The sequence below is a fragment of the Panthera uncia genome, chromosome B4 (genome assembly GCF_023721935.1).
Source record: "Panthera uncia isolate 11264 chromosome B4, Puncia_PCG_1.0, whole genome shotgun sequence".
NCBI lineage: Eukaryota > Metazoa > Chordata > Mammalia > Carnivora > Felidae > Panthera > Panthera uncia.
Genome location: NC_064809.1, coordinates 84,250,734 through 84,322,822, shown reverse-complemented (window position 1 = coordinate 84,322,822; position 72,089 = coordinate 84,250,734). Strand labels below are relative to the sequence as shown.

At 34.8% G+C, this 72,089-nt stretch overlaps 1 pseudogene; it reads right to left on the bottom strand.

The window, feature by feature from the left end:
* Window positions 1-44,413: 44,413 nt before the first annotated feature.
* Window positions 44,414-65,938, bottom strand: LOC125919870 (bcl-2-associated transcription factor 1-like; annotated as a pseudogene).
* Window positions 65,939-72,089: the final 6,151 nt, after the last annotated feature.

Genomic DNA, 72,089 nt, shown 5'->3' with positions numbered 1-72,089 from the left:
AGCCATACATAATTATAAGAACATATGCCTCTTAGGAATTCTCAGAAATCCTGTGGAGGGCAATGTATTTTTTAATATTGCTGTAATAAAAGTTTTAGGACACTTTATTTCTATTTCGAAAAGATTCAGTTTAGGTGATACCTGGGGTATATTTGGAATTTCCAACTGATCCATCAAAGTGAGTCAGAGTATTTGAGGATGATAAAGCCCAAATGAAAGAAAAGCTATAATTAAAATAGTGCCTTGCACTTATTAATTACATCATCTGTCAAATGATGTTTTCTAAAAACTCAGTGAGAAGGGAGCTTATCTTCATCTACTACTCTATGTATGTCTTCACTTACAAAGAACATAAAGTGACTTTTGAATAATCCTGGGAAAATCGTAATCCTGAACATTTTTGCCAGGTTTTATTGAACAGATTTTCAAAATTTCACTACTTAGTAAGATAGTTCCATGGTGGTTTTGAGTGATTTTTTTGTTATAATAATTAGGATACTGTTTGTGTAATATTAGGTTGCAGAGAAAAATGTAGACATGTTGACTAGATTAAATATAAAAGCTCAATTATACTGGTTGCTAAAAGTATAAAATATAAGAAACAGCTTTTAAATCTTTTTTTTTTTTTTAATGGCTATTCATTTTTGAGAAACAGAGAGAGTGATCAGGAGGGAGGAAGAGAGAGAGGGGGAGACAGGATCCAAAGTGGGTTCTGTACTGATAGCAGTGAGTATGAAGCAGAGAGTGAATTTACGAATTGTGAGACCACGAACTAAGCCAAAGTTGGACGCTCAACTGACTGAGCCACCAAGGTGCCCAAGAAACAATTTTTAAAAAGACAAATAATACACTAGAAATATGTATTTAATATATATAGCAGGCAAAGAACAGCATCCCTATATGTACAGTAAATTTCTATAAATTTTTGAGGCGAAGGAATATCACATTATAAAACTGAGTAATTTAATGATTACAGGATTTGTGTGTGTGTGAGTGATTTTGAGACTTTAGCCTAATTTTCGTGAATCACAATAATGTTTAGCATTGCTTTATATATGTTTTCTTTGGATTATGTCCCTTACTCATGGTACTTTTGAGTTGTTTGTGCTCTTGTCACTAATTTGGAAAGGGTATTTTTACATATGTTGTTAGTATATTTTCAATTTTGTATTATGATGATCTACTCCCATTTGTAACTAATCTTCTAATTTTATTTAGAGTGTTTTTCCTTAGAATATAAAGTTGAAATTCAATTCAAATTTCTTTATATGGATATTTTATCATTTCCATTTATTGAAAAGTCCTTATATTCCCAACTTGTCTGACATGTCATTCAAATATCATACATGTATAGGCTCTTATTTCTATTCTGTGGATCAGTTTGTCTATCCCTGGGCCTTACCAAACTGTGCAGTATACTTAGAATAGGTTCATAACCGGTCTTGACATGTTATAAGCCCTAACTCCCTACTCTTAATTTTAGAAGTATACTAGTTACCCAAGAAAAACTATAATACTTATTAAAGAATACGTGTACCAGAGTATCTACAGAAACACTATGCCCAACAGCAAAAACCAAGAAACAACCTAAATGCACAAAAATTCATGAAGAGTAAACTGGAAGACTCAGTCAGTGGACTATTATACAGTAGTCAGAATGAATGAATTAGAGATATATGCAAATACAATGGTTAATTTTATGTATCAACATGACTAGGCTATGTTGCCCACTGGTTTTGTCAACAAACGCTATGCTAGATGTTACTGTGAAGGTGTTCTGTAGGTATGATTAGAATTTACAATCACTTTAAGTAAATCAGATTACCTTCCACAAGGTGGGTATGCCTCATCCAATAAGTTAAAGCCCTAAAAAGCAAAAAACTGAGATTTCTCAGAGAAGAAAAGCTTATGCCTCAAGACTATAAAATAGAAATCCTGCCTGAGTTCAGCCTGCCCCTGCCCTATGGATTTCAGAGTCAATACTACAAATTCAACTCTTATCTCAATTTCCAGCCAGCCAGCCTGCCTTACAAATTTCTGATTTGTCTGTCCCCATAATCACATGAGCCAATTCCTTAAAATAATTCTCTCCCTCCCTCTTAATATATCCTATTGGTTCTGTTTCTCTGGAGAACATTGAAAAATATATGTAATAAATCTTAGAAATATAATATTTATGAGTAAAAGGAAAGAATCTGATGACTCACAAAAGAAGAAATGCAAATGACTGATAAATTTAAGAAAAAATACCTCACTAGGTTTTTTTTTTAAAAAAGGAGATAAATCTAACAATAAAAGAACATTATTTTCTCACACAAGAGTAAAACAAAACACAACAAAAACAACAACAAAAAACTACACACAAACAAAACACGATGTTCAATACCATTTACTAGTGTAATAAAATCAGGAAAATGGGGAAAAGAAATAGTTCTGACCATTGCAAGGCATACTGTGAATTATTACAATTTTATTGAGAATGATTCTGGCATCATCTATTAACATTAGAAACCATCTTATATTTTGAGCTAACAACTCAACTCCTGAAAATCTATTAAAATAAAAAACAAGACAATGGTTGAATACAATATATTTACTTTATCTGCTCTGTTATATTAAGTTAAAATCACTTAAAAAGTGGGGGTTAGGATGGTAAGGGAGGTAGTAGCAAGATTATTTATGGTTTTCTTATAGATTTGTGTATTTTAGACAAGTGGCACTAAGAATTAACTTGAAATTAAAAGTAATAAGAATTATATACAGAATTACTAAAATATATAAACTGAATATTTAAGGAAATTAGTCTAATTAACTATTTGTTATTGAATAATAATATATTCAAATATGTTCAAATAAATTTTGATGATCTCCCCTACCAATAAAACCTTTAGAAAGTATTCCCATATACCATATTTTTATTTATTTTTTATATTTTTATTTTTCTCTTTACATTATTTTTTTAATTTAATTTAATTTAATTTTTTAATTTTTTTTCATATATGAAGTTTATTGTCAAATTGGTTTCCATACAACACCCAGTGCTCATCCCAAAAGGTGCCCTCCTCGATACTCATCACCCACCCTCCCCTCCCTCCCACCCCCCATCAACCTTCAGTTTGTTCTCAGTTTTTAAGAGTCTCCTTACATTATTTAAAAGTTGTTAGTCTCCCTGAACATCCCATTGTTCTCTTTTATTGTCAATTTTAGAATAAAACAGTCTCTGAACTGAGGAGAAAAAAGCAGAAATAAGATGAAAAATTACAGTTTGCTCAGATTGGGTAACACAGCTACCAACAGGCACCTTATAATTCAGATGTGTTCTGTTTTCTCTAAATCAACACAAAACATTTTAAGCTTCAACATCGTCTTCAATGCTCATCGATCTTAATGCAAATTTTTTTGCTAAACCTATTTGAATAATATTTAAGAAAATATTTATTTTAAATACCTGGATTTACATAGGAGCTTGAACAAAGAATAATTAGATGCATTATTTTTAAAGTTATTCAAATATTTCCTTTAAGTAGATTCCCTTAAAGATTACCTTTCAGTAGATTTCCTTTAATTATGTTTTAATTTGTATATATTCAATTTATTTCAGTTATTGGGAAAACATCTCTAGTTTTTAATATTGAAACCGTATTAGCCCTGATCTTCATTTTAGTGACTAAAAGAAAAGAATCTCTCTAAAATAATTATTTAAATGTAAAAACCTGTTTGAAAATGGAAAATATGAACAATATCCTTGCATTTGTCTCAGCTCTGAAAGTTATAAAAAAAATATACATAGTGAAGATAAACAATGTAAAGGGATTCAGAGCAAGTCTTCCCAAAAAGTACCATTTTGGCATGTGGAGTACTTTTTTTATTATTATTATTTTTTGAGAGAGAGAGTTCAGGGGAGGAGAAAAGGGGACAGAGGATCTGAAGCAGGCTCCATGCTGACAGTAGCAAGCCTGATGCAGGGCTCAAACTCAGGAACTGTGAGATCATGACCTGAGCCAAAGTCCCCACTCAACCAACTGAGCCACCCACATGCCCTAGCATGTAAGATATTTTGTGCTGAAGGCAATCAAGACCCAGCAGATTCAAGTGACACCTTTACCTCTCCATTAACTGCTTACAAGAATTTAGATGGGGGGGGGGGCATGTGGGTGGCTCAGTTAGTTAAGCACCCAACTCTTGGTTTTGGTTCAAGTCATGTTCTCATAGTTTGTGGGTTTAGCCCCACATCAGGCTCTGCACTGTAAGAAGCCTGCTTAGGATTCTCTCTCTCTCTCCCTGCCTCTGCACCTCCCCTGCGCTACTGTCTCTGTCTCTCTCAAATAGATAAATAACTGAAAAACAACAACAAAAAAAGAATTTAGATGGAGGGCCTAACCCAGGAAGAAAACAATCACCAGAGATAAGTACAAAGAATATGGGCTAGGTGTGATAAACTGGGGTGGGGGTAGGGAGGCTCAGCAGGGCCTGGAGACCAAATTCCTTTTTGTTTCACATTGTCTTTGTATAGCATGACAAATATTTGTTTACCAAACATTTGTTCTTCTAGTTTTCCTGAGAATTATTATCCTCCCCTTCCAAGTCTCAGACCCTACTACCTGCCATCTCCTTAGCTCAGAATACCACATTAGAAAAAGAATTGCACATAGACCTTCAATGCCTGGGTATCTAATATTCTTTGGGGCCCCATATGAATGTAATTAAATTTGTTTTTTTCTTCTGTAATTGTGTCCTTTGTTAATTTGATTATTATACCAGCCAAAGAGTGAAGAAGAATAAGGAAAAAAATTTTCATCCTTAACACTTCAAATAATTTTTGAAAAGTTGTGACTTATAATGTAATATTGTTAAATAAGACGGTTCAATTATCTAATTAGTAACAGGTTAAACAATATATTTATAGCATCCGCCTATATCACTGTTTTGCCTAAACATGCTTTTCACTATGAAAATGTTGATTATTATATAGATGATATATAGGTGAGTGAATGTTTCAAATAAAGAAATAAATTATACATTTTTGATGTCATATGTTAACAGTTTGATTAGGAAAATACTGATCTGTGCCTAACATAAATGAATAAACCTTTAAAAAAAAAACATACCTGAGGGGTGCCTGGGTGGCTCAGTCGGTTAATCATCCAACTCTTGCTTTCGGCTCAGGTCATGAACTCACGGTTGAATAGATCAAGCCCCATATCAGGCTCTGTGCTAACAGCTCACAGACCCTGCTTGGAAATTTCTCTCTCCCTCTCTCTGCCCCTTCCCTGCTTGCCTGTGCACTCTCTCTCTCTCTCTTTCTCTTTCCCTCTCTCTAAATAAATAAATTTAAAAAATAAAATAAAAAATTACAAATAAAAAATACAATAGGGGGGCACCTGGGTGGCTCAGTCGGTTAGGCGTCCAACTTCGGCTCTGGTCATGGTGTTATGGTTCGTGAGTTCCAGCCCTGTGTAGTAGGGCTCTGGTCTGACAGTTTGGATCCTGGAGCCCGCTTCGGATTTTGTGTGTCCCTCTTTGTCTCACCCTCCCCCACTGTGCTCTGTCTCTCTATCAAAATAAATAAACATTAAAAAATTAAAAAAATATATACAATAGGGACCTTGTGTTTGAGTTGAAACATTGTTGCTTTCAACTGACTGCCAAAGACAAGACTGATGGCACAATAGATACATTCCCACGTTAGAATTTGTAGAAATTGGCTCTTTTCTGCCTGATTATCTTTTTTTTTTTTTTTGATGTTTATTTTTGAGAGAGAGAGTGTGATCGGGGGGGCGGGCAGAGAGGGAATGGAACAGAGGACCCAAAGCAAGTTCCACACTGACAGCAGTGAACACGATGTGGGGCTCCAACTTACAAACCGCGAGATCATGACCCGAGCCAAAGTCAGTTGCTCAACCGACGGAGCCACCCAGGTGCCCCTCTGCCTTATTATCTTATGGGCAATTTGCTATGCATAATTCTGCTACCTTACCTTCAAACATCTAGAATCTTCTTCAACTCTTGAAAATCACACATAGAAGAATGTATGTGCAAACTGTGTGTGTGTTTACATTAAGAAATTAGATTTATAATGGTTCTAAAATTATTTAGAAGATTTGGGGGGTAAGAGCTATATAAACAGAAAACACTGTAAACAATTACAAGCCTGGTGTTCTTTTCATCTAACACTTTCCCCCTGCTAGAGACAGTCAATTTAGGAAATTGAACAATTAGACTCACATACTGACAAATTAGATAGCTGGTTGTACCTTGCAGAAAAGTTGTTTCCTATGCCTTGTTTCAGCTTGATAATCCAGAGTCAATGGCATAAAATGCTACGAAATTTTATCCTGAAGGTCACATTCCAACCTTTTATGAAATTAAACCAATCGTTCAAATGGAAAAAAGTAGGTTTCTGAACAAATAGCTTTGGCTTCCTGCAAATCTCATGAGAATTTGTTCATGCTGACTCCTTATCTTAACATGTAACACAATCGCCAATTAGTGTCAAAGTTACTGGACCCATCACATTATCAACTACATTAACCTTATGTACTGGTTCAAGGAAAATGCAATTCTTCTTCTTCTAAACTAATCACTAATTTCAAAGTTATTATTAACTAATTTAATCTTTAAATTGGTATAACCTATCCAATTCTGTATTAAATTTATTGCTGAAAGAAAAGGAAGAGAATTTGGATATATGTGTTAAAACCAAAGCAAGTGGAAAATAGGATTATCTTAAATTCAGTTGCAGAGAAACCATGCTTTTAACCTTGTCCAGGTCAGAACCATTGGAAGGAAAAAAAAAAAAAAAAAGACATTATTCATGTCACTAAAGACTAGCGTAATTTTTCTAATTCCCTGGCATATTAATGACCAACAATGAGTGAACCCCTTAAGTACCTCATTTATTGTCTTAAATATGAAAATGTTTTAGAGATTAGAGACGAAATTGTTTGAATTAATTAACTGAACTGGTGCTCAAGGGATCTAGTACAAGATTTTCAGACAAAAGCTGGGAATTTACAATAATGACATTTCTTTCATGGTTAGAAAATATAACACCATTGGGATTTGGAGGCACTCTTAACATTTTAGCTGATGTCTGTTGAGGGCTTAAGAACCCTCTGAAACCATTTATTTTATTCATTGGAGACTTCTCTCAATTACATTATAAAAGGCATCACATTAAAATAGCCATGAGGCCCACAAATTTCATCATATAAGTGGAATCGGATAACTGGCACAATGAAAATTCAGAATGCAAATAGAAGCTATTAAAGTAATAGCATCATTTAAAAAAAATTCTTTTTGCGGGAAAGGTAATGTGTAGGAAGATAAAAACAGAATGGTGTTGTACATGGTTAGCTTAATCACATTTTCATTTCTCTTGTGGGTTATCAGTTGCAAATGAGACTCCCCTGTGCTTAAGAATCCATCCATATGGTGATTTTTTTTTTCCTGCTGGCATGACAAAAGAATTTGAAAAAGTATTCAGTTTAACCTGGATTACATAAATACCCAAAAATGTAAACTTCAAGGTTAGACTAAAGTGTGCATTTATTGATTCATTTATCTAGCTACTTATAACATATTTCCCCCATTCCTATATTCAGCTATGGATTTATCCATCCATCCATCCATCCATCCATCCATCTATCCATACATCCCCTATTTTCTCCAAACTGATCAACCTATACTACATAAGCCAAAATCTATAGCATATCTGATATCTGTATTTTTTCTAACAAATGACCTATTTAGAAGTGCTCACAGTTAAAACATAATATGCCTTATATGACCCAATTTGGTAAAAATTCCTCAAGCATTTATTTACATGTACCATTCCCCACCCTGTAATCATAGCCTTATCATCTTTCTTTACATACCAAAATCTAGAGTTCAAAACCTGTGAGACTCCAAACATCAAATTTGTTCCAATTTTAATAGTTTATGGAGATTTAATTTATATAAATTCTACATATTTAAAATATAAAATTTGTTAAGTATTGACAAGTACATCTAACCATAAAAACATCACCACAATTAAGATAATGAACATATCCATTTTCCAAAGTTTCCTCATGAACCTCTACAATCCTTCCCTAGAATCGTATCCCACCCCATTCCTAGGCAATTTCTGATTTGTTTTCTGTTTCTATAGATTATTTTACATTTCCTAGACACTGATTTAATAGAATCATACATATGCATTCTTTTGTCTTGCTTCTTTCAATCAGCATAATTAACTTGATAAATAGATCCATGTTGTAGATTGTATCAATAGTTCATTATTTTCATTACTGACTAGCATTCCATTGTGTACATATATGATAGTTCATTTATCTATTTAGCTACTGGTAGACATGGGCTGTTCTCAGGGTTTGTTGTGCTGTGAACATTCCATATACGCTTTTATTTTACTCCTATAACTTTAGTTTTCCATTTAGGTATAAGATTTATTTTGAAATATATTAGTTGATGAATATGATGTCAGGAATATACCAAGTATCTTTTTTTCTTGTATATTCAATTGCATAAACCAATTATTTCAGCAATATATTTTAAGACTCATTTCTCTATCAAATTGCCTTTATTCCTTTGCTTAAATTCAGTTGATCATATATGCATATGATTCTATTCTATTTATCCATCTATATCTATCGATCTATCTATCTATCTATCAATCATGTATCTATCTTTGTACCAGCATCACACTATCTTAAATGCTGCAGCTTTACATTAAATCTTTAAAGCAGGTAATACTAGTTCTCCACCTTTGTTTTTTTAATTTTCAAAGTTGTTTTAACTACTATGTATACTTAGCTTCTCTGTATGAATTTTAGATTCAGTTTAAGAGTTTGCAACAAAAAGTCTCTTAATTTGAGTGAAATTGCATTGAATCTATAGATCAATCTCAGGAGAAGTTACATCTTAGTTATTGTGTCCTCTCATCCATAAATATGTATATATCACTATTTATTTAGGTCTTTAATTTCCTTTAGCAATGTTTTTATAATTTTCAGCATTCAGTCTTTCATATCTTTTGTCATAATGGAGTTCTAAATACTCCATATACTTTTGTACTCTTGTAAATGTAATTACTTTTAATATGAATCTTTTGTTCTTGCTAAAGTATAAAGACATAATGGATTTTATGTATTAACTTGTATAATTTTTATATATTCACTTACTAATTCTAGTAATCTTTTATAGATTTCCAACAGACTTTAATGATCATTTTGCACATGAATAAACACATTTCCTTCTTTTCAATATGGATATTTTAAAATTTATTTTGTTGCCTGATAGCACTGACAAAGCCAGCCAGTATAACGTTGAATAGCAATGGTAGGAACAGACATCCTTGATTTGATTCTGGGTGGGAATATTCATTGTTGCACCATTAAGTATGATGTTAACTATAAGTTTTATTTGTTTGTTTGTTTATAGAAGTCATTTAGCAGAGAAGGAAGTTCTCCACTCTTCTTACTTGGCTAAATGTTTTTTTTTGTTTTTGTTTTTGTTTTTAAATCAGGAATGGACTTTGGGTTTTTTTACATGCTTTTTCTACATAAATTAACATGTTTATATAGCTTTGCTTTTGTAATTTGTAAATGTATCTTGCTATAAGATTTTTTTTTTTGGACTTCAAATCAAACTTTCATTTCTGGGATAAACTACACTTAACTGTATTTATAGTATTCTTTTTATATAACGTTGAGTTCCATTTGCTAAACTTTTGAAAAGTATTTTCTTGTAGTATCTTTATCTGGTTTTGGTATTATGGTCTCACAGAATAACATGGGAATTATTCTCTTTTTTAGTTGCCTTAAAATTGTGGAAACCATCTGTACCTAGAGTTTTCCTTGTGGGGAGGTTTTTAAAATGAAATAAATTATTTCAGGAGCGCCTGGGTGGCTCAGTCAGTTAGTTAAGCGTCCAACTTCAGCTCAGGTCATGATCTTGCGGTCTGTGAGTTCGAGCCCCGCATTGGGCTCTGTGCTGACAGCTCAGAGCCTGGAACCTGTTTCAGATTCTGGGTCTCCCTCTCTCTCTGACCCTCCCCCGTTCATGCTCTGTCTCTCTCTGTCTCAAAATTAAATAGATGTTAAAAAAATGTACAATGAAATAAATTATTTCATAGAGATTAAGCCCAGATTATTTCTTTCTGAATGACTGTTGCTAGTTTACATCCTTTTGGGGATTTATTGATTTCATTTCAGTTGTCAAATTTATCGACATGAAGTTGTTCTCAATATCTTCTTATACTTTTAATATCTACAGAATCTGTAATGCTACCACCTCTAATTAAAGAGACTGGTATTTTGTGTTTTGCCTAATGTTTTCCTGATCTATCTGCCCAGATGTTATCAATTTTATTCATGTTCTCAAACCACCTGCTTTTGATTTCATTAGTTTTTCATACTCACCCTCCCTCCCGCTTTCTGTCTTTATGGACCTAAATATCCTGCATATTTTATATGCATGCCCCTATATAATACACGGCCTTTTGTCTGGCTTATTTCACTTAGCATATTTTTGAGTTCATAAAACATGTGTCAGTACTTCATTCCTCTTTATGGCTGAATAATATTCCATCGTGTAAATATACCATATTTTGTTTATCCATTTCTCCAATGATAGAGAATTGGGGTTCTTTCCACTTTTTGGCTATGTGTGAATAGTGCTGCTATTTCCATGCATGTATAAGTACTTGCACCTGGTTTAAATTCTTTTAGGTATATAGCTAAAAAGTAGAATTTCTGGGTCATAAGTTTATTTTATGCTTAGCTGCCTGAGGAACCACCAATCTGTTTCCACAATGGCTATACCATTATACATTTCCATCAGCAATGCACAAGAGTTCAAATTTCTATACTTTCATATAAATATCCATTATTATCCATTTCTTAATATTATTATTATAGCTATTCTAGGAAATATGAAATAGTATCTTATTGTGGGTTTTGATTTGTATTTCTCTAAGGACTAATCATCTTCTGATATCCTGTTGGCACTTGTACATCTTCTTTGGGGAAATTTCCACTCAATTCTTTGTTCATCTTTAATGTGGGTTGTCTTTTTGTTATTGAGTTGTAAATGTTCATCATATATTTTGGATACTCAATCCCTATCAGATACATGACTTGCAAATATTTTTGCAGTTCTATGAACTGTCAAGTCACATTTGTGATAGTGCAATCCTGTGATGCACATAGTTTTTTTATTTTGATGAAGTCCAATTTACCGATTCATTTTTTTCTCATGCTTTTGTGTCATGTCTAAGACTTAATTGACAAATTCAATATTTTATACAACTCTATCATACTAAAATTGCTGGAATTTTCCTCCTCCCTCTCCTTCTCCTTCTTCTTCTATATAAAACAGCATGGCTGATTCATGCTCTGTATTCCATAGTATGTTTTTCTCTGTGTCTATGACTGTACTGATACACTGTTTCTGGAAAGAAGCAATTATGACAGAATCCTAAAGCTGAAACCAAGAGAAGATTAATAAAATAATATCCATTTAATCATTTAATATGTTAAATTTAAAATGCCCACTTTCTATAATCCAGAAATCCTATTTTTAGAGATTCATAAAGAACATAAAAGTTCTAATCCATAAAGATATATTAATGGGATTTATTGCAGCAATGTTTACTATAGGAAAATGATAAATGAAGACTGCCTAAGTAGTGGATATCGTGGAACAAAGTACACTAAAAATGAAAAATAGTGTAGTTTTCAAATAGAATAGACCTATATGTGTTGAAATGGAAATATATAAAAATTTTATTGAAGAGTTAAGAAAAAACAACTTGCATTATTCTCAGAAGTTATAAAAGGCTATCTAAAATTAAAATCTTCCTATTTCAAAAATCTTCCATGTCAAAACATGACAAAATTTTTGATAAGGCATAAATGCTTATTTTTTAAAAAATTTAGCTAAGCTAGCAATAATATAGAACTCCCTGGGAATCAAAACAATGAGTGAAATAAAAATCATAAGAAGTTAAGAAGGAGCTGGTGTCCAAAGGGATGTATCAGTCTAATAAAGAAGAAACTGGGATTTTAGATATTGTAGATACAATGAGAGTGATCAGACACTAAAAACAGCAAGATTAGAATTTCAAGAACTTCAGATAATGTAATTAATAATCTATAAAATAACTACATTAAGGTATTTAAAATATTGAATTGAAAAATTAGAATAAGCCACTACCAAAAAACAGACAAACAAACAAACAGATATTAAACAATACAAAAGAGGGGCACCTGGGTGGCTCAGTTGGTTAAGCATCCAACTTGGGCTCAGGTCATAAACTCACAGTTGGTGAGTTTGAGCCTTGTGTTGGGCTCTGTGATGACAGTTCAGAGCCTGGAGCCTACTTGGGATTCTGTGTCTCCTCCTCTCTCTGCCCCTCCCCCACTCACACTCTGTCTCTATTTCTCTCTCAAAAATAAACATTAAAAAAATTAAAAATAAATATTACAAAGGAATCTTCCCCAAATCAAAATTAAAATTAGTGAGTTAGAAGAAAAACTTTCCATATTATCCACATTTTGATCATTTTAAAATCTGAGGGAATATTTAAGAAGATTGAAAAACATTACAAACAACAAATTAAAAGTAGCTAGGAAAAGGAAAAAAATACTTTTATAGGGAAAATATAAGACTGATAGCTGAATTACATGAAGTGATAGAAGCAAGAAGACAGTGGAAGAATGTTCTTAAAATGATCAATGAAAAATTCTGCCAACTTAGAATTCCTTGACATGGTCCTTGGAAAGGACCATGAGAGAAAATGTTAACATACTGATAGGATGTCTCTATAAAGATTGGGAAAACTGATGGCCTGCACTAAATGAATGAACAAGTCTAGAAATACAATATTAAATAGCAGGGAAAACAAGTCAAAAGGTTGAGAGGTGGGTAAAATGGTAAAATAGGACGCCTGAAAATCAACCAGCTATGTTCTGCAGAAATTCTGAAGGAAAGTCGGTGTACCAACGCAATAAGGGATGATATGGTAAGATGGCACTAGCAAAATTCAGAAGCTCAGGGATGGCTATATTCTGCATGGCAGGGTTAACAGTAGGAGATTACAATAGGCTCTCTGACTATAATGGTAGAATCTCAAAGTTATAGAATCCAGGTGCTATTGCTTAAACATCAGAATTACAGTTGGTACATTTATTATAATGAGCAGCAAGATCAGAGGGGCTGTCATGGATGTGTGATCTGTAGACAATAAGGGCACTGCTTAATTGCACAAGGTATTCCTAGAGGCAAGAGAGATGTGCAGCTGCCAACTGTATTGCTAAATGCATGCAATCAAAAGAAATCAGGGATGCATGACCAGGAAGCTGAGCCAGTTCTCAAACCATTAAGTCTTTAAATGGAAGAGCATATCTTGATAAGGAAGTACCCTACAATTTAACAGTAAGTATATTCAATAGTAATCTCTCAGTCATTTCCAAATGGGACCTATTTACTTGATGAGATGGTTAATTCTATGAGTTCACTTGGTTAGGCCACAGTAGCCAGATATATGGTACAACATTACTCTAAATGTTTCTGTGAAGTTGTTTTTTAGATAAGATTAACATTTAAATCAGTAGACTTTGAGGAAAGCAGATTATCCTCCATAATTTGGGTGGATTAGTTGCAGCCCAAAGGAATCAGTCAAATGTCTTGACAGAAAAAGACTGATCTCCTGGAAGAAGAGGGAATTCTGCCAGCAGACAGTCTTTGGACTTGAACTGCAACACTAGCTCTTCTCTGAGTTGTCAGCTTGCCAGCTTACCCTGCAGATTTTGGACTTGCCAGCCTCCATAATCACATACACCAATTGCCATTCCTTTAAATCAGTTTCTCTCTCTCTCTCTCTCTCTCTCTCTCTCTCTCTCTCATGAATACATTTGGGAAACTGGAGAATCCTGATTAATATATTTGGGAAATTGTTCACTGGGAGAACAGAGTACCAAACCTTTCAATGATTATTGGACATGAGGTCTGAATTGATACTGAAGGACCAAGAGTTCCACCATGACCTTTCATTAAAACGGAAATAATTAGTAGACAAGGTAACACATGAAATCTTGGGATCAAGATTTGTCTTAGTTTGTCTATTAGGTCCATGGACCTAACCAGTGGTTGTTTCCTCAGGCCCATGATACATGATTATTATGAACATACTTGCTAGTTGGCAGAACGTTCATACTCACTCCTTGAGCAGTGGTGTAATAGACACTGTAAGTGGAAAGGCCAGGCAAAAATCTCTGAAACTACTCCCCTTCCCCTCTTTTTGCCTTTTTGCGAAATGATACTGCTTACCTTAGGATGATAGTTATGCTGGGAGACGGGAGGTAAATGGCAGGAATTACAATCTCTCAAAGACTTAAAAACTGAAGGATGATGGTTCCTGCCCTATAATTCGCTATCTAGACTCCACCAGAAAACAAATAAATCATTGTGGCTGAACAGTGAACTACCACAAACTTAAAACAATTAGTGGTTCCAGAGCCATATATCCACTCTATCTTCCTCTCCTCTAATGTAATTCCAAGGAATCTGGACAACCAGAACACTCTACTGAATATCAAAATTGTCAATTGTATTAATGATACTATGTTAAACAAACTGAATAATTAGGAATTGACAAACATATTGGAGGCCTTGGTAAGGATATATACTTTAGAGGGTGGTACATAAACTCTATGGATAGTTAGGGGCTTGCCACATTAGTGAAGTTTTCATGAGTCATCCTGATGTGTCTACATCATTGTATCTCATGACATAGCATCCAACTCTCAACTGATACCACATTATTTAACCGATACAGTTTAAAATTGCAAAGTATTAGCACCAGAAAAGACATTAGAGATCATGTTGTCTTTTTCTCTCATATTTGGACTTAGCCTAGAGATTAAAATATTGGTTTATAATCCCACAATTAATTTATTGAATAGTGAAGGCCAGAAATGAATGTATGTCATCTGACTCCCAATCCTGTGCTTTTTCGACTACACCACACTATGTCCTATTCATGTGGGATTTGTCCCATACCCAAACAAATTCTTACTGAACAGTAAAGTAACTACTAACATATTATTATCAGAAGAGAGAGGGGAAAAATTTAGATGGAGAAAGATGAGTTTGCCATGAAGGGATAAATAATGTGAACCCTGGAGGAATGTGATGCAAGACAATATGTTAGGATGAAAGATAAATAAATATATCAGTCAGTCAGTCAGTCAAATATGTAATGTGTTAGCTGATGATAAGTTCTATGGAGGAAAATAAACAGATCAAGAACATACCAAACATACCAAAGGGTATTTTGCAATTTAAGTAGAATGTACACATAAGGTTTCACTTTGATGGTGATGTTTAAGAAAAGACCAAAATATAATAATAATAATAATAATAATAATCAATAACAACAACAGAATGAAGAACCAATGATAACTTAGGAATGAGCATTCTAAGTAGAGAGGATTAGGCAGAGCAGGGAGAAAGCCCTAAAGCAGAGGTATCTACAGTATGTCCTTGGACATCCAAGAAAACAGAAGATGTAAGTAAATTGGGAGAGGAATACTGGAAAATGACAGAAGAGAAGGAAAAACATGCCAGATCCTGCAGGAGCTTATAGACCAAAGTAAAGATTTACTTTTTACATGAGACTATAATGGGGGAAAGGTTTTAAAAGTGAATATCATTATTTCACCCTTCAGAATAAATTGTAGAAGGAAAGGGCTGAAGAAGGAGACCAGTTATGTGACAACTGTTACCTTCCAGGTAGAGAAAAAGATGATGACTGGGAATCAGGTAGTGGCAGTGCTGGAGGTGAGAAAATCTGAATACAGACTGGGTACATCTTTCAAGTAGTGATGGCATCATTTGCTGTGTGAGGTGTAGAAGATGATTCCAAGAGTTTGGCCCTGAAGAACAGGAAAGATAGAATTGATACTAACTGAAATCGAAAAACCCACAGGAAGAGCAGCTTAGGGAATAAATAACAGAAAGTCAGTTTGGGGCATTTTAGTATTACCATGTCTGTGGGACACTCAAGGAGAAACTTTGAGCAGGCAAAATGATAATTAGACAAATCAGTGAAGATGAAGCCCAATTAAAATATCAATGAGATAGCATTTCCATTCTAGAGAACTGAAAAAAAGAAAATCCAACAATTCCCAACTTGCTCTTCATGATCAAGAATTCCATTCTTTTGGCTGAAATATAATAAAATAAAAATTAAACAGGGGCAAACTTGAAAAGTAAAACCTTTTCAAATGTGAACAAAATTCAATTCTTAATTATATCAAATTAGCTGATACCATTTTTATAAAGAGAAATGCAAAAATTTATTTTCAAGTACATTTATTTGAGCAAAAAGAAATGTTTCAAAGAATGTACATGAAATGTACATTATTGGTTACTTCAAGATGGTAGAGTCATGGAATTGGAGACAGTAAGACTATTTTTTTTAAATGTGTCTGTGACTACATTAATATAATAGTTGTTAATCATTTAGGGACATTTTGGATAATAAGGTAGGTTTAAAAACCCTGTATTTGTAACATAATCACATAAAAAATTAAAATAATTTATATTTGTTGTGCTTCCCCCCTTTTTAAAAAGTTTATTTATTTTGAGAGAGAAAGAGAGAGCAAGCAGGGGAAGGGCAGAGAGAGAGAGGGAGAGAGAGAATCCCAAGCAGGCTCTACACCACCAGTCCAGAGCCCGATGTGGGGCTCGAATTCAGGAACCACAAGATCATGACCTGAGCCTAAACCAAGAGTTGGATGGTTAACCAACCGAGCACTCCTACTGTGCTCCCCTTGACTAGAATATAATTGAAATAAATTGCAAACAAAACAATACTAAATATTGCTTGTAATTCATGTGACTAGCAAAACTCACTTCCAAAAATATGTTAGTTACTAGAAGAAAAACGGATTATGTATTCAACATGTTTAGGTGCAAAAAAAGATAGTTATATTCCCAATTATCTATAATTGTTTTCTTTCTTCCCCCAAAGAAATAAAACTTAAATTTCATTGAATAATGCCCACTGAGCACCTAGATCCAAAAAGATTTTTTGGTAAAGAATCCATTGTATTAGATGTATCACAAGAACTACCTTAGTCATAAGAAGACAAATTCAACAATATTATATATTAAATGTAAGAAAGGAAACAAATTTCACTCACTTTTTACCTAGACATGAGTGAAGCATTCCACGGCCAGAGCTGAAAGACATTCAGTGTGCTGCTACAAGGCAAATTTTTGGTCCATAGCACTTAGAATTTAATAAAACATCATAGTCTGAGTGATATCTATACATGAAAGGATAAGCCGGGAAAACTCCACCATTTACTTTGAGGAAGTCTGCCAGTCAACAACAAATGCACACCAGGTAAGACTGCATGACTGAGGCTCAATGAAATGATGGCCTATTTTTAGCTTGGCTTTTTTCTCCATTTACAAAGCCATGACTGAGCTTTGTGTTCGTGTTTTTATAAAATGATAGCTAAATAGCACCAGCTAGAGCCAAGAACAGAGAAGGCAAGCATCCCTATATATGTTCCTGCCAGCAATGCCTCTGCTATTCCCATTTTGGACCTATTTTAAATAAATCCTGCCAAATACTCAGAACTGTGCCAGACTAGATAGAGGCTCTTTTATGAACCATTGACCTCTTGGACTCAGCATTATATCCATGAGTGACTAAAGCTCTAAGGCAGCATACCTCCAGTACTATGATGAGTGAAAAGAAATACTCTCATATGTAAAAATCAACAAACTAGAAGATTTAAAAAGCCATTCAGTTCAATCACATTCTAATTTGTATTTTAAGATATGAAGGTAAATATCACACTAGTTTCAAATTTACTTGGCTATATTCTTTGGCTTTGTAAATAGTCATTCTGATTTCTTTTTTTTTTTTTAAATTTTTTTTTAACATTTTATTTATTTTTGAGACAGGGAGAGACAGAGCATGAACAGGGGAGGGTCAGAGAGAGGGAGACACAGAATCTGAAACAGGCTCCAGGCTCTGAGCTGTCAGCACAGAGCCCGACGCGGGGCTTGAACTCACGGACCATGAGATCATGACCTGAGCCGAAGTTGGCCGCTTAACCAACTGAGCCACCCAGGCACCCCCTGATTTCTTATAAATAGGAGAGGCTTTCTTATTCTCGCTCAAGAAATTGACCTTCTTAATTATAATGTATTTAATTATATATTAATGTATGTAATGTAATGTAATTAATTATAACATATTTCTCCCAATCAATCAGTATTCCAGGATTGGATTCTTTGATCAAATATATTTTCTAAATGAGTCTCTAAAACTGAAGAATAATTCATAAAATATTTGTAATTTATTTTAAAAAAATCACTAACATAGTTGACATTTAGATACTATGTAGTGATTTTTATTAAAAAAAATTTTTTTACATTTATTTATTTTTGAGAAAGAGTGAGACAAAGCGTGAGCGGGGAAGGGGCAGAGACAGAAGGAGACACAGAATGTGAAGCAGGCTCCAGGCTCTGAGCAGTCAGCACAGAGCCTAATGCGGGGCTCGAACCCACGAACTGTGAGATCATGACCTGAGCCAAAGTTGGACGTTCAACCAACTGAGCTACCTAGGCACCCCACTATGTAGTGATTTTTAAAAGAATGGTAACATTTCATTTTAAATAGAATGAAATATTTTATTTTTCCTAAACATATAGATAAAATAAATCATTAACTTGATGGTAAATTTTGTTTTTTTGTTGCAATTTTAGAAGCTTTCTCTATTCTATTTCTCTATTCTATTCTTACTCCTTCGTAAATTCTTAAGTCTGAATCTCTCCTTCAGTAGCATTTCATTCAGTGATTATACTTTTTCATGAACTGAGCCATGCAATAGAGTTGCAACTACTACTAAGTTATGATCACTATATTCCAGGAAAGAATAGTCCGATTAGAGAGATAAACATGTAGATAAGTGGTCAAAATCTCAACTGCTTTAATAAACAGTGAGGGATCATAAAATAAAAATGATAAAAATGATACTTATATTCCCAATGATCTATCATTGTTTTCTTTCTTCCCCCAAAGAAATCAAACTTAAATTTCATTGAATAATGCCACTGAGCACCTAAATCCAAAAAGATTTTCTGGTAAAGGATCCATTGTATTAGATGTGTTATAAGAACTGCATTAGTTATAAGAAGACAACTTCAACAATATTATATGTTAAATATATATTTTATTTTATATTTATATTTTATTATTAATGTAATATATTTAATATATATTTAATATGTTATATATAATATTATGTGATAAATATATATAATGAAATAAAATATTTCATTACTTCAATAAAATAATATGAGTGGCAGGGTATAATATACCATTTGTTTCATCTGCTTCAACAATTTGTTTGGATTCACATGCATTTCTATTTTCTTCCATTAGAATAAAAGAAATTAAATTAGTTCCCCCTTTCTCCTTTTAGAATGCTATAATGTTACTTGAATTTTGTGGTGAAGAAGTCAAATATGATTTTTCAATAGTATTCATATTAAAGTAATATTTAGAGCTTAGGCTGGCTGGCAATGGCAATCATATGAGCTAAATATAAAAAGCCTCAAACTCAATCAAACATGTTAAAAGCATCATCATGATTGTTGACAGAGGAGCTAACCAAGAGAACTACTTAGGTTTCAGGTTGATAAGTATAGGTAGCCACTAATCTTGTATGTCCACACAGGGGTAATATCTGATTTTTGACTTGTTGAGTTATAGCAGGAAGGAGGGGCATTAAAAGCAAAATTTAGCTAAACTGAAAACTGTGAAAGATAAGTTACTTAAAGGGAAGTAAAGAAGAGAGACTAGTATTTTTAATAGCAGTGTCTTCCAAAATATACTCTGTTTCCAATGAAAATATAGATGGTATGAAAGAAAGTACCTTCGTGGTCAAGTAATTTAAATACTGCATTAAACAATTTGAACATGTTTCTTTAGAACATTATAGTAGATACTTGTTACATTAATTTGTAAGAGAGTGATGACTTCGACTATGATGGTAAAGAAAAAACCTTGTGGTAGGAAATATTGAAATCAACATATTCTTTAAGGTTAAGAAGAATTTCTGAGGGATTGTCTGTATAATATCAGATAAAGAGGAGTATGAAGGATGGCTCCAAGGATTTTTCTCCTAAACACATATGGAAGGATGTGATGTCAATTACAGAGATAAGGAAGATGGACAGGGGAAAAGATATCAGAGACAAAAAAAAAAGTTCAGTTTAGAACATATTAAGTATAAATTGTATATAAAGGACCAAAACGTAGGTGCTGAGTTGTCATGGTTGAGTCTGGTGGTTTGAGTGAAATTTGTGCTACAGACATGAATCTGGGCATCATTGGCAAGTACACAGTATTTAAAGCCATTAGATGGATGAGCTCTCCCTTCTCCCATCCTCCCAGAAATAAGTATAGACAGAGAAGGGGAATACAAGGTCTGAATCCTGAGGCACTCTTAAGGTCATGGACTTGGGAGGAGGAACCTCAGAGAAAACTGAGAAGAATCAAAGAGCTGCTCCTAGATCCAGATGAAGAAAGTGTTTTAGGAAGAATGGAAGATTGAGCTATTGAATGCTAGGGCTAATATTTTGTTCCAGAAAATATAGATGAGTCTTCTATATTGCAAAAAGACTGTTGTTTGTTAAAGCAGTCATTGCAGCTTGCTGTGACATGGCAGAATTTTGTAGGAAGAGCTGGACAACACTGTGAGGAATCACATAAACACAGCTTTCCCTTGTGATTAAGGTGGGGGCGATAGTGCCAATGAAGCTGGCAGAGGGATGGTGTGCTTACAAATCCAGGAAGGAAATAGTCTGTAACAAAGATGGTGTTGAAACAGACCAGAGAGCAATGATTTGGCTTTTGAGACATGTACTAATAAAACATTTTCCCTTTGTGCACTGTGATACCTGTACTTATCTGACTGAATTTTATTAACTTATTCTTTTCTCCCATTCTCAGGAATATTGAAGTTGTCTTCTTATAACTAATGTAGTCCTTATAAGTCCTTCAACAACATTATATGTTATACATACAGGCACACACTTACACCTGCTTAAGAATCGGAACCTACTGACAGATACACTTTAACTTTGCTAAAGGTAACGGGGAGGGTGAAAATTACATAACATTTTTTTCTCTTGTCAAGGAGAAAGATGAGCTATTTTATGTTTAATTAATATGAAGATCAAAAAAATTTGAATATTTTATAATAATTACATATTATATAATAATTACATATTATATAATAATTATATATCATCCACGTAAGAATCATGAATGATCATTGGAATAACACAACTAAGTAGCTCGAGATTCATCACCATCATACACATGAGGATGTGAAAATGCAAAGATGACAAAATATTTCCATTAAAACAAATACAGTTGTATTACATGATATAAAAAACACCTCTAGAAAATAGCATTTTATATGCAGAATAGATATATTTCCTCTTCTCTATAGATATTTATGCTATGTCAACAGAAACTTAATTCTAAAGCACTAGTGCATTCTGTAAATGCTAGGATTTGGTTGTTTTCTGGGGTGTTACAAGTATGAGGTCATTTACCTTTGACAAACATCCTTCAGTCTATGTTCCAAAGTTTAATGACTGGGATTATATATATACATATATAAAAAAATATATATGTGTGCGTGTGTGTGTGTGTGTATAAAATAAATAATATTATGTGATTCTGGGATATATTAGGACACTGGAAATGTCTAGAATCTGGCTTTCTTCCAGAATGAGAAAATAATTCAGTTCATATTTTTTCTTGCTTTCTTTGAAATATGGCAGGTATTTATAATATATGATCTTGGAAGTAATCAGCATCCTCCTAATACTGTCTGCCTTATACAGACATTTATAACTTTCTAGCTTTTTTATTGATAAGCAAATTTAAAACCATAATTTGTTAGATACTTAACAAAAGTAAGCACATATTTGTTAAATTACTAAATAAATAATATTGGTGGGGGGGAGTGAGGACTTATGAAAATAACTTCACTTTGTCAACTCATAGTGATGTCCTTTCCCTATTTTAATCTTATTCCTCCCTTTGGAGAGAAGTAGCCCTGGATGTGATTAAATTTGATTGGTTTTGAGCTACTCATGCAGAAGTTTCCTTTCTGAATTGTTGTAACATTCTCTGGTCTGTGGACTGGCGTGGTGTCGTGATAACCTTATTCCCCATAGAGTTCAAATACTTCCCTCGAGGAAGGCAAATTTCCCCTACTTTTTCAAAGTTTGTAGGGCTGTTGTTTTGATTTTTAAAAGTTAAAAATATGATAGTGCAATGAGAGAAAATACAAATTCAGAATCTTCTGGACCCTCTGCTTACATTAAGCATACCCATATAAAGACAAATGTTGATTTTTATATCTTTAAAGAGATGCTTCCTTTTTTCTACCTCTTCAAACCCATGGAGCATAAAGAATATTATAAAAGTTATCATTTCAGCCGATTTTCATGTTTGCATATACCTCGTTGCCTCCCCGTCTCCAGCATAGATTACAGCACTTCTGAACAATGTAAACAGTGCATGCAAGTATGTAAATATAAAAACAATTCTTCTTTTACCCTTCTTCTTGGTCTACTGGTTCTCTTAAAACAAATTTTGAATTAAGAAGATTGTTTTCTATATTCTTGCATCTGAATCTTACTAAGTCTAGACTAAATCTGCTCATGGAATCACAATGAGTATGCTAGAATGCTAGAAATGAAGCAAGATTTCTAGAAAAAAGAGCTATTTAATATCAACAAAGATGTTCTTTATGATACTTGGTCAATCTCTTGTTAAGATACTGAGAAATCCTGTTCAATCCAAATAAGAGATTAGCTCATTATGTTTCAAAACACATTAAGAGTTCTGAAGCACTTCAAAACTTTTGAGATATTTATGGGACAATGATTTCTTTTTAGTTTGACTCTAAGATACAAATATAAATCAATATAAATATAAGATTAAATTATCAGTTCTGACCTTCCAGATAACCTAAATGCCTAGTTATCCACCTGTGATGTGGCATAAAGAACAGTGTCTTGCAACTTCCGGGGAAGATGGCAGAGTAGGAAGATTCTCAGCTTACCTTGTCTCATGTCCACCCAGATTAACACACACATAAGTGTAAGTAACACAGAAAACAACCAGCAGACTGGCAGAAAAGACTTTCCACAGCTGGTCAAGAGAAGAGAGCCACACCAAAAACTGTAGGAAGGTCAGGGACATGGTTGAGAACCAAAATAACCCAAAAGACTGTCCCCACGAGGGAAAGACACTGCTAGCACAAGGAAGGGAAGAGGAACAGATGCCCCCATCAGGCATGCCAGGCATGGGGGACCTGCACTGGGAAGACAAATACCCATAACATTTGGCTTTAAAAACCAAATGGTCTTGGGGCATCTGGGTGATTCAAGCGGTTAAGTGTCTGACTTCAGCTCAGGTCATGATCTCATGGTTTGTGAGTTTGAGCCCTGCATCGGGCTCTCTGCTGCCAGCACAGAGCCCATTCAGATCCTCTACCTCCACCCCTGTCGCTCCCCTGTTCATGCTCTCTTTCTAAAAAATAAGTAAACATTAAAAAACAAAAACAAAAAACAGAGGGACTTATCTTCCTGAGTTCTTACCATCAGTGAGGCTTAACACCTGGAAATTTCAAATCTGTGGGCTCTGATCTAGGAAAGCCAGAGGGTGATAGGAAACTGAGTCTCCACCCTTAAAGAGACAGCATAATAAACAGACCTATTGAGATACAGCATAGAAAGAGCAGTTTGAAAAATGCCTGGGGTATAAGGAATGGAGAATTATGTACTAATCTCAGAACATGTGTTGGAGGAGCAGGTTTCTTTAAGACAATTCTCTAAGAACAAAAGAGCTGGCAGGTGCCATTTCCCTTCCCTACCTGTGGGAACCAGCACATTCTTGACCTAGCTTGCTAACAGTGTGCCCCACTCCACACTCCCCTGAGGACCCATCCCCTCCAATCCACTCTCAATACTTCTTCAAACAGCTACAGGTCCTGACCATAGCATACCAGGACAAATTTTGCTAACACTGTGCTTCCCTGTGTACTCCTGTAGACCCACCTCCTCCAACATGTCCTAAGTAGGAATCCATCCAAAGCAGCACCACAAGCATAGCAGTGAGCAAGCAGCACTGACAAAAGCCAACAATGCTCTAAAGATAATCACACACACCATTTCTGTTTCAACTCTAGCAGTGCACTGGGGATAGATGGGTAGTCTGACTATAGAACCCACTCACCAGCAGAAGTTTTTCAGGGGACAATGCAAGGAGAGTGTTCTGCAATTCTGTGTGACCACAGCTCTGGAAAATGCCTCAGCTCAACTCAAGCCCATGTCAGCCCCAGACTGGCTCACTAACACCATAGGGACCAATCCCCGCCCACAACAGGCAAAGAAAGACATTGCAGATGACTGGAATGAAGGCAAACATGGCTCAGCAACAGCACCAGGATGCACACAAGGCACACAGAAGATACCCCTGAAGCACTAGATTCTGGTGAATAGGGGATAGTGCACTGCAAGGTACTGTAGGACCTCTTCTATACAAGGCCACTACTTTCAGAAGTAGGAGACATAGTTGAATTTCCTGATAAACAGAAACAGACACGAGAGTCAGACAAAATGAGGAGACAAAGGAATATGTTCCAAATGAAAGAACAGCAAGAGATCTAAATGAATTGGAGATAAGTAATGTGCCTCATAGAGAATTTAAAGTAATGGTCATAAAGATACTGACTCAATTTAAGAAAAGAGTGGAGGATCTCATTGAGACCCTCAACAAGGAGATGGAAAACAACCAGACATGAAGAACTTAATAATTGAAATTAAAAGTATACCAGCGGCAATAAATAGTAGACTAGAGGAAGCAGAAGAATGGGTCAGAAACCTGAAATAAAAGAATAGAAAACAACCGATAGTAGAGACAAAAATAAAATATGAAAATACATTAAGGGAACTTAGTGACACCATCAAGCATAAAAACATTCTTATTATAGGGATCCCAGAAGGAGAAGAGGGGAAAAAAAGGGGCAGAAATGTAGTTAAAGAAATAATAGTTAAAAACTTCCTGAATCTGGAGAAGGAAACGGAAATCCAGAACCAGGAGGCATAGTGAGCCCCCAACAAAGTCAACTCAAGGAGGTCCACAACAAGACTCATAATAATTAAAATGGCACAAAGTAGTGATAAAGAGTTTTAAAAGCACTAAGAGGAAAGAAAACAGTTATATATGAGGTAAACCATAAGCCTATCAGCTGATTTTTCAGCAGAAATTTGGTAGACCATAAGGGAGTGTGTTGATATACTGAAAATGCTGAAAGAGGTGTGCCTGGATGGCTCAGTTAAGCCTCTGACTTTGGCTCAGGTCATAATCTCACATTTCGTGGGTTTGAGCCCTGTGTCAGGCTCTGTGCCGTTTGGAGCCTGCTTCAAATTCTGTGTCTCCCTCTCTCTCTTCCCCTCCCCCTGCTCTCACTCTGTTTCTCTCTCTCTCTGAAAAATGAATAAACATTTAAAAAAATTAAAAAAAAAGAAAGTGTTGAAAGAAAAAACTAATCTATTACCAAGAACATTCTATCCAGCAAGACAATCATTCATAATAGAAGGCAAGATAAAGAGTTTCTGAAACAAAAGATAAAGGAATTAATGACCACTAAACCAGCCCTATAAGGAATGTTAAAGGGGACTTTCTGAGTGAAAAGGAAAGAACACATATAGGAGTAAGAAAAGTAGAAAGCCCAAAATCAGTACAATGAAGTATATCTATAAAAATCAGTCAAGGGATTCACAAAATGAAATGATGAAAAGTATGGCACCATACGCCTAAAATGTGGAGGGGAGAGAATTCAAGAATGGGTTCAAACTTAAGTGACCATCAACTTAATATTGATTGCTATATACATATGACATTATATGGTAACCACAAATCAAAAACAAGTAATAAATGTGCAAAACATAAAGAGTAAAGAATCCAAGTATGTCACAAAAGCCATAAACACAAGAAAAAGAACAAGAGAATAAAGGAACAGAGAACTACAAAAACAACCATAAAACAATAATGGGAATAAGTATATGACTATCCATAATCACTTTGCATATAAATGGACTATATGCTCTAATCAAAAGACTTAGGGTGACAAAATGGATAAAAAAGCAAGAACTCATATATATGCTGCCTACAAGAGGCTCATTTCAGAACTAAAGACAGATGCACATTGAAAGCGAAGGGATGGTATAGCATTCCACATGCCAAAGGAGCTGAAAAGAAAGCCAGGGTATCAATAATTATATCAGACAAAATAGACTTTAAAACAAAGGCTGTAGCAAAAGATAAAAGACACTATGTAATCATAAAGGGAATAATCCAACAAGAAATATAATAATTGTAGATATCTATGCACCTAACTTGAAAGCACCCAAATACATAAAGCAGCTAATAACAAACATAAAAAATAATCAATACTCATACAATAATGGTAGGGGACCTTAACATCCCACTTACATCAATGGATAGATCATCCAAACAGAAAATCAAGAAGCAAACAGTTGTTTGATTGGCACACTGGAGAAGGTGGATCTAACAGATATAATCACAATATTCCATCCTAAAATAGGGGAATACACATTCTTCTCAAGGGCACATCAAACACTGTCCAAAACAAAGCATAGGTTAGGACACAACATGAAAACGGAAATCAACCAGAAGAAATAATCTATAAAGAACACAAATATATGGAGGTTAAATAACATGCCAATAAACAATGAATGGGTCAACCAATAAATCAAAAGGAAAATAAAAAAATACCTGGAGACAAATGAAAATGAAAAAACAACAGTCCAAAATCTTTGGGATGGAGAAAAAGCTCTTCTAAGAGAGGAGTTTATCACAGCAATACAGGCCTACCTCAAGAAGTAAGAAACATCAAATAAACAAGTTAATCTGATACCTAATGGAACTAGGAGAAGCAGAATAAACAAAACTCCAAACCAGTAGAATAAAGGAAATAATAAAGATTAGAGCAGAAATAAATGAAAGACAAACTAAAAAAAAAAAAAAAATCAGCAGAACAGATCAATGAGAGCAGGAGCTGGTTCTTTGAAAAGTTCCACAAAATTGATAAACCTTTACCCAGAATCATCAAAAAGAAAGGGAGAAAGGAAGAAAGAAAAAGAGAGAAAGACAGGGCTGAGACAAAGCAAATCAGACATAAAAGAGGGAAAATAACTACTGACACACAGAAATGCAAGGAGTTATAAGAGAATATTATAAAAATATTGTAAACCTACAATTATATGGTCAAAAATTATGTGCCAACAAATTGGACAACCTAGAAGAAGGGGATAAATTCCGAGAAACATATAACCTCCCAAAATGAAATCAGGAATAGAAAATTTGAGTAGAAGGATTACCAGGAATGAAATTGAGTCAGCAATCAAAAAAAGAAAAGAAAAAAAAGGAAAAGAAAAAGTCCAGGACCACATGGCTTCACAGGTGAATTCTACCAAACATTTAAAGTTCAGTTAATACCTATTCTTCTCAAACTATTCAAAAAAAAAAAAAAGAGAGAAACAAAAGCTTCCAAATTCATTCTATGAGGGCAGCATTATTCTGATACCAAAACTAGATGAAGACACTACAAGAAAGAATTATAGGCTAATATCTCTGATTAGCATACATGTAAAATACCTCAATAAATATTAGCAAATTAAACCCAATAATACATTAAAAAAATCATTCACCACAATCAAGTGGGATTTTTCCCAGGATGCATGGATGACTCAGTATTTGTAAATCAATCAACATTGTACAACACATCAATTAGAGAAAGGATAGAAACCATATGATCATCAACACATGCAGAAAAAACATTTGACAAAGTACAACCATCTATTAATGATAAAAACCATCAACAAAGTAGGTTTAGAAGGAACATACCTCAACATAATAAAGACCATATTACCCATAGCTGACATCATATTCAATGGTAAAAAACTGAGAGCCTTTCCCCTAAGATCAGGAACAAGACAAAGATGTTCACTCACCCCACCTTTATTCAACATAGTAGTGGGAGTCCTACACGGAGCAATCAAACAAAAAGAAAGATAAGACATCTAAATTGGTAAGAAGTAAAACATTCACTATTTGTAGATGAAAAAATATTATATAGAGAAAACCCTAAGATTCCACCAAAAACTACTACAACTGATAAATTAATTCAGTAAAGCCTCAGGATACAAAATCAGCATACAGAAATTTGTTGCATTTCTATACTGTAATAATGAATTATCAGAAAGGAAATTAAGATAATAACCCCATTTACAATTGCATCAACAATAACAAAATACTGAGGAATAAACTTAACCAAGGAGGTTAAAGACCTGCACTCTGAAAACTATCAAACAGTGATGAAATAAATTGAAGATGATACAAACAAATGCTCACGGACTGGGAGAACCAATATTGTTAAAATGTCCATACTACTCAAAGCAATCCACAGATTTCATGAATTCCCTATCAAATACCAATAGCATTTTTTATAGAATTAGAATAACCCTAACATTTGTTTGGAACCATACAAGATACCAATAGCCAAAGCAATCTTGAAACAGAAGAACCAAAGTGGAGCTATCACAATCCAGATTTCAGAATATACCACAAAGCTCTAGTAATCAAAACAGTATGGTACTGACAAAAAACTGACACCTAGATCAACAGAAGGTGCCCAGAAATAAACCTACAATTATATGGTCAATTAATCTATGACAAAGGAGGCAAGAATATGCACTGAGAAAATGACAGTCTCTTCAACAAGTTTGAGTAAGTTTGAGAAAATGGATGGCAACAAGTAAAAGAATGAAATGGGAACACTTCCTTATGCCATACACAAAAATAAATTCAAATAGATTAAAGACCTAAATGTGACAAATGAAATCATTAAAATCCTAGAAGACGGCACAGGCAGTAATTTTTCAGACTTCAGCCATAGCAACATTTTTCTAGATATGTCTCCTAAGGCAAGGGAATCACAAGCAAAAAGAAGCTATTGGGACTACATCAAAGTAAAAAGATTCTGCACAGCAAAGGAAACAATCAACAAAGCTAAAAGACAATTTACCGAATGGGAGAAGTTATTTGCAAATAATATATCTGATAAGGGATTAGTATCCAAAATATATAAAGAACTTACACAACTCAACCCTACCCCCCGAATGATCCAATTAGAAGAATGGGCAGAAGACATGAATAGACGTTTCTCCAAAGAAAACACACAGATGGCCAGCAGACATGAAAATATGCTCAACATCACTGATTATCAGGAAAATGCAAACAAAACTACATTGACATTATCACCTCACACCTGTCAGAATGGCTAAAATCAAAACATAAGAAACAAGTGTTGGTGAGGATGTGGAGAAAAAGCAACCCTTGTGCCCTGTTGGTGGGAATAAAAACTTGTGCAGCCACTGTAGAAAACAGTGTGGAGGTTCCTCAAAAATTAAAACAAGAATTACCATATGATCCAGTAATTCCACTACTGGGTATTTATCCAAAGAATATGAAAACACTAATTTGAGAAGATATATACAAGCCTATGTTTATTGTAGCATTATTTATAACCGTGAAAATATGGAAGCAACCTAAAAGTCCACAAATAGATGAATGTTTAAATAAGATGTGATAGACACACACACACACACACACACACACACACACACACACACACACATGTGTGGACATACTGGAATATTACTCAGCTATGAAAAAGAATTGAATTGTTCCATTTGCAACAACATGAATGAATCTAGAGAGTAAATGCTGTGTGAAATCAGTCAGTCAGAGAAAGACAAATACCAAAAGATCTCACTCATATTTGGAATTTAAGAAACAAAACAAACAATGAAGAAAAGAGATAAACCCATAAAACAAAAACAGATCTTAACTATTGAGAACAAACTGGTGGCTACCAGATGGGAGGTGGTTGGAGTGATGGGTAAAATAGGTTAAGGCAATTAAGAGCACACTTACTGTGATGAGCACTGAGTAATGTATACAACTGTTGAATCACTATATTATATGCCTGAAGGTAATACAACCATGTACGTTGATTATACAGGGATTAAAAATAAATAAATAAAATATAGAGCAAAACATAGAACGATGTCTCACAATTGTTAAGTATTGATTCTTGCCTTGTACTGGTGCATTCACTAGTTGGATCTTTTTTTAAATTCTGTTTCCCTTACCCTACATTAATGACATAATAATGATCTTACATGGATGTTCTGAGGATTGAGTCAGAAAACACCTGTAAAATGAAAACTTTGTATAGCTAGTATGTAGAAGACAATTAACACATTTGTCATACAGTCATTGAATGAGTGCTAAGTAATTTTTTTTCAAATTTCTCTTTGCTATCATGAAAGATATTAGCTGATTTAACTAAAATATTGACTTATGCAAGGTACTTTTGCATTATTAAAATGGTCTCTGATGAAATACAGAAGCTATATAACATGCTTAACTTTGCACTTATAGTACAGCACAACCTAAATAAATATGAAGAGTAATTTATTGATTGAACAATTTCTTGAGCACCCGCCTTTATTAACCCCTATAAACATTGGAACTAAAAGCCCTAGGTACCCATTAATCTTGCATTTAAGAGCAGAGATTAGATAATAAATAATCAAATTAATATAGTAATTTCAGAGAGGATTAGGTACTATGTGGTGAATCACTGAGACTAATGAGCTAGACAAAAACTAAAAATAATGAGAACTATTTATGTTTAAGCAATCTTAGAAGGCATCTTTGATATGGTGACAGACATTCGAAGTGAGACTTTAATGGTGATGTCAAGATCTGTGGCATTACTACCATTACTGTAATTTTTTATTACAGATGGTTATTCACTGATATAGAATAGAATGAAAATTATAGTGGCCATTTAAGCCTCAAAGTGTTGGTAAGTCATAATTTGGAATAAGCAGTATTTTGCAACCACAGAATGCTCTGGCAAGGAGGCCATTACTTTTTCTGCTCATGTGAAAGGATTTATTTTAGATTTCCACAATTATGTACTAATGACCTTGGTTCTCCAATCTCAGCTCTTTGCAATAGATTTTTTTGTTGTTGTTTCCTTTGTTTCACATTATATGCTTTGTATAGTTTTTCTCTCAAAAACCCCTGCAGAACATGGACATTTACAAAAGGAATTATCCTCCGGGGACAGAGCAAAGTTATTTCTTTGACCAGCACTATGAGAGTCTCATAAGACATTATTGAGCACCTAATTTTTTTTTCTTAACATCTATGCTTTTCAAAATAACCACTCCAGTGGGCCAGGTTGTAGTATTTATAATTTTGAGAGCTTTAACTGACTGTGTAATGTGGTATATGCTATATGAGAATCACGGATGAAACTTCTCTGTGGCATTAATACAACTTCAAACAGCCAACTACTAATGGTGATGCATCTTTCACCTGCAGATCTTTTCTTGGCCAGTGATAGTTACACTCATGATAAAGTATTCTGTTTATTAGCCTTGGCAAGGGTGTATTAGCTTTCTAGGTAACATTTTATGTTTTATTTTTCTATGACACCTTAATTTAACAGTGTATTTGGGGGTCAAGGAAATCCATTTACATTTCTAAACCTAGTATTATAAATGATAATTTATAAAGTTATTATTGGTGGAATAAGCTGATTTCCCAAATATGTCTCATAAATATATAAGCACTCAGATTAACTATTAATTTTTAAAGTAACATTCCTTTTATAGTCATACCTTCATTGTTCTCCTGTACAGTGACTCAGCTGAAACAATAAATAAACTGAGATATGATTATAGTATTCGCACCATAATCTAACTTATTCCTATATGGTCTAAAGTATTTGTGTACCTTTAATTTAAAATCTGTAAAACTGCTTAATAATCGTCTTTCTCGAAAGCAAATAAACTAAAGAGGAAAATTAATGATTAATGTAATGTGAGATTTTGATATAAATTTCTACTTTTTCTCAGAAAGGAAAGTGTGAAAATTCTTGGGATAAGAGAATAACATCTTTCACAATAGTATCTTTTAACATCTGCTTTTTGTTCATCCTTTCCTACATATCACACACATTCTTGTTCAGTACTCTTTTACTGGAATTGTGTGTTTATTTTTAGGTCTTTTTTTTTAACTTTGCTTTTAAGTTTTATGCCTTGCAAATACTTAAAGTTTACTTTTAGTATAGTCTTTGACAACTGACTCCCCAGAAAAGCTTCTTCCTGTAACAATATACCCGAAGATATTTGTAGCTACTGAGTCAGCTAGCCTTTTTTATCAAGGGTTCCCTCAACTCTTTTATAAAGATATCATATTTAACTAGGGGTGAAAATTAGGGATAATTTACATAAAGTCTCAGAATAAAGAAGGCATTTAATAAATAGTTACTATCTCAATTATTAGAAGCAAAGTATGCGGAAAATGGAAGTTGAATTTTACTTAAGTGACTTTGTGGCAAATTAACTTGCATTATAAATGAAGAGGTGTTTTTAGTATGCAGATTCTGAAATAAATATCTGTCATTTCTTAGGCTGCACCAAAGGCAAACTATTTTAAGATGAAGAATTTCTTCTGTTCAAAGATGACTTTTCAAACATTTAAATATTGACATTGGTTCAGGAGCACTGGAAGGAAGCATCACTGGAGACATCAATGGTGCCTCCATTTCCTTCAGTCTAACTTTAAATATTTACATGCAATTAAAGAATTTAAAATTTAAAAAAGAAAAAAATATTTTTAACAACGTGTATCACTTAGTTTACTCTATTTTTGTATTACTGCTTATTGTAAATACCTCAAACAGTTAAAATTTCTGGATCTTTTTCTCTGATGATTTATAAAAGTAATTTTCCAAGAGAACTCTAGAGCTAACTTCATTTTCCTATGGGGTGTAGGGTCTATGCAGCAATATATAGATGGGTGCGTATATGTATACTTATTTATTATTTACATGACATTAACTATAAATAATATATATATTTTTGTTAGGGTGATTCTCAGCAAAATATCTGATGGAGGCAGCCCTTGTAATTTTGCATCTCTTTTGCAGTATTAGGACTCTCAGTATCAGTTAAGTGATGGGACAGATTGAAGCAATGGAAACAGTAAAAATAAAAATTAAATGACATATAAATGGGGAATAGGTGATAAAAAAAAGAACATACAAGTAAGCAAGGTCTAGATTAGGGAATATTTTAGATTCCATGACAAGGATATCTACTTATTGTGTTGCAGATGATGGTAAATCATATTGTAATATTTGAAGGGGGTTGACAATATAAATGTCTTTTTTTTTCCATTACTACCCCAAAATGCATGGCTGCTTTATTAATACTCAGACAAATTCTTTTGGGAAATAATTTTTTTTAAACTATCTCATGTGAAGTTGCTAATGGAATATTTCCTTTTATTTATTTATTTATTTATTTATTTATTTTTTATTTTTTAATATATGAAATTTACTGTCAAATTGGTTTCCATACAACACCCAGTGCTCATCCCAAAAGGTGCTTTTAAAGAGATATTTGTAATTTAACAGGAAGTTACTAGAGAACAATGTCTTTCCTCAAAGAACCGTATCTATTGACTGGTGGTGGTCACCATAAAAGAAATGTAGGATTATTATATGAGACAAAACATCTTCTCTTCTTTTACCCCTCAACTAAAGCCCATCCCTGCCTCATTCCGTGTCTACCCTTCTGATGTACCCAGAAGGTGGGTTCCACTCTAGTGACCACTAGGAGTCCTTCACTGGTTGCCCAAGATGCTCTGCTCTCTGTGTATCAATCTCTAACTTCTTCCTAGGTCAAGCCACATCACAGGTGATTACTTAATGGTGCATCAGTGTGGGAGGTGGTCACTTCATAGCAGCTTCTCCATGGAGCTTTCAGCCAGATCAAAGAGCTGGTCTCCTTTGCCTGTTCCCAAGGTCTTTCTACGGGTGAAGAACAGGATCAAGGCATTTCTCATGCAATCTGTTGTGAGCCACAAATCCCGGCCTCTAAGAAAATTTGCACTTAACCCAGATATATTTTTGCTTTGAGTTTTATTACTTATGTTCTTTAGAGGAGAATAAATGTATTTAAATGTTTATAAGACCAATAGTATTTTCTCCTGACATTAATTACAAATAAACTTCAGAGGTTTTACATTTTAAAAGACTCAATTTTATTATATGATTAGGTTTTGTTTGTTTGTTTGTTTTTAATAATGTGTGAGGCCAGTAGATTAAGCAGATTATGCTCCACAGGAGGGACCAGGAGTCAAACTATTCTTCAAGGATATCAGGAATATGCTAATCAGAGGAACAGCACATCACTAAGAATACCAGTGATGGCTCTTCAGTAAAACCAGAGCTAATAATACGCACTGATTGAGCTTAACATAATGGAAGTCACAAGGATAATGAGACTCCAAAGTTTTGGTCCAGGTGGTGGCATTTTACTTCCACAAGTCAGGGGACTAAAATGACTGTAACAATGAGCATGATCAGAACAACACCCAAGATGCCTGGCTCACAAAGAGTTGTAGAGATGGTTAGAATAGCTTGAAGTTCAGAGAAGGAAAATAGGTAAGCAAGCAACCAGGTTATTGCCTAAAATCTATAAACCATACAAAGCAAGAATGGAATTACAAAAGAATGTGAGAAATCATCCTTGTAAAAAGTCAGAATCTGTTTCTCAATTCCTCAACCTAAGTCCACTTTCAGATCTGAGAATCCATTTTCATCAATAAATAAAAAATTAACATTCTATCAGATGAGTGACAAGAGTAGTGCTATTATTACTGATTTGAAGAATGGAGAAAAGGTGATTCCTATTGTATATCTGTTTAACTTGGCTTTCTGGTCCCTGAAAAAATGGTTGGCTGCTACCTCGTAAAGAATATTTTTAGCTCAACAAGGGGCAGTTGATTCTTATTATTCATGGATTCATTCCATATTTCCAAATTTGTCTTTTCATTAAAATGTATTTGTAACCCCAAAATTCATACTTGTGGCATTTTTGTAGTCATCTATGGACATGCACAGAATGGTGAAATATTTGCGTCAGCCAACAAATGTGTTACTAGCTGAGTTTAAGCAAGATGACACTCAGGGCACCTGGGTGGCTCAGTCAGTTAAGTGTCCAAATCCTGATTTCAGCTCAGGTCATGATTTCAGAGTTTGTGAGATCGAGCCCCGTGTTGGATCCTGCACTGACAGCATGGAGTCTGCTTGGGATTCCTTCTCTCCCTCTCTCTGTGCCCCTCCCCTGTTGGTATATGCGTGCTCTCTTTCAAAATAAATTAATCAACCTAAAAAAATTAATAAGATGACACTATCTTGTTTTAGCTTTCATACTGTAATAACTATTCTTTTTGTGCTTTATTTAGTATTGTATATATATTTTTAATTTTTGATTTCATTGTTTAAAATAATCCCTAAGCATAGGGGTAAAGTAGTGTCTAGTGTTCCTAGCTACAAAGAAGACTATGTAATGATATGCTTTATGGAGAAGATATATGTGCTAGATAAGCTTCATTCAAGTATGAACTATAGTGCTGTTGGCTATGAGTTCAAGATAAATGCGTCAATAGTATATATTAAATACATTATCTTTAAAAAGAAATACACATAAAATAATATATGTATTTATTGGTTGATAAAAATGTCATGACCAGAGGCCACAGAAACTGAACCCTATATTTCTCCTAGGAGTGATGGTTTAGCATCACTTATTCAGTGTTCATGGTGACTTTATAGACCTTAACTGCTATGCATATCAGGAATTGACTATAGTAAGTTTTGGTCTCAGTCACTGTGCCAAGAAAAGGCATTTTTGCCAAAGCAGACTAATGTGGCCTGAGCTACATGATTTAGCCACTGATTTGGCAAATACGTTATTATTTATATTCTAACAAAAATGGGGGGGGGGATCAGAAATGGTGCATTCAGTTGGAAGAGACAGCAATTTTCACCTACAGTTCTGTTGTGGGGCTATGTCACTTTCCTACTCCCCACCCCATCTTCTCTGAATATGGTACAAAGAGATAATGGTCACTTAGAAACCTCACAAACCATAACACTGATTATAACATAACAATAAAACAACACGTTAGGCTGACTGGGAAAGTCCAGCAAGCAAGGCAAGTATCCTAGAAGTCTTCTTAAGAACAGATGGTGGAAGGTTAATCCTATGAAATTTCAAGTACCTGCTACTATAGCAAATTTTTAGATGCTGAGTGGTGAGGAGTATGCCTAGATATTCCTTCTAAAATCATCAACAATAACAACAACAAAGCACTGCTTCATTTAATATCTTCATTACAAGGAAATAATAAGTGTGTCTTAGGCAACTCTTTGGGTTCTGGACACAATAGAGTCCACACTTTGGAATATACCAGCTAAAAAAGTTGGCCACATGTGAGAAAGGCTTAGAATAGGAAAAAAAAAATGTACAATTTAAGTATAGAACACAGTACAATACTTGGAACATACTAACCACGTCCCTGCTGTATGGGACGTGACAGAGTTAGGAAAGGATAATGTGTTCAATAGCAAACCTCAATGGGAGAATTATACTTAAATCCTCTAGAGTTAGAGGGCAAGGCCATTTCATCTGCAGTGGAGAATTATTTGCATAACTCATGGTACACCAAAAGGTCCTGTATTCAGAACTTCTAGTTTTTAGGTGGTTTTTATCGGGCCTATCAAATTTCATATTTGCAAGGGCCCCATGGCAGTCTATAGATCCAGGGTCAGGGACAAACCAGATAAAAACAAAACAAAAAAACTATGAGTAGGAGGCAGAAGTAGATCATGAATAGCCCAGAAGACCATGGCACCTACCATGGTTTTACCCGCCTCCACTTGTACCTATGGCTGAATGGGAGGTCTCATAGGACCATAGGAAAAAGTTAGAAAAAGCCCAAGATTGTGGGAAATAAGTTTAAGAGTTCTGTATGCTTGCACCAATGGGTTAACAAGGCTTAGGGTGGAAAGCCACCACAGGGCCAAAGCACCCAAGGCCAATCATTAGACAAAGCAAAGAGGCCAAAAGCTGCCATAGGGCAAAAATACCCAAGGTTAGTCATCAAGTAAAACAAGGCTTAGGGCAGAAAGCCGCCTCCACAGGATGAAAGCATCCCAGAACAGTAAGAGGAGGCAAGCCACTATGGGGGCGAAAGTGCCCAAGGTTAGTGAGTGAAAAGGGTGCCTTGTTAGCTTTGAGGCAGCATGCTCCAGCAACCTTAAACTATGGAGATAACAGCTACTTGGCTGTATCACCTACAGAGAAACACTGTCCTTCTGGCATTGGGCACATCAGTATATCATTGTGCTTTAATCTCAACTTCAAACGCCACTCACCCCGTAAGCCCTTTGCTTCTTACACACACAAATTAATGGCCATTATCTTATTGTTTTCTTCTGCACATTCACCACGTATGTAAAACCCTGCAAACTCAATAAAAGGAAATGAAACCCCTGTTTGGGGCTCTTGTCTCCTCCCAGACATTAGCCTCTCTTGTATTCAATTCTGCATCCGCTTCTTGCTGTACAAGAGAGAACTCCAGATTCAAAGTCTGCAACACGAGATTGGTTTGTTGTTGAATTACCTGGGGTACAAGCCCAAAATAGATGGCAGCTGTACTGCTGTAATATTCAGGGGAGGCCCTAAAAGATAACTAAGATGAAAAAGTTTTCTAGTGGGCAGAGCTGTAAGTGGCACCGGATAAAAAAACTATGAGTTTTTTCCATACACATATACACACATACATACATACATACATACATACATACAATGGAATATTTCTCAGCCATCACAAAGAACAAAATCTTGCCATTTGCAGTGACATGGAAGGATCTAGAGTATTATGCTTAATGAAATGTCAGTAAGAGAAATACAAATAATGTATGATTTCACTGATATATGTAATTTAAGAAGCAAAACATATAGAGGAAGGGAAAAAAGAGAAGGAAGCAAACCATAAAAGCCTCTTAAGTATAGGGAACTGAGGGTTGCTGTGAGGGATGGACTAAAAGGGTGATGAGTATTAAGGAGAACATTTGCTGTGTTGAGCACCAAGTATTTCATGTAAGCTATTGAATCACTAAATTCTACTCCTGAAACCAAAAAAAGAAAAAGGAAATCGAATTTGATGTTCATTTATATAAAGTTTAAATAGGTAAAAATGAAATCATTTTGGGGTTACTGGGAAAAGCTTTTAAAAATCAAGACAAAGATCATCACAAAGTCAAGATGGTGATTAACTAAAGACAGAGGGATGTAACTGAATGCAATTAACTAGGTGTTCATTTCATAAATATTCTTTGACTATATGTATATATGTGTTATGCACTCTCTGCATGATTATTTCTCTATAAAAATTACACTAGACGATAACAAAATTTTATAGACACTATGTTTTCAGTCATGTTAAAAATGCTTGAAATATAATACTGTAAGAAAATATGATATAGTTAATAAAAAACAGGTTGTAAGAAGCAATTTACTCTGGAGTTTGTAATATGAAAATAACCCCACTTAATAACTTTTCATTGGGAAAATATCCAAAATTACACACACACACACAAACACACACACATACACACACACAGAGACAGAGAGAGAAAACAGTACATTTGAAAAACAAACGAAAGACAAGCATAATCTTAAGAACCAAAAGTTCAAAACAAGAGTGGCACAAAATGTTAATAGTGAAGCTGGGGATTTTTTCCCTCCTTTTTACAAAATACAATATTACACACTTTTGTTTCTTATCATTGTTTTGTTATCTAATAATACTCATGCTCTATCTACTTGTTAGAAAACTGACTCCACACACATGCTTTCTTATAGCTACCACAAACTGAAATTACATAACATTCAGGGGTATCAGCCATGGTCTCAGCATGGTTCATGTGATTATTTCCTGGGGCAGGTAGCTAAAACATGGACCCTCAGGGAATTGGATCATTTGATGTGACAATTGTGCAATTTTGAAGTAATCCCCTCTGAGAACAGTACAGGGAAAATTTTCACTGTGGATAAAATGAGTTGATGGGCTCCCTGGAGGTGAGAGGAGATAGGAAGGAAAGATTAAGATTTTTAAAACATGTAATAAAATCAAACTTTACCCATTGCCTTGTTTTGCTAGAAACTGTTTTCTATTGACCATCAAATCTGGCTTCTGAACCAGGCAGAGGAATTAAAATCTACTCTAATTCTTTTCAACATATTCATGTCCCTTCACTGGAATGGCACCTTAAAATGCTAGTTTAAAAATATTGCAACGGTGGGGCGCCTGGGTGGCTCAGTCGGTTAAGCATCTGACTTTGGCTCAAGTCATGATCTCATGGTTTGTGAGTTCGAGCCCTGCATCAGGCTCTGTGCTGACAGCTCAGAGCCTGGAGCCTGCTTCGGATTCTGTGACTCCCTCTCTCTCTCTGCACCTCCCGTGCTCATGCTCTGTCTCTGCCTCTCAATAATAAATAAACATTAAAAAATTTTAAAAAATAGCCATGGTAAAGGAAGCATATATGTTGGGACAAAGAAGGAAAGAAAGTAAATGACATGAATGCTGATCCTTCAAGTCTCTTCTCATGTCTGCACCCAAAGACAGTTTTGACTCAGACATTCTCCATTCTGAAGGGTAGAGGGGACAGCAGCTACATAATTAAAGATCCATTTTTACCAACACTATGACCTGACTTCTGCTTGCTTCTTCTGTACATTTCTTAGAAAATTTGTAGAGTCCAACATATCACTGGGGAAGATGTGTAACCTATTAGCCACAAACTCAATCAGTGCTCTCCCTGCTTATTATACTTTTACCCTTCCCCTTGAAATTTTTCATATGTATTGCTTATTTTTCTCTAAGACCCATTAAAAAATGTAAACAGAAATAATAAGAAATGAGAGTCTCCTTTTTTTTTTAAATAAAGAACCCTCTATGCATAGATGTGTGACAATCATATTTATAGTGGATAACAAAGCATAATCTTCTCATTACCCCTGCCAGGGGCTTCATCCCAAGCATGGCTGATTGATTCAGGGATGAATATCAGACCTAGGGTTATACATCACACCCAGGCCCAGTAATTCGATTATTTCTTCTCAGAATTTGAACTTCAGAGGTCTGCACTCTGAGGCTAGCTTGTGCGGGAGTGCCAATACCTGGTGCTGACATTCCAAAAATGTCTAGATGCCTACCTTTCTCCAGTCTTCAGTTATTCAGAATCCTGAGCATGTTTTGGTGGGGAAGGCTACTGGAAGTCACCAAGCAAAGTCACCTACTAAAGAGGTCTCTAAACTCTTAGAATTGGGTCAAGGCTAGAGTGGTCTCAGCTAGAACTCCATGGTGGACTAAAAGGAGCTGCAGCTGGAAATTATCAGTCAATGGTGCTCCTGTCAATGAAAATATTTTTTAATTAACTTGATAACATTGAAAATATGACTATGACCCTCCCTAATATATTTTAACTTCCATCTTTAACCTCATCAAGATATTTTTAGTGAGTTGTTGTTGTTGTTATTGTGTCTTGTGTCTTCCATGAATCTTCAAAAAATTTTAATAATCCAACCTTTAGCATATATTAGAGTTCAAATTTCATCATTTTACTATGTTGTAATATTTCCCACTATATATTGTTCTTTCATGTTATTCATCTACTTTATTTCCACAATTTCTGGGATAACATTTTTATAAATTTAAATTTATTTTTTAAGAAGCATTTATTGAAAAAAAGAATCATTTATTGAGATTATTCTCAAAAATACTATAAGAATGTTTTGATTTCTGAATACTTGAGTATCCAAAAATGTATTTTACCCTCTTTTGAATGACATCACAGCTAGGTAATTTATTTTTAAATCAATGGCAATTTGTTACAATAGTCCAATATTGGTTCAGTGATTTTTGTTATTTTCAATATTGCATCTGAAAAGACTGATGATTTTCTAATTCTCTTTCCTGAGTATATCATGTTGTTGTCTATCTAGAGGCTTTGGCTTTTATTTTTATTGATTCTCCACTTCAACTATTTTGCTAGGGCACCACAAAATCTAGCATATAGAATACTTTGTATGCACAGAGTGTTATAAAGGCTTTCTATAAAAATCAATTCATTTAATTCTTTAAAAATGCTCTCTCAGCTGGACATAGCAATTCATTTTTTATAGATAAAAAATTGAGACACTGAGACATTAAGTAATTTTCTAAAGCTCATAAATTAGTAAACAGTAGGAAAAGAAATTTAAACATGTTATTTATCAGGTTTTGGAGTCTGTGTTCCTTGACCACAGCGATACTCAGTCTCTGGACTGTGTTTCTTGATCCTCATTCATAAATGTCTTGTATTCATTTTTTGACTATTTAAGTTCAGTGAGGGATTGCTCCATCATCAGGTGAGTCTGCCTGATGAGATCTATAGTTAGTTGTGGATTAGTAAGCAGTAGTAGAAGAGGAGAGAGCCTTCTTTGTTCTTAAATTTTATAGAATTCAGCTTGGGAAGCTCTGACCTCTGGTTTGAGGCTCATAGGGGACAACATGGATATACACAGAAATAAGAAGGGAGGAAGACTTATCAGTACAAACTATACCCATCTCCAATCCTGTCAGCATTCGTAGAAACAGTACAGGAGGACATAAACAAGTTAGCAGTGCCAGCCCAGCCCAACCCAAGGGCATAACCATAGTCATCTGAGTTATTTCCCCAATGGAGGGATTAGTGCTTTACCCATCTGGCTCCATTCAGGACTTTTATCTATATTCAGCTTTGTTTCTCCTCTCTGGCCTCTCTACCCCTTATATCCACATTTGTCCCCAAGACCATCATTTATCACCTAAAGAGTCAGAACTTCAGCACTATCCTGGGTTTTTTCCAGTTTCCACCAGTGGCTTATCATAGTCTTTATGCCTCTAACACGGTAAGGGAAGAGGAAGAATTTAGGTTTATGTATTCCTCCCCAAACCCCCCCATCACTCATTGCTCTTCACATGCAGTTTTGGGTGTAACAGCTTTGAATTCTCTAAATTTGCATAATGATTTATAACTTAACTTATTTTTGCAGGAACATTTTATTTTTAAAGTATACTGGCTATAAAGAGTAAGCCCCAAGCATTGTATTATACTTTTAAGAATATAGTTTTCCCATTAAAACAAAGTTATTCATTTTGTAAAAATTTACTGCAAATAGTGGCTATATAAATCCAAGGCAACAGAAAAAGTACAATCCCGAAATATTCTGTAGTTCTAGGTACATAATATTTCCACTTGATTGTGGAATGTGGTGTTTTGTTTTTACTTTCCTATACTGTTTCTCAGGAGGCCCTATTCTTCCCTGGGGTAATTTTTAGCACAACAAGAAAAGAAAAATGTCTCTCCACTCCAAGTCTAAGGCTTGCTGTGCTTGATTACCTATCAATCTCAGGAGCTTTAGTTCCTGAGCCTCACTGATGTGAGTCCGGTTTTCAGTAGCTTTTAGGTAATCCTACTATGTGATCTATCTGGTAGTTGAGCAGTATTTTAGAGAAGAAACTATCCTTCCCTCAAAGAGAGCCCCAGGCCTCATTTTTCATTCCTTATTGAAGAATGCCTTTAAGTTTTCTTTCTTCTTGCTTTGGATACGTATTTTGGATACAGGAGTCATTTTAGTATTTGGGCTTAACACAAAAGTCTCAAGGTGCTTCGATAGCGAATGAACAATCACTGTAATTGTGGCAGTTCTCCATATGATTTCCTTCTATTCTTGTTCACATTACATGTGTTCCAAAACAAATGCATCTGACCAGCACTGGATACTAACTTCAACATAGAAGATAACAGATAAATTCATATTTTTCTCCATATTTAGTACTTCCATTTACATTTGGATTTCAAATTTTTCATCCGAGCAAGACAGAAAAATCACTCAATTTACTGTGTTCCACTTTGAACTTGTCTGTTTCTGGTGTTTACTTTCTGGTATTTACTTATGACTCTTTCTAAATATTAGAAATTCATATGTAAATGTTCATGCAATATAGAATACATGATGTTTAAACATAAAATGTATAATATGCAACAAATAATACAAAACATAATACAAATATTATAATATAGCATATGTTGCATTTGTTATATATCGGACAAACATATATTAATGTTTGAAATCTGAAATAATATGTAGCACTTTTGAAGAACAGAAATACAGAGGCTGAATGTTGGTCAATTATACATAGGAGAGCAGGGTAGCAAAAAAATAAACACGAGTTTTAATAAAATTTTTGAGGATGAACTAAGTTGTAAACATGGAACAAAAACAAGGAGAACATTCCAAGAGAAGGAACAGCAAACTGAAGGCACTGACATGTGAAACAGCACCACAGTGGCTTAAAACCTGAGTCTAATTAAGCTGGGTCACTGAACAATTTGACATTCCTGTTACATATTCCATACAGGATCCATCCTGTGATAGGAACCAGGATGAAATAGATGTTTGCTTAGGTCAGATCAAGTGATAATTTTATGAAAAAAAAATGTTTTTGACAATGAATTAACTTTATTGAATGAAAACTACATTTAACTATTGTAAATTTACTTTAAGTATAAATATCTGTTTTTAAATACTAAAGATTAAGATTTTGTAGTAAGGTCTTAATCTCCTGTCAATGACTGGTAAAGTGAGTAAATCACCTAACCCCAAGGATAAAATATAGTCTCTTAACACAACAATAGAGACGCAAACTAAATATGGTTAATATGATTTTTATCTATGTTTGATAGAGATTTTCTATTCTAAGAATTTATACTTTCATGTCTCCTTGTTAAGGTTCACATTCTTAATTTTTCTCAATGAATTTGTTCAAAGGTGAATTTAAGTACACTGCACTATTACATTGTTAAGTAGTACTTATTCAAAAATCTTAAAATTTTGATGCCTTTTTTATTAGTTACATTAGGAACAAATTGCCTGCCTTCTTTATGGGGTGATGTGGTAAGTGGACATCAAAGCATATCTTGGGAATAATCTGTCTTGTACCACAAGCTACTCCTCATAAGCACACAATCGAAGCAAATACCTCTGATTGCAGTGAGTGTCCCTGGTTATCTATCACCGGCCTGTTTCTCTATATAAACATAGGATCTCCCTATGTGCCCCATATAAACTCCCATAAATCCTGTATATGGGCTCAACTGTTCATCTATTTTATTAGAGAACCATGTGTTTTATCCACTGGCATAGTAATATTCTGCTTTTGTTTGGGGGAAAATATTTTTTTTTATGGTACGTAACAATTTTCTACTTTATTTCAGTACAACTTTCAACATACAGTCTACTATTTTTCAAGATATTTGAAGACTTAAAACAAAATTTCTATTGACTACTTGCAAACAGTAAAATTTAAGTAAAATGCTTACATTCTTATTTGAAAACAAAAATCAGGTAAAAAAAATGGTGGGTGCAAGTTCTGCTCTCTGTTGCAATCTCACTTCAGATTTACTATTCCTTTTCTTCTTTGCATCTGTCCTTCTTTTCTTCATTATTTTCCGTAGTCTCTTCTTCATCTTCAACAATCCCATCCCCTTGGTATTTGTCATGAGTCCACTTTGGACTGCTACCTGATTTTTTGAAGTTAAAGCACCCTCTGCCATGTTAAAAAGTTCCATGACCTCTTCCTCTTTTGGCCCAATAATCCACACCATCATCTCTGTCATCATGAAAGGTTCCTCGTGGTTGGCTAACTCCTCCAAAATCTGAGTATTCTTTCAGTTCGTGGTGAGTTTTAAACTCTTCTTCTCTTTCCTTCTTACTCTCCTTTTCTTCTTGAAAACTGGGAGAAGGTGATGCTGAAGATGATGAGGATCGAGAATGATATTGCTTTCTACTTTTATGTTTACTGTCATCTTTGTAAGATTTGTATTCCTTGTAATCCTTTGGAGTTTTTTCCTGCTTTCTTGATCCACTGGATTCCCTGGAGTCCTTGGAATCCCCCGTTATTTACTTGTCTTTTCTCCAACGATCAATGTCATGCCAAAGATCAGTAGAATCACACCTTAATTTTTTATCTCCCTTTTGCTTTTCTTCTTTAAAAACTCTATCTTCTCCTGCTAAATGAGTATGCTTCCTCAGGGCACTTGGAGAGATGTCAATTCTCCTGTGTACCTCAGGGCTCTTTTGCCTGGCACTATATTCTTCAGTGGCTTTCTGATATGAAGTGAACCTCTCGTTTAGAGTCACTGCAGCTGATTTGAAGTATTGCTCTTTAACATGATGAACCAAGGACACAATGTGTTGAATAAATGACTCTGAAGTGCTTTTGATGGCCTGTGGCAACTTAATGTGGTCAAAGATGGTTTGGAATTCTTGTTCTTTCTTGACAGAATGCACAAGTGTACTAGCAAGTAGCCTGTCTTTAGTCAAGGAAGCAGGTCTGTTAGAATCATCAAGTGGAACGGGTACCATTTTGAGTTTGACTTCAGGTCGATGAGAATCACTGGCTATCATTCTGATCCTAAGTGGGCTCTCCTCTCTGAAGGTAGACTTTTCTCATGCATCCAGATTCTTGTGTACAGGCGGATTGTAATCAAAGAGGTCTTTGAGCTTTTCAGACTTTACCTGCTCAAGTGACTGAGTTTCTTTCTTTTACTGTTGTTCTCTCAGCATTTTTGTCATCTTCCTTGTGCTTATCTTTTGCAGCACTAGGCCTTTCCACTACGTAGCCAGTCTCTTTAAGTTTATAGTTTTTTTTCTTCTCTAAATCCATCACTTTCTCTACTGCCTTTCAGTGAAACTGTGGACTTGTACTTGGGTCCTTCCTCTTCAGTATTCTGGTGAGATGTAGTAGCAAATTTTTTACCCTGATCTGCAAGGACTGACATCCTCAACTGTCTATAGTCCTCTGTCTCCTCTATGTCATCCCCTTCTGAATCATTAAACTTTTGTTTTCCAGACTCTTTACCGCTAAAGTAATCTAGAGCTTCCTGATCTTCCCATTCTCCCTCTGCCCTCCCTTTCTCTGATCCTTTCTCCTTTGGAGCCTCTTTATCCCTGGTACTATCCCTATCAAGAAGGAATACTCTAGACTCTTCATCTGTGAACCTTTTTAAGAATTTTCCTGTCTTTGCAGTTTCCTGATCTACACCATCAGGATAAAATGAAGAACGTCCCCTAGCTTCATCTCTTAGAGCATTCTGTGGTGTGATTGTCCTTGCAGGGCTTCTTCGTGAAGGGATATGATGAATTGGACTATTCTGAGAAGGACTGTACCAACTAGATCCATTTCCAACAGAACCAGACCCAGACCTTTCAGGACTATGCTGAATGGAATGTGAATGCTGAGAGTGGGTGTTTTTTTTGTTTTTGTTTTTTTTTTGTTTTTTTTTTTCAGAGTGAACTGTACTGAACATGGGAGCCTCAGAGCAAGATGAACTCTGACTAGGTGGTATAGTGATCGTTGAAGGACTATGAGGAGATCTGGGACTATTATCATAAGCTGAAAGGCCAGGCCAAATATCACCAGATGTGGCTGATGATTTGTGAAACTTATCAATAGATTCAGATGGATCATGTTCAAATGTATTTTTCGGTTCCTCCTATGATTTACTTTTCAAAGGATTCTCATCTTGGGGCTCCCCTTCAGCTTTTTTGGTTTGTTTTTCCCAAGACCCTTGTCTTTTAGAGATAGGAGATTTGCTATATGGGGATGAAGAACAAGAAGAGGATGATCTTGGAGACCTGGAAGATCTATATGACTGGTGAGATATGCTTCAGGATCTTTGAGAAGAAACGGATCTTTTTTTTGTACTCCTGGAATGTGAATGACCTCATCTAGGACTCCTAGAGTGTCTTCTATTCCAGACAGGTCTATAACCACCTCAATGGTATCTAACTCCTCCTTGATAATACCCTCTGCCCCTTCCTCTGTACCCATAAGGCTGTCTCATTCCTCTATTATTTCTGTAATCTCGACGATAATCTCTAGAATAAATACGATCTCTACCATGAGATCTTGAGTGTGTCCTGGAACAAGACCTAGAACTGTATCTCTTCTTTCTAGAATGTGATCTTGATCTTGATCGAGAACTAGAATGTGATCTAGACTTTGATCTCGAAGAATGTGATCTAGATTTGGAGCGACACTTTCTTTTGTCCTTGGGTTTTATGCAGGATTAAGCACTCAAGTGAAGTCTTTGAGACGTTAAAATTCTTCCTGGAGAAAACGTTCTGAGAAATTAAACTCTGAATTCAAATTCCTGAAACGCCGAAAGCACGGTTCCCGGGGCCTTATCTCCATTGTAACTACACAGTGGCCATTTCCCAACTCAAGCACAGGAGGAAAACCATAGAGGTATCTTCAATGCGATAGCTCGTTTCTGTCACTTCCGATTTTTCGGGGAAAAATATTTTTTTACTGGAATCCAAGTTGAAAGGATTCATTGAGCAGAAACATAGAAGCCTTGACACTTTCTACACAAAAGTACTATTAAAAAACAATTTATGGACAGAAACTCAGTCATTTTTCTTGATTACTCATCTCAGTTATATTATTGTTTATTCAGCATTAGAACTGTTTTGGAAATATGTATATTATCAAATGGAGTTAATATTGCTTCTTTCTGTTCACTGAATGGGCAAATTATTCAGTAGCTGCCAATGTTGATGCATTACAGTGTAATAGTCATATCCAAATTGCAAGATGACGACATTAATTAGACCAAATTTCTAACTTTTGAATTAAAAAAATTAATATAGATCTTAAATGCAATGCAGTTACTAATGTTCATGCTATATTACTTTAAAAAACAGCTTTGCTGCTAACCTCTCAGAATAAAAGGAATGAATAAATTAAGTTGGGATGCCTTCAAATAGGGAGAAATAACTACACTCAGGGGCACCATGACATGGAGAAGGAATAATAACCAAAAAGACAATTTATTAGCACCAAAATAAGAGGTATTATTTATCCTATGGTAAAATAACCATGCTCATACTTAGGCATTTATCAAATATCTACCTACTGTATGCTGTACGTTCTTTAAAATAGAATGTGAGATTTGGGGCTGTGTAGAAGTCGGAGCATGCCCTCCGTCACCATATTTTTTTATTACAAGATTGAGAAAACAATAGACACTTAAGATGCTTTGACTGATTGTGTCTCAGGGCACGACAGCTTTGGTTGGAGGTCATTTCTTACTGAATTTCTTACTACTGTGTTTTGAATATTTATTTCCTTATCTCGTTATCATTTTGTTCTTTATAATGGGATTTATAAATTTATCTAAATGCCTGCGCTCTGTAAATACCTATCTTGTTATTTTTCTCTACAGCTCCTTGTATGTCAAGGGTTCCTAGAAAATACGTTATTGTTGCACAGTAAAGTCTTATATTTTAGAATTATACCTTCAATTCAGAGTTAGAGAGCTTTTTTCCCTGTTCTGGCAGGGTAGCCGATTCAGAGTGTCCGATAGAAAATTATAGCCATTCATCAATGAAGGCGAGGGAGTCATCTTTTATTGTAAAACCTTAGGCTTCTGGATGACTGTAAACTATCATAGACAGAATTACTCCCATTGTACTCCTTGGAGGCCTCTTGCTTTTCAGAAAAGAAAAACAGAGATAGTAAAGTTTGTTTGTTTCTTAACCACGGTCTACCTGGAGACTCCAAATATGCCCTTACTTCAGACTTCTAGATTTTAGGCCCTTCTCCTCAGACAGGGGCCTTTCTGAGAGATTGTGATTAAACTGTGGGATTCAAATTGGTATGGTTTACACTGTAATCTCATCCAGTGGTGAAGTTACAAGTGGTTTAGGCCCAGGGAAGGCGTTAGTTTATGAATAGATGTGACGATTTTTTACTGGGAGACTAAACAGGCAAGACAGAGGGTTTCCTGTTGCTTTCGTTTTTATATTCTTTTCTTCTCTTTGCACTAGTTGAGCTAGTATTACAAGGCAACTTATCTATAGAGACCAGAAAACCAAAATGAACCACACAAGCTTCCCGCACTTGCAACAGAGAAGATACTGTCCAATTTCTGTAAGAGTTCTGGTATGACAACCCAACCCTTTGATTCCTTTAATTGGGCTGGTAAAATAAAAAGAAAAGTTAATGGCTTTGCTCAGAATGATTGAAACATTATTGCCTCATGTTCTATGTTTCTCACCATATCTTCCTTCCTCACCACAACTATTTTTATTCCCAAATTTTTGCAAGTCTAGAGTTTTAGCACCTGTAGTAACAAATAAATTGTACCATCATGATTGAAGAGAAAGATTGTTAATAAATAAATAAGTAAATAGTAACTCATAATTCACTTAAATATTATGCCTAGAGAGGTATGTCCTCTTTTAAAACAATTTTTTAAACTGTGTATAAAAACTCATTTTATTTAGGGTTAGAAAATTCCTAAAGTGAAGAGGCAACATCGTTTATTAATAAACCTAAGGGATATAATTTTACTGCTAATAACAATATTACCATATGTCATAAACGATACCTTAAATTTAACAATTTTTCCAATCCTGTACTCCAGAGCCATCAGGGAATAAAGCTCAGTAAAACCAGAATGAGAGAGAAGGACACCAAAAAGTAACTGCCTTGTATGTAACTGACCAAGAAAACAAACTTAAGCTAACTGCAACACAAAATTCCTCAGAAATTCAATTGAGATAAATAGCATTTGTGGATGTTATTTATCAAGAGATGACAGGTGACACACTTTCTCAGGTATTAGAAAACTTTCCACTGTGTATTTGGCCTAAGCCACACATATCAATTTAAGATTTGTTCTTTCTTATAGGTGTTTTTCAGAGAAGAAAAACCTTTTCAAACATTTATTCAACAAATGTATATTGAGCACATATTATGTGGCAAGAACTGTTTGAAGTGCAGGATGCTCAACTAAAAGCAAAACAGACACCCAACCCTACCTTTAGAGAGTTACATTCCAGAAGATGTAATAACTATATTTTTCACGTACATGGACAATTACATAAGGTTATGGATTTATTGTCTCATTTCGACTATGGAAAACAGATTATTATACATAAGTTGATATTTCTACTAGTTCTAAATATTTTTCATTCCTATTTCTCTTTATTATTAACACCATTGTAAGTAATATTATCTTAAAATGCTTCTTGTATATTGTAGACTGTTTAAATTCTTAATGAAACAAGGTGAACTAAAATATACAAACAAAAATCAGTGTGAGCAATATTGGAGAATCAAAATAAATAAAAACTACTGAAAATTTAGACTTCTCATAACCTTAGGCATTAACATTTTGAAACTACATGAATATATATTTAAATCAAAGACGCAGGATGATTCATGATAGAAACCTCTATCACCACAGAAGTTAAGAGGACTGTGATTTAATTATTTCTCTTTCACTGGTTTTATATGTAATAATTTAAAGAACATGACCTCTCTAAGCCACAAATTATAAAGACCTATTTTATCAAATGGAATGTATACATTTTACATAACTTTTCAGTTAATTGCATATGCTATTCAATTAACAATTAATTTGCTCTCATTAGGCATAAGGATTTCCCCAAATTTCTCCAAATCTTGCTAATTTTCTATTACACTTAATTTTATTTATTATTAACCAAAAGCATTATTTATAAGATAAATATGATTATTACCCTCATATGACAGATGAATGAACTGGGGTCAAGGGAAGCTAAGTCACCTGAGCGAGCTAGATTTGAACATAGACAAATATCACAGCTGAAAGACTTAATCACTACATAGCTACAATATTTATTCTGTATGAAATGTGAAAAAAAAACATAGATGTTAGTATATTTGTGTGGAGATGTAAGTAAGAAAAAAGCAAAAAAAGTTTAATGCAATAAGTGAAAAACGGGCCTTAAAAGTTTAGTCCAAATGGAATTTAGAGCAAGAAGAAAACATCTCTTTGAACATTACTGAAAGGAGCTTCAAGAAGTTGGGGTACCAAATGAGTCTCCTCAACAAGTTGAGAGATTATTAAGGGAGCAATATTGTACAATCACAGTTATTAGAACTGTAAGATCTTTGAAAGACTACCTATAGTAGGTACAAAAATGGCCTTTCAAAGCTGCCCATGCCCTTATTCCTGGAACCTGTTAATATATTATATTACTTGCCAAAAGGAACGCTGTAGATGTGTGATTAAGCATTTAGATATTGAGATAGGGATATATCCTGGATTATCCAAGTGTGCCCAGTCTAATCTCATGAACCCTTAAAATGAGAAAAACTTTCACATATAGAGTCAGAAAGAGATGATAAGACAAGAAACTGTAGAGATTCAAAGCTTGAGATGAATTTGGACAGGCTTGCTGGCCTTGAAGATGGTGGAAGGAGGGCACAAGCTAAGGCATCTGGTGGACAACAGAGAACGATGCTTCCAGAAAGAAACAGGGACTTCAGTTCTGTAACAGCAAAGAACTGAATTCTGCCAATAATTTGAATGAACAAAGAAACACATCTTCCCCTAGAGCTTCCAGAAAGGAATGTAGCCATCTAACACATTTGCTTTTAACCCATGTCTGACTTCTGACCTAAACAATTATTTAAAAAAAGAAATTGCATTGTTTTAAGCCTCTGAATTGGTGATAATTTATTATGGCAGCAACACAAAACTAATACATCATTTGAAAAGAATCTCTGTACCTACACAAGCAAATTATGTGTCCCTTCTAAATTTTTTTAATGTTTATTTATTTTTGAGAGAGAGAGAGAGGGAGAGAGACAGAGACAGAGTGCGAGTGGGGGAGGAGGAGAGAGAGGGAGACACAGAATCTGAGCTGTCAGCACAGAGCTCAATGTGGGGCTCAAACTCACGAACCATGAGATCATGACCTGAGCCAAAGTCAGATGCTTAACCGACTGAGCCACCCAGGCACCCCTGTGTCCCTTCTATTTGTAAGGTATTATATCTTAGATATGTTAGGAGAGATTTTTACATATACCATAGCTGGAAAATGGCAGTTACATCTGAAAAATCCCAGAATGACAAGTATTCATCATGGTTTTTAAGACTCTTTGGAAAACAGATTCCAACTCTGTGTCAACTAATATATTCTAGGAGATAAAATTGTTATTAGAAAAGCTTAAGTCTGGGGGCCCCTGGGTGGCTCAGTCGGTTAAGCTTCCGACCCGTGATTTTAGCTCAGGTCATGATTTCATGGTTCATGAGATTGAGGCTTACTTGGGGCTGTGTGCAGACAGTGTGGCATCTGCTTGGGATTTTCTCAATCTCTCTCTCTCTCTCTCTCTCTCTCTCTCTCTCTCAAAATAAATAAACAAACATTAAAAAAGAAGAAGAGGAGTGCCTAGGTGGCTCAGTTGGTTAAGCATCCAACTCTTGATTTCTGCTCAGGTCATGATCTCACAGCTCGTGAGTTCGAGCTCCACATAGGGCTCTGCACTGACAGTGTGGTACCTGCTTGGGATCATCTCTCTCTCTCTCCCTCTCTCTGCCCCCCCCCCCCGCTCATTCTCTTTCTCTCTCTCTCTCCCTCTCAAAATAAATAAATAAAACTTTAAAAAAAGAAGAAAAAAATCTTACGTCTCAGTAAAAAAGGATTTCAATTTTGTATAATTAAATTTTTCATAAAATTATAGAATGTTTGAGCTAGAGGCAAACTTGAAGATAATCATAATCATCTCTTTAAAGTTATATATGAGGGTGCAGAGGGTACAATTTGTATTGTACATGTAAGCTTTAGTTTTTTCCAATTTGAGGAAAGATTTTGGGATAAGTTTCCACATTCAAAAATCTACTTTTCTTTGGTGTCCATATTTGTTTATGTTCTATTATCAGGTTATATTGAGAACTACAACATCAACCTCAAAAGGGTCTTCTCTGCCCATGAATCCATAGGCTGTTTAAAGAATCAAATGCTAAAGTGTGAACCTGAGCTCCACCAGAGAAACTTATTTTAATGATTTATTATGAACATGATTCATTATATCATCACTAAGATGGGAAAAACAACGTGTATTACAAGGGCTACGTGGCCAGCACTCCTCACACCATATTTTAGAAATTAAACCCAAATTGTGACAGGTAGGTATAAAGAGAATTGATTTAAGCTTCCTTAAAAATGTAAATGCATTCATAACTTTAAGTCTGCACATATATTCCACCCCTGACTTGGACTTCTAAACTGTTTCTATTTTCTTTTGAACCTTTATTTATGGAATTTCCATACTTATTTTATATAAGTGGTACAGTTTTGTTGTTGGATACACAAATGCATCTCCAGGAAACTTACATATATGGGAAAAGAGCTTAGTAAATCATCTTTGACATATAATAAAATCTTTATAGAAGAACAATGAAAAGACAAATGGTTATCAACATATTTTTTTGTTTTAGTCTTCCTCATATCACTGATACCAAGTCTAAAACTTATTCCTTGTTTCCTCCAGCCTATACATGGAATGAGTACTATGGAAAGGTAGGTAGGACATGGCATTCCAATTCTAGGAATCTTGAAACTCATTATTCCAATTAATTAAGGTTGGTATTTGACATAAAACCAGATTGGAATCCAGCTGTAAATCACTTACACACTCATAACTGCAACGCTTTTTGAGAGAATTGGGTCAGGAAAAGTTCTTAATGATATTTAGGTTCAAAGTCCTTGGTGTTATGGTCAAAGTCACTATAAGTATATAAGATTGCTTCCTATTTTAGGCAGTATTTCTCTTTGAATAGAAGACCTGTGTTTTTATTTTAAACTAATCACAGTGATTTATAGATGCTGTGAATTATCTCTGCAACAGAATTAGATAGTGACTTTATAGTGACACTTGATGCTTCTTAAATTTTCTAAAGTAGGTCATAAATCAGATAACCTTACAGAAACTTTTAGTCCTTAGAATCACAGTATTGCAAAAAATATATATACAACTTGTCTGTTCCTCTACTACTATTATTTATTTGTATAGCCAACTAATTGTCAAAATGTTCTGAGAGACAGAGAGAGACAGACAGAGAGACAGAGAGAAAGACAAGGGGAGAGAAAAATCAGTTTCTTCCAAAAGAGTTAGATCTATCATCTTTGTAATTGATAAATGAATTCAAAAGGCAATTTGCAGCTTGAGAAATTTTGATGTTGCTGATGATTGTGGTGCCATTTAATGATGATGACAATGATTATGACGACAGTAACAATGGATATTGTTCAAGAAATGCTTGTTCTAGGCCAGGCTTTCTCATACTTTATCTCATGTGACAGACCATTCACCAATGGGAAAATATGGTAGGAAGGAATGATTTTGATTATGAAGATAAAACAATATATAAATCTCTTAAAAAGTGAGACAATACAAATGCTATAGATAATCCCTGGAGGAAATTCCATTAATTCCATTAATAAAAGCTATATTAGTTTTGCTCGTAAAACAACCTCTTCCATTGGTGAAGAGAAAAAGAAAAAGTAAAATCATGTTAAATATTTTATCTAAAATGGAAGTTATCAGGAGTAATGCACTTTTTAAAGTGGTTTGGGAAATCATGGTTATAAAATCACAGATTTTAATAATACAAACACATGCATGGTTTCCAAATTTTTGCTAAAGACACAATTCAGAGGAGGATAAAAGGAAGCAAAGAAGCCTCAAAGGCAGACAACTTCAGGTGGAGACTTGATAGAGTGGCAGGTATTATACATATCCTTCTGCCATAATATCTGAAAAGCAAAGACTGTAAGCACACATGAACCACCTGTTTATCAGGCATTGGACAACACCCTTGCTTTCTGTGGGTGGTCACCACCCAAATTGTGACACGGGGATTGGAGCCTAAAAGTCAAGTCTAACTAGTAGATGCTCAGGGGCTGGGGCTGCTGACTGTGCTGGAATTTGGAAAAAAGGACACCAGAGGTGAAGGAGTGGGCAGATAAGCAGATCTAGAGCACTGCACAGGGTCTCCTTTAAGGCTCTGCCTAGATACTAACCTGTGCGTGCACTGAGGGAGATTTGGGAGGCCAGGCAGCAAAGAGCTAATGAGGGCAGTGTGATTAATGTTTATTCTGGAGGCATCATCTTGTGGGGAGATTATGGAGATGGGAATAGACAAAGTGGAGACACCTCATTGAACACCAGGACATTCTACTGGAACCTGAGAAGGGGGTTTTAGAAGTAGGGCATCTCTAGCCCTTAAGTAAAGAATAGACTTGATCCTGCCTAACAATGCATGAAACCAAGGTTTGCTGGCATCAGCTGATCTGCCTTTTGCTAGAATAAAACTTGATACAATTTTTAGATGGATGCAACAAAATTAAAATATAGTACCTGCGTTCTTCAGGATAGAATTAAAATTACTAGCCATGGCCACTTAGGAAAACAGATTCTAAAATAGAGACTCAAGGATACCTACTTGAAGATTCTGTGGCAAAATTCCCATGTGTGGAGAATTTATCAAGTATCAATAGGAGAAATACAGTTCTCTCTCTCTCTCTCTCTCTCTCTCTCTCTCTCTCTCTCCGTCTTTCTCTCTCTCTCTCTCTCTCAACTATGACGTTAGAACAAAAGACTATGACCATATATATAATTTATATAGAAGTATTATAGAAGACTTTTGAATTTTGAATTTTCTTATTTTAGCTACTTTCTTTTTAGAATGGTCAGAGGGTTGCATAATAAATAGTGATTTACCAAGACCTAATAAGGCAGGGCTTTTATTGTTTGGTTGGTTTTTGTTTTTGTTTTGTTTTGTTTTGTTTTTGGTATTTAGTCCTTTTTGGGTACTTCTGCTTCTCTAATCATGCCATTTGGTGATAAAAATTAACCCCCACTCTTACTATGCAATTTCATTTTCTCAGGTTATAGTCCACATTTATAATTAAATATAAAGCCGTAATTATCCAAATTCATCCAACACAATATAAGTGTTCTGGGAACTCTGACATACATAAGATGGGCACTGTGGAGAAAGAATATATGCCCCTTTTCAACTGAATCAGGAATGACTGGACACTTACACCTGTGCTTCTTAACTGAAAGTTTCGAAGATCAGGGAAAATCAAACACTTTAAGATGAAGATATTGATTTAAATATGATATGCTTCAAAAGATAAGTATTCAAATCTATTCTTTCTAATATCTTATTTTGTGGGATATGTGCTATTTATGGTGATGGACGAATTTGGTTACTGAAGAAGGAATCAACATATAAATAGTGGCCCCTGTAGTACATCATTGTAATTGTTCTTTCTTTGAGCTGAACTTTAGATGATGAGATTTTTAAAAAATTTAGTTACTGTGAACTAAATCTTTTCTTTGTCAATACTCTTTCTCCCAGGAACCTAGGGAAGGGTCAAATGATACACAACCATGTTTGTGGGTTATCCATTTGTGTATGTGTGCGTGTATGTATTTACATGTAAAGGTTTAGGGAAGTAATGAAAGAATGGAAATTGGTACTGGTAACAACTATTCAACACATAAAACAGGAAAACATTTCTCACCAAGATATCTGATTATCCCTTTGTTTAAAATGTCAAAATCTTTATAAAGGGGTTACACATTCAGAGCATTGTGAATCCTAGTGAAGAATCCTAATGAAGTCTGATTACTTGTTAACATGTGATTTATTTCAATAAATTTACAAATCTATCAACTGCAAGAAAAGATTTACCTTGAAGTGTGGTGGATTTGTGATCATAGAACATTCCTGAAGGTCAAAGACTTTGTTTCCTGAGAGGTCCATTTGGAAGGGGCTTGTCTAATTCCCTACTCTTGCAGATAACTTTCCTCCAGGGACATCTCCAGGAAAAAACAACAACAACAACAACAACAACAACAACAAAAGGTAGTAAAAGGAAGAACAGAAGCACTAAAATCTTCAGTGAAGCCTCCACTGTGGATGTGAAACACACTTTTTTTAAATTTATTTTTTAATGTTTATTATATTTGAGAGAGAGAGAGAGATACAGAGAGCAAGCAGAGAAGGGGCAGAGAGAGAGGGAGACACAGAATCAGAAGCAGGCTCCAGGCTCAGGGCTGTCAGCACAGAGCCCAATGAGGGGCTTGAACTCACAGACCACGAGATCATGACCTGAGCTGTAGTCAGATGCTTAACCTACTGAGCCCCCCAGGCACGCCCCCACCCCCAGTTTGTTTTTTTTTTTTTTTTAGAGGAGAGAGTGAGCGAGCACAAGAGGACCCTGATCCCACCATCCTGGGATCATGACCCGAGCTGAAATCAAGAGTTAGATGCTCAACCAACTGAGCCATCCAGGTGGCCCACGACTGTGGATTTGAAATAAAGTAGCAGTTGGGTGAGTCCCTCATACTTACATGAAACCTGTTTAAGTTACCTTGGACTTCATAAACAGGGCCAGGTTAGGTGAAAAAAAAATATTTTTGCCTTCATTTCCAACTTCAAAATAAATGCATTCATTTGTTAACCCATATTTGTATTCCCTTAAGTTTTTTATTTTAAAAAATGTTTTAAGTTTATTTATTTATTTTGAGAGAGAGAGAGATAGTGTGCACAAGCATGAGGGAGAGGCAGGGAGACAGAGAATCCCAAGCAGTTTCTGTGCCCTCAGTGCAGAGCCCTATACAGGGCTTGAACTCATGAACCATGAGACCATAACCTGAGCCAAAATCAAGAGTATGATGCTTAACTGACTGAGCCACCCAAGTGCCCCAAGTATTCCCGTAAGTTCAATTTCAATACTGATGTTTTTATCTCACTACAGTTAGAAATAAAATATGCAATATCCAATACTGCTGAACTATCATGAAAAATATATCAAAAACCAAGGTAACTGACAATTTTTAAAGCTATAAGGAAATTATCTTTAAAATGCTCCCAAATCACTTTTCAAATATTAGGTCATTTTATTTTGTATTCATACACACACACACACACACACACACACACACACACACATACACACAGTGTAAATATAGACTTTTACATGAAAAAGACTATGACATTTGAACTGAAGAATATGAATATATTTTAATTCATTGTTAACTTTAGGTTATAATGTTTCAAAGTGTCAGGTGAAAGTACAACATACTTGTCTTTGAGAATTGAAAAGTGGTCAAAATATACTGTTTTTACTATAATGTCTTATTAAAGATTATTAAAATAGTATTATTTGATGGTTAATCAAACCTTTGGAAAAATGAAATTTGGTCTATTTTTTTTTCAGCAAGTGGTTCATTTAAAGATAGTTCTTTTTCTAGCTCTGTCCTAATTAAATTTTCTTCTAGTTCTGCCCTAATTAGAGGTAATATCATTTTCCAAAAACAAACAAATGAATGGGTTGCTTAGAAGTGTAGACCAACCGTGGGGGAATAAGAAAATATTGGCTTAGTAAATCTATGAAAATTAAAATAATTGAGTTACTTTTTTATGTAACTGAGTTACTTTAATATTAATCATTCATATTTAACCTACCGTGCTTGTTTGCCATATGCCAGTGAACCAACCCAAAGGTGCCAAAAATTACCATTGATCAATACCTTGAAATTACAGCATTTGAGCTTTAACCTTTAATTCTGCTGTGTTGTACTCTGTATTCTATCATTATAATTTATGGAATTATTAATTCTGGAAAGAGACCAATGTTATTCAGATCCTTGTAGAATTTTAAAAGTTAACCCTTTCTACTTATAGAGACCATAAAATGGAAGGAAATTCTGTTTTGGATCATAGTGAGCTAATGCCCCTTTATTGACAAAAGGACATGGAAGGGACTAACAAAATATACAGTATGGAACATTCAGATCCTTAGATATTTAATACTTCCTCATGATGAAATAAGACAAAAGCAAATTAAGACTATAGCCAATACACTTAATTAGGAATAATCTTCTGTAGTAGAAAAAGCACTGAATGTGTGATGTCAAGATTAGTAGGCTCTTCACCAATTTTTTGCTTCATTTTGGTACATCGCTTAACTGACTAAAACTTTAGTTTGTTTGGGATGCCTGCTGACCTAGTTGGACAAGCATCCATCTCTCGATTTTGACTCAGGCCATGATCTCATGATGTGTGAGATTGAGCCCTGCATCAGGCTCCACACTGACATTGTGGATCCTGCCTGAGATTCTCTCTCCCTCTCTCTCTGCCCTTCTCTCACTCTCTCACACACTTGCTTTCTCTCTCTTAAATAAAGTAAACTTAAAAAAAAACACTTTAGTTTACTTACTTATAAATTAATACTGTTAGCCTGGCTTTAAGATACATTTCTACTCTGAAATTCTAGGCCCCTTGTTAAAAATTTATCATAAACATTTGATACTACTGACTTGATTTTTTTTCACTGCTATAAATAATCTTTCAAGTGCATATTATTTAGGTGACAATTCAGTGCAAATGCATATAAGCTTACTCTTGGTTACCCCAACAATAGACATACCAAGTGGTTAATTAGTTCTCCTCTGCTCCTAGGGTAACACATGGGATTTTATATGGAGCATGAAATTGTTACTTTTCTCTGTAACTTACAACAAAGAGGCTTAATTTTGGAATTATGTTGGGAATTCTTAGAAGGCTTATCCTTACAATGCATGGATTACAAAGAAAAAAACATTTACAGAAATGTAAAGATCACTGGTGTGGTGTACTTCAAATACTCCACACAACCAGAACACAGAAGAGACTCCAGATAGAGACCTCCAACTATACAAGAGAGGTAGGTTTACATTCAAGTAGAATGATCAAAGATCCAGGGTTACCTAGGACCACTCTCACTGCATGCCTGTCATTCCAATGTAATTCTTAATAGTGCCCCCTTTCATTCTCAAAAGTGTCCTTTGGTTGATAAAGAAATATATCTATATCTATATCTATATCTATATCTATATCTACACACATACATATATATACATACACACACATACATACACACACATACTATCTCTATATAATTTAAAAAAAGTTATTTCCATCATATCTTTAATAATTCATTTCAATATGAAATGCCCCACAGACTTTATGCAAACTCCTCAACTACTGCCCTTCCTTTGTTTAGTTTTTACTCTGATTCCTTAAGATTATACTGTTACAGCATTGATGTTTCTTTGCAGTTTCCTCTTCAACTTTTTGGCAATTCCAAAAGAAGTGGAATCTCTAATTTATTCCTAGAACAGTGCTAAATGTACAAACTTTATCACAACCTACAAGATATGAAATTAAGTTTGCTTGAGAGTTTTATTAATACCTTCTTGTAACATAGCTTTAAAAAGAACATGTGTTTATGCTCAAATTAAGTTTATTTAATTTTCCAGTTTCTTAACAACTGGATGGAGAGGCTACTAATAACTCCATTCTGTAGGTTGTTCTCCCAACACTGTCCATTCAATGTATTAAAAAAATTTATAAAACAAAACTGGATGGAAAGTTTCTGAAAGTACTTTACTTAAATGTAACTTCACAGTACTTGGCAAATATATGCATTATTAGCTAGAGTGGGTTAGAATATTACATCAAAAGTTAAACTCAAAGGCTTCCATGAAGATAGGGTACTCCTGCTAGGTAAAAAGCTCTTAATTAATAAATCCCTTTTGTCTTCTAACCTTAGAGGTGGATGTGTAGTTACTACAGCATCAGACTTTGCCTCACTGTCTAGACAAGATAAATGTTTATAATGTGCTTTGGCATGGAAGTAGGTGTAATGGCTAAAAGCTTAACATTGGAATTGAGAAAATTAATTCAAATCTTGGCTCAGTTGCTTTTAAGCTAATTTGGTTTTGTGGATGTTATAAAAAAAATCTTCAAATGGCTCCATTTCATCAGTTAGAGAAAGATACATGATATCATTCATATGTGGAATTTGAGAAACACAACAGATGAGTATGGAGGAATGGAAGGAAAAATAAGATACAAAACAAGAGAAGGAGGCAAACCATAACAGATTCTTAAATACAGAGAACAAATAGCATTGCTAGAGGGGAGATGGGTAGGGGAATGTTTCAAATGAGTGATGGGCATTAAGAAGGGTATATCTGGGGCTGAACACTGGATGTCACATGTAAGAGATGAATCACTAGGTTCTAGTCCTGATACCAAGACTACACTGAATATTAACTATCTTGATTTTAAATTAAATAAATGTAAGTGATAATGGTGATGATGATGACGATGACGATGACGATGATGGCAATGACAACCAGCCTCACAGGGATATTGTGAAAAAAAAAGTTATTGCATGGAATTTACTGAGCATACTGTTTGAGACAAATTACTAGCTAATAAATAGTAGTTACATTGTTGATTACTAGGACATTCCTGGCTCTGAAAAAAAATGAAACATTTTAAAAGTCAGGCTCTTGGGGAGGGTGAATGAATAGGCAGAGCACAGAGGATTCTTAAGGCAATGAAGTACTCTGTATGATTCTATAATGATCAATATATCACATTATTCATTTGTCTAAACCCACAGAATATACGCCACCATGAGTGAACTGTAATGTAAGCTTTGGCCTTGGGTGACTGTGATGAGTCAATGTAGGTTTACAAAATGTACCACTGTCGTGGGGGATGTTGAATATGGGGAGGGTATGCGTATGTGGGAACAGGAGATATATGGGAAATCTCTGTACCTTCCTCTCAGTTTTGTTTAGAACCTAAACATGCTCTAAAAATTAGCCTTAATTTTAAAAAAGGCAGGTACTTAACAAAAAAACAATAGTTGCATATTAATATGCCTTAGTGAAGTAGCAAGTAAGGTGCAAGTGGAAAGTGAATTTATGGAGTGGTTTCATAAATAAAGAAGGAACACAAACTTTGTAAAAATTGACTGTATTTTAAAAATAATTGTGAATATTTATAGATCTAAAATGTTTGTTTTACTATATCGAAAAGAATGTGATCTTTGTGAATGGCTACCCAACAAAATACTTAGAACTATAATTATATATCTTTAACTTTTTTGATGTGTTTTGCTAATTTGAATAATATAGGTACGTATGTCATGTTTGTACTTAATTTTTAAGTATTTTCACATACTTCAGCATATTAACATGTAGTTTGAGTATTATATTTTTTGTGCATACCACTGGTATACATTTATTACTATCCCTACTATTGTAGGAATTATTGTAGAATTTTGTACACTTAGGTCTTGAGGTTTGCAGTCTATAGAAGTAGGTAATGTGACAGTGCTTGAAATATATGAGAAAACAGACAAAAATAATACAGTTTTCTGTGTATATCCACCCAAAATAAGTGTATTTACATTAAGTACATCAATGCACATTAGTATATACCATCATCATTAGTATATACCATTTATTTTTTAAACATATCTGACTGTTTTATAACTAATACACTTTATATTAAAAGCATTGATGTATATTTTTATATGTAAAATTTAAAATTAGATTATTGTACTCCTTCACATGAGACTGGAAACATATTTGAAAATATAGTATTGAATCTCCAGCCAACAAATGCTATAGGGAAATTGTTCTAATTAGTACTGGGCTTTTGAACTCACCTGATTTTTTTCTATATAGGGCACTGTAAAGGAAAGAAAGCATGCAGTACAAAGTAGCATTATGATAGTCTGAATAAGGAAACACAATAAAAATTATTAATGGTGTCAATCATATGAACCAGTAGTTTAGTTCCTCCTAGGCTGCGGACTCAAAGTATCCATATCTCATATAAGTTAACCTGCTTCCTAAATGACATTATCATGAATATGTTGACCACCAAAGAGAAAACATTTCCTTTCCTTCTACAAAGTTTTATTTACCAAATGTTATGGTGGAAACAAAAATAGGCAGAGCTAGCTGGCTTAAAAGTTAAATTATCCAAACATATTCAACAATACAACAATCATTAAATATAAAAAATAGAGCTTTGTCTAGGAAATTCATAAATGGTACATGCATTTGCACATTATCCATATAATAATAATAACAAGTAAAACACCAGTTTTGGCATATTAAATCTTGGTTACATTTGTAGGGCTGCTGACAGTAATGACTCTATCTTTGGCTCTCCATCTTACTCATGTTCAGCAGATGACCTCTCTTGGGTCTATGTGTTCCAGTCCCCGTGGACATTAATACATATACCTTAGAAATGCCTGCCAAGGCCAGGATGGGGGAGGCATGTTTTGGCCTCCCATAAATCTGTGAGAGAAAACATAGTCTCTCCCCTTCCTGATGCATAGGTGGTGGTTCCACAAGATCTAATTACAGGTTAGCTGTCAATTAGTCACATGCAAGCCCTTTGAAATGCATGTGAATCCTTTGATCTCACTACAGTACCCCTCCATGTGTCCCCTTGCTCTGTAAAATCTGTGGACTGTGTTCTAGATTTGTTAAGAATAAATGCACAGCTGAATCACTGTCCACCTGATCCTATCAGTAAATTACCCTGAGTAAACTGTGTGGAGTCACATCTTTGTTTTCTAATCGTAAAATGCCTCCTCAGTGGCACAGGGGATGGGGGGGTGGGGGAGAATATTTACTGTCCCTTCTCCACCTTCTAACACATGGATGTCTAAAAAAACACCCTGGCGAGACTACGTACAATAATTACCTTACAGTGTTGTTGTAAGGGTTCAGGGAAAACATAGGGTTACTGCCCAGTGAAATAATAATTTAAATTTGATTTGAAATATCATTTATTTTATACTATAGTCTCATGATCTGGGATTTGGGCTACTCCTATGCATCAGTGCACAGGGATTATAATCATGTTAGCCCTCCTCCTGACTTTTATTTTATGCTTGTTTTAACTTTTACTTCTTTTCATGCTCTTTAAAACAAGGATTTTCTATAATATATTTGATATATGATCCCTAAAATCCATCCATCCATCCATCCATCCATCCACACTGCTTGTCTGTGTGTTTTCCATCTAGCAATTACTAAGCTATAGAATACCTCTGGGTTCTAAATTTGATTTACTAAACACTGGCTTTAAGATGACTCCATGTTTTGATGTGTATATTTATTTGCTTCTAACTCATTTTTAATTTTTGTTATTATTATTATTGTTATTTAATTTTAGAGAGAATGTAAGAAGGGGAGAGAGGCAGAGGGAGTGAGAGAAAGAATCTCAAGCAGGCTTAATGTTCAGCATGGAGCCCAGTGCAGGGCTCTATCCCATGACCTATTGGATCATGACTTGAGCCGAAATCAAGAGTTGGACACTCAACCAACTGAGCCACCCAGGCACCCAGCTTGTACTACTTTTTAAATATATGCCCTTCACATTCTACCTTCCTATCTTTCTTTCATTCTACCTCTGAATATACCCTTTTTCATTCTTCATTTTGCTCACTTTGGCTTTTCTTTCACATTTTATTCATCATTTTCTATTTACTTGCCCCTTTCTAGTATTTCCTACCTCAATCTCCAGTTGCTTTGATAGCTATATCATCCATCATATTATAACTTAAACCAATTAGTCTGTGGCTTCCTGCCCTCTGCTATAAACAGAGGATAGTACCCTCAGGGGAAAACATATGCATGTTAATTTCAACCAATGCATTTTCCTTCATTTAGAGGTCAAACCCCCTCCCTTTTCAGCTTAATTTTATTCACTCTTTAGTACTTTTAAGTATTTCTATATGTTTAAAATTCAAATGTGAAACTCTGTCAAGACTTTAAAATTATCATCTGAAGAAAGGCTAGCCTTATTCAAACAACCTTACCTTTATAAATATTCTAACATCAATTTATTTTTTTAACTAAATTTTTTATTAATTAAGTAGAGATGCTGGGTATATTACTATGGACACTAATCTAAATAAAGGCTAGTTTGGTGGCAACTACTCTAATTTCAGATTCAATTTAAAAGAAGAGAAACTTATATTTATGATTGAATCACTCTATTTGTGGCTGCAAATTTTATATAATACCAATGATTTTTAAAAATTAAAACAGTGTTACATTTTATAGAATTTAACCAGCCTTATAAAAAGCTTTTTACCAAATTTTTAGTCTGAAGACAGCAGAAGGTATTTTTGTGTTATAGGGATACAGCCTAAATTTTAGTCTTTAATGTTTATAATAAAAGTTATTTACTAGGAGAAAACAGGTGATATTTATTGTGTTTTCTGAATCATATTTTTCTCAATATGATGAGAAAGAAAACTTGGTAATTTTAATTTAGCTATATTATAACTTGTCTTATAATCTGTCCATTTATCTACTTCAGGTCAGTTTTGGAAAACATAAGAAAAACAAAAAAACAGTGTTATGTGACTACTGGAAAACAAAACAAACTTTCTGAAATGTTAGGTTTTGATGAGATAACACAGCTGATTACAATAAATCCAATAAATCACTCAGATACTTAGAGATTTTAAAATAGCAGTTGTATTTTTAAACATAAAAAATAGGAGTTTTATTTAGTTCTTTGCCAATAACCATTATTAACCTGACTTAGATTGGCAAACAGTGTTTTCTAAATTTATTTCCTAGGAGAGGAGTTAAGATTACAGAGCAGCAAGAAGACCCTGAGCTTGTCTCATTCCTAAAATGCAGGTAGATCAGCACCAAACCATTTTGAGCACCTAGGAAATTGATCTGAAGATTAACACCACAATCGCATAACTTGAGCCACAGAATATGACAGGTATGCGGTATGGAGATGTGAACTCTATGAGAGAAAATCTGTGGACGGTAGAGAGTTCTTTTCACAGAGAGAGGACAGAGAAAGAGAATGGGGGAGAGTGAGGCACATTGGGATCATGCAAGAAAAGCACTCCCCCCAAAGTAGCTGGAGAGAAAGAGGGAGAAAGAATGAAAACACTCATGGGAGGCCATACAGCCTGCCCACAGGCAAAGGTCCCAGCGGACCCGGAGAGCAGCCATGTTTGCGGGTATTAGGACAAACATGCCAGAGTGTGGTGAAACCTGGTGTTGGCTGTGTGTTGTGATTTGTCATACTCTCTGAACCTCTGCTGGTGGGGGATTGCACGAACACTTTCTGGGGCAAGCTGGCACCTGGTTATTGCTCACAATATCCTCCCCCAGAGAGTCGGTGCAGGTCCAAGCCACAACGGTCTCTGAAATGTGGGGTGTTGAAACACCACCCCATCTGAGACAAAACTATGGAGAGAGGTGCCACCTAGCAGGTGGAAAATTTGGACCGAGGGTAAATGAAGGGAGTGGATGGAGACCTGAGATGAATGAGGTGTGTTTGACTGCTGATTGGTGAGAGGGCAAAGGCCACTGGGGAGCTGGGTAAAAGCCCTTTCCACCTCTCCCACACATGCGCATGCACATGAGCACACTGATCCACCCCAGTAAGCTAAGCAGTGCCACCTAGTGGAGAGTGGAGCCATTACACCAAGCCCTGCCCAACTGTGCACTCCAAGCACATCCCCCAGAAGACCAGCACAAGTCACTCCACTTGTTTAGCATATGGACTATAGAGGGCTTCATAGTTTCAGTTCTAAGGGAAAATAGATGTAACTTCATTCAGGTGGCATTCTGTTTGCTGGTTCATTTATTCATTGTTGGGTTTTTTGTTTGTTTGTTTGGTTTGTTTTGTTTTTTGCTTCTGTTTTTGCTTAAATTATTTTCTTTTTTTCTTTCTCTTTCTTGGACACAGAAAGAGAAACATTTATTTTTTTGTTATTTTCTTTTTAAAATGTTTACTTCTATTTCATTTTCTATGTTATTCTATTATATGTATGTGTGCATATATATATATATATATATATATATATATATATAAATTTTAAAAGTTTTTCTTAAATTTTTTTTTCTTTCATTTCCTTTATTTCCCTCTATTCTATCAAGCTACTTTCAACAAACAGACCGAAACACACCTAGGATCTAGCTTCCAAATTTGATCCTTTTTGTTTTATTTTAATTTTTATTTTATTAATTTTTTTCTTCTTCCAAAATGACAAAATTAAGGAATTCACCTCAAAAGAAAGAACAGGAAGAAATGACAGTCAGGGACTTAACACAGATATAAGTAAGATGTCTGAACGAGAATTTAGAAGCACAATAACAAGAATACTAGCTGGGGTTGAATAAAGCATAAAAGACACCAGAGAATCAATTTCTGCAGAGATAAAAGAAATAAAATCTGGTCAGTAGAAATTAAAAATGCTATAAGATACAATCTAGAATAGATTCCATGACAGCAAGGATGGACGAAGCACAGCACTGAATCAGTGATTAGAAGACAAAATTACGGAGAATACTGAAGCAGAAAAAAAGAAGGAAACAAAGGCAAAAGATCATGATAGAAGACTTAGAGTATGCAGTGACTTATTAAAAAGGAATAACATATGAATCACAGGAGTCCCAGAAGATGAAGAGAGATAAAAAAGAGAAGCTTTATGTGAGCAAATTAGAGCAGAAAACTTTCCTCATGTGGGAAGGACACAGACATCAAAATCCAAGAAGCACAGAGACCTCCAATTAGATTCAACAAAAACCAACCATCACCAAGGCATATCATAATCAATTTCACAAAATATGCAAAGAAAGGATTATGAAAGCAGCAAGAGAAAAAAAATCCGTAACCTATAAGGGAAAACAGATCAGGTTTGCAGCAGACCTATCCACAGAAACTTGGCAAGCCAGAAAGCAGTGGCAGGATATATTCAGTGTGCTGAATTGGAAAAATATGCAGCCAAGAATTCTCTATCCAACAAGGCTGTCATTCAAAATAGAAGGAGAGATAAAAGTTTCCCAGATAATCAAAAACTAAGGACTTTGTGACCACTAAACCAGCACTGCAAGAAATTTTAAAGGGGACTCTTTGAGGGGAGAAAAGATGAAAAAAAAAAAAAAAGAAAAAAAAATAGAGACCAAAAGGAACAAAGACTAGAAAGGACCAGAGAACACCACCAGAAACTCCAATTCTACAGGCAATACAATGGCACTAAATTCATCTTTCAGTACTCACTCTAAATGTCAATGGACTAAATGCTCCAATCAAAAAATATAGGGTGTGAGATTGGATGAGAAAACAAGACCAATCTATGTGCTGCTTACAAGAGACTCATTTTAGACCTAAAGACACTTTCAGATTCAAAGTAAGGGGATGGAGAACCATCTATCATGCTAATGATTGTCAAAAGAAAGCTGGAATAGCCATACTTATATTAGACAAACTAGATTTTAAAATAAAGACTATATATAATAAGAGATGAGGAAGGGCATTATATCATAATTAAGGGGTACAGCCACCAAGAAGATCTAATAATTGTAATCATTTATGATACCAACGTGAGTGAACCCAAATATATAAATCAATTAATCACAAACATATAGAAATTCATTGATAATAATACCATAATAGTAGGGGACTTCAATACCCGACCTACGACAAAGGACAGATCATCTAAGCAGAAAATCAATAAGGAATTAAGGGCTCTGAATGACACACTGCACCAGGTGGACTTAACAGATACACTAACATTTCATCCTAAAGCAGCAGAATAAACATTTTTCTTGAGTTCACATGGAACATTCTCTAGAATAGATCACACTCTGGGACACAAATCAGCCTTCAACAAATACAAAAAGATCGAGATCATACCTTGCATATTTTCAGACCACAACGCTATGAAACTCAAAATCAACCACAAGAAAAAATCTGGAAAGACAGAAATACTTGGAGGTTAACTTTATTTCCTAAAATTTCTGGGTTTTTTTAATGTTTATTCATTTTTGAGAGAGAGGAAGACACAGCATGAGTGAGACAAGGGGCAGAGAGAGAGGGAGACACAGAATCCAAAGTAGGCTCCAGGCTCTGAGCTGCAAGCACAGAGCCCCATGCGGTGCTCAAACTCATGAACTGTGAGATCATGACCTGAGCCAAAGTTGGATGCTTAACCGACTGAACCACCCAGGCCCCCCATAAACATTCTGTTTTATAGTGCTGGTCTGAATGCAATTCAAAGTGTAAATCTATAATCTGTGAACAAGGACACTGGGGAAATTCTTCTATTAGATAATATGCATATATTTTTATCAGGAGACATTTAATAGATCTGTATCTTTAAGCATTGTGATTAGTAAATAATGTTTCACTGGTCCCTAAAGGATACAGTAATGTTGTTTTTTCAAGTTCTTCTATCAAAACAACTATTCTTAAAAATTTCAATTATTGGTATTATCATGTGTGTTTTCTCACAGGCTGATAGAGAAGTACACCTTTTAAAAAAGCAATAAATTGATTGTATACATTTGAATGTATTCATGTTTCACAAAATGAGCTATGAAAACATTAGTGGGTTTTTTTTTTTGTTTCTATTCCCTCATTCCCCTTGAGTTATTTTCACAATTGTATACGCTACACAGAAGCTACCACAGGAGTAAGATGTCAGTGTACATAATCAATAATTAGCAAACATGAGAAAAATGCATAGCTGGAATATGAAAAGTCATTTTATGATGACAGATATACAGAGGTAATTTGTACAGATAAGCTTATGGTCAGGTATCTAGTTTTCTAAATTTTATTGACTTATGGAAGGTTTTAAAGAGAAAGCATAGATGAATCTTGAAGAAGATATTCAACATTTAGGCAGTTGTCCTGAATTTCTGAAAGCCAAGGTAATAGCTTTTAGTCCACATTCTCCCATGGTCTTGATAACTATACTTATTTGAATTTCTCTTCCTTTGCTTTTTAGAGATCTCTGTGGATAATTAAGATAAATCAGAAATTATAATGTAATAAGGACCTTAAAAAAGCATGAGTGCAAGGGAATTATCTATAAGAAGAGAAAAACTCATTCTAGATGTGACATTCACCACTATGACTTTTATAGTTTGAATAATATTTTTCAAATATTGCTGACATGGTATACTTCAGGTAGGTGATATATACTAGAAGATGCTGTAAGTTCACAAAGAGAAGAATCTTCCATAGAAATCCAAGCTAGAATAGTAAGAATGAGGGAATGATTCACATTCAATATGTGAAGTTCTATGCCTAAAGCTTTATATAAGTTACTTTTTATAATTCCCCCAACACTTACACTAGCTTAAAATGACATATTATCTCTTATTATGTTATGTTTCCCATAAAAAAAACAACATGGATATGTTGCCTATAGTGGAATATTTCCTCAGTAAATGATAATGTCAACCAAATAGTTAGGTAAGTTCATCACCAAATGCAAAAAAGTAATATACTTTGTTATTGATTGTTCAGCATATATCCCCCAATTGTCCTTATTATGTACAGTGTTTGAGACTCATTGAAGGTGAAGATATTGCTACCATTTATTTTTATCCACATGCCCTTTTTCTACACACAGAATAAGTAGAGGACCACAAAAACTAATATGAAACTGTAACTTCCTGTGGTAAACTGCGCTGGACTAATTAAACTAGTGAACCACAGAGAATTCTTTCAACTAGTCTGAAAAGTAAGATTTATTTCACGCAGATCCCTGAGGTATTTTAACCATATTTATTATATCTAATGTTATTAATATTAATATCATTCTTTTCAATATAGGAATACAATACTCCGTAAATGTAGAAGACTCTTAAGATAATCTTAATATGATCAGGGTTAGGCAGAAGTAAATAAAATAAGAGGATGTCAGGAAGAATTCTTCAAGTTAGGGTATAGGGTCCCTTTATATGTACTTATTAAGTTGCATTCAGTAAAGTTCAGGGTCTACAGTGGATTAGAAGAGTTCTCAATATAGAGGCTCTATCCTTGCAAAATCTGTGTATAACTGTTATTGCAAAAACCCAGGACATAGGGCAGTAATCAGAAAACAATTTTATTTTTGCTTCCACTGTTCCTTTAAGGCATTAATTTGTCTGGTTTTAACTTGATTTCAATGATAATAAGTACCGTCCTCAAGACTTTTCTGATCCCTTTTATTTTAAAAAGCAAATAAGCAACTAAAGGAAACAAAAATCTGTTTAATTCCTGAGGCACAGTGTATGTTCAATATTTCTGAAGTCTAGATACTAGTAATCAAACTATACAGGTAATTTAAGAGCAAGTTTCTTCCCTCCTCCATTAGCTCTAGCCAGCTATAGGCTGGTACCTGCAGTACTTTGGACAACTCTCTTTCCCCTTTCCTGGGAGGAGAGTACCTAGGGCTGAGAGGTACACAGCTAAAGACAGGAGATGAATCCAATCAGTCTGGTTCTAAAATCCATGAATTTAAGCACTACACTATGTTGTCTACTTAAAAAGACTTGAAAGAATTTGCTTAAAAGTTTTTAATAACAGGGGATTTGAATCTAATTCTGCCAAGTACTCTCCAGCCTCATTATACTATTTATGAGGTGCACTTTCAGGGTAGCGATACGATTTCTAATTCTCTAGCTATGGTTTCACAAGAGATTAGAGACACACAAGAGTGTCCCCAAATTTTATAATAAATATGGATTTGAGAAAGTAATCACAGTCACTTTGAAAATGGCAAGTAACTGAGAATTAGAGCTCCCTATGTTTTATGAGACTTAGTGCTAAGAAAATGAAACCTTTTTTACTAAACAAGTAAAAATTAGACTTCAAAGCAAACATATAGAATGCATAAGAATTGGTATGAGTTGCAAAAGAGACTCAGATACAAGTTCTTCTCACCTTTCAAAAATGTTCTTTTTTTTCTTTCTTTCTTCACTTCAGTGGGTGGAGGACACTAAGCTGGACTCTTACACTCAATTTGAAGCTTAGCATTGATCAACTTCCAATGAAGACACGATGCTTACATGTCTGTGTCAACTTCTATTCAACTTACATCTAGTGACAGAAATGTCAGTTTGGACTGGCAACCTTATAGAACAAAATTTTGAGGTAATTGCTGCTTTCCCTTTATCGCCGTTCACCCATTCTGGGTGGCCCAACACCTTAACCATGAAATTATAAGAACTGATGCGCAAGGTACTACCATACATGAAGTAACCAATGAATGGAATTATTTTTATGAATATATGCTCTTTTATCACAGATTTCCTTGTATTCTTATTTGCATAATTCAAGATTGGTCCATTATGACATTTGTTTTCTTGTCTAGTTCCCTAG